The sequence below is a fragment of the Hordeum vulgare genome, chromosome 5H (genome assembly GCF_904849725.1).
Source record: "Hordeum vulgare subsp. vulgare chromosome 5H, MorexV3_pseudomolecules_assembly, whole genome shotgun sequence".
NCBI lineage: Eukaryota > Viridiplantae > Streptophyta > Magnoliopsida > Poales > Poaceae > Hordeum > Hordeum vulgare.
The window spans coordinates 304,279,825-304,351,913 of record NC_058522.1 but is presented as its reverse complement, the minus strand read 5'-3'; the positions used below and the strand labels follow the sequence as shown (position 1 = coordinate 304,351,913).

Here is a 72,089-nt window from a genome sequence, read left to right as displayed (position 1 = left end):
CTTGGAGCTATATTTATATTTGTCATATAGTATGTGTTTTGCTTGGATCATCATCTGATTTTCTTGATATTTTCTTGCTTTTATTTATAATCGTTCAATAAAAAGTACAATGAATTGCCTTTAGGATGCTTGAATTGCATGTTTGACGTGTGCTGTATAAAAACAAAAAATTTGTTGTAGGGTTTGAATTTTATTTATTTATTGGAACATGGAAATTTTATTAAATGTTTACAAAGTACTTCATAGAAATTCTTTATTATGTCCTAAAGTTTCCGAATTTTGGGAGTTATAGAAGTACACTTTTTCAATTAATTGCTATAGACGTTCTGTTTGGACAAATTGTTGTCATAATTTTGTTATCTGCTTATCCTATAGTTTTCATGGCTTATATTGGTGCATATAAATTGTGTAAATGATTGTATGTATTAGCTAATGTTTGAAAATTATTATGCAACTTGTATTGGCACTATGTGAAGTGTTGATTTATTCTTATGTGTACTAACCAATCTCATGAGTTCTTGTCAAGTTTTGTGTGGATGAAGTTTTTGAGACTTAGTTCACCAGGATATGGGAGGAATTAACGAGACACAAATGCTCAATATTGGTGATTCCCAAGGCTCCCCAAGTTAATATTACAAGAATTCTCAAGCATCTAAACTTGAGGATGCCACATTGGGCATCCCACCTCTCTTCATCATCAACTATCGGTTAGTCTATGTTGATCATAACTTTCTATTTGTTCACATGATATGTGCTATTCTTAGAATGTCCTTTGTTATGTTTTTTGTTTGAAATAAGTATTAGATCTGAAATCTTTGATTGAGATAGAGTCTTCACATAGCTACATATTTACTTGACTACTCTTTATTCTTCACTTATATCTTCTTGGAGTAGTTTGATGTTTACTCTTATGTTTCACTTATATCTTAAGAGTAAAATGTGAATGAATTAAACATCAGTAATCTAAAATTATCCATATGCTATATGCTTAGCAGTAGTTTCATATTGGGTTTAGAAAGTGCAATCTATTGACGTTTGACAATCACAATATTGATCAAACAAGCAATTCATGAATGATTAGTATAAGGAAGAAAATTTCACATAGAAATATATTATCTTGGGCATCTTTTCTGATTGTGAATACCATTAATTATTTCCAAACTTCATCAAATTACTTGAAGTTGGACAAGGAAGACAACATAATGGTTTATGTTTAGGTATATTTGCATAGAAGTTATATTGTTACAGATCCTCCTACATGTGGTGGTTGCTTATAACCGTTTGCTAGCCAAAACTTCGTACTAAGCACATATACTACTTGTGTATAAAAAATCCTTGTGGAAAGTTTCTTCCATGAGAGTCCACTAAACTGAACTATATATGGTATTTCACTGCCGTTCCAAGTAATTTGTTTGTGCCATCTCTAAAACCTTCATATAAACATATGTTTTGTGTGCCCATACCCCTCATGGAGCAATAGGGAAATCGGTATATTCCATGGTAAGCGGGTTATTCTCATGATGGGTGTTTGACGCTAGTAATTGGTATGCCCAATCCCGCAAAACATTATAAAGAAAAATAATAATAAAGCAAACTCCCCTAGAAATTTTATTGTTTGGAGGGCATCCATGCATTCGGCTAGCCATGGAATTTGTTTGAATTATGACTTTTCATTTCAGATGGGAACCACCAATAATGTGATTAGCATGGAAGATATTGAAATCCTTTATCATGACATTGACAGGAAAGGCGCACCACCCAAAATGTATCCATCTATGTTTTCAGCAATGAGCTCTCGCACATAAGCAAATCTGTGCTTCCCTCTGCGAAGGACCTATCTATTAAATTTTCATGTCGAGTCAACTTCTTATTCCAACCTTAATTATTCTCTACTTGGCAAGCATCATGTGGTGGGGAAATATTCAAGCATATATATATATCCAATCAAATATATTTGATCGTGAGTTATTATCGTTGACAATTATCTCTATTATAAGTAAGCTGAGGAGGCGGAACATTATGCCCCTATCTTCCTCCGTGTTCGATGGAGGCTATTTGTTCTAATTGCTTTGAGTACTAGCAATCATATAATACTATATGATAATTGAGTATGTGAATCTCTTACTTAGAAAACAATATGAATTGTAATTGTTTCTGACTAAGAATATAGGTTGTTAAGTTTCAACAGAATGCATTATTTGAACCATGACATGTGAACTGATTGCTACTTTATCAGGATGAGTTTTATGAGAAAGAATTGATGTTTGTGGTGCTAGGAAAAGTGAATGAAATTGGCATTGATCAAATTTATACATTATGCTAGAATTCACACTTTATAAATTATTTCTCTTATCATTTAGCTACTCGAAGACGAGTAGGAATGAAGCTTGGGGATGTTGATACATCTCCAACATATCGATAATTTATGAAGTATTCATGCCACATTTAACCCAAGTTCTAAATCGTTTTCATGCACTTTTATATGATTTTTATGGACTATACAATTAACTTAGTTCCCACTGCACGTTTTTGTTTTTTGGCTATTTTTTCACACAAAATCCATACCAAACAAAGTCCAAACGCGACATAACTTTTTGGTGAATTTTTTTGTAACATAAGAGACCCCTGAAGCTTCATGGAAGGACCACACAAAGTGGAGGGGAACAATGAGCATGCATGTCGCACCCTGGGGGGTTAGTACGTGCCATGCGGGATCGTCGCTCCCTCGTGCCATCCGACTTGAAACCGACACCAAAAATTCTTATAAATAGGGAAAACCCGAGAAAGAAACCTAGAACTTCCACTCCTCCGCCGCAAGCCTTTATTAAGAAGCGATCTCATCCGGAGCCCTTTTCCGGCACCCTGTCGCAAGGGGAAATCGTCACCGGAGGCCATATTCATCATCCCGGCGGTCTCCATGACGAGGAGGGAGTAGTTCACTATCACGCCCAAGATGCGACCCTATCCTCAATTTGGCACGTAGGCCTCGTCAGGGATAGAAGCGCATCTCGTCGTGTCGCAAGAATGGATATCGTTACAAGTACATGTACTGAAAAGAAGAGATATATATACAGAGTTGGCTTACACTCGCCACAAGCTACATCAGAGTCACATCAGTACATTACATAATCATCAAGAGTAAGAGCAGGGTCCGACTACGGACGAAAACAAACGATAAAAATGAGAACGACGTCCATCCTTGCTATCCCAGGCTGCCGGCCTGGAACCCATCCTAGATCGATGAAGAAGAAGAAGAAGCAACTCCAAATGTACAATCAACGCGCTCGTGTCAAGTAACCTTTACCTGTACCTGCAACTGGTGTTGTAGTAATCGGTGAGCCACAAGGGACTCAGCAATCTCATTTCCAAAGGTATCAAGACTAGCAAAGCTTAATGGGTGAGGTATGGTTTAGTGGTGAGGTTGCAACAGCGGCTAAGCATATATGAGGTGGCTATCTTACGAGTACAAGAAATAAGAGGGGGATGATCTACGCATAACGGACGAGAGCTATTGATGATCAAATGAATGATCCTGAACACCTACCTACGTCAGACATAACCCCACTGTGTCCTCGATTGGAGAAGGAACTCACGAAAAAGATAGTCACGGTTACGCACACAATTAGCAAGTTTTAATTAAGTTAACTTCAAGTTATCTAGAACCAGTGTTAAACAAAGTTTCCACGTTGCCACATAACCGCGGGCACGGCTTTCCGAAAGATTTAACGCTGCAGGGGTGCTCCAACTAGTCCATCACAAATTACCACAAGCCGCATAGAAATCCTCAATCACGAAGCTCGCGATCTCGTCGGATTCCCTAGTGGAAAAACCTCAACTCTGAGATTACCCAAAGCATCACCGGAATCCCGATGCACAAGATATTTCGTCAAAGGAAAAACTAATCCAGCAAGGCCGCCCGACGTGTCGACGATCCCGATAGGAGTCGCGTACCTCGTTCTCAGGACACGACGGATGGGTCACACTAGGAGAACCAAACCTCGGGTTGCCCCGCGGTGGCCCCGTAGTCTGCCAATTTGGACCAACGCTCATGAGGAGCACTGGCCCGGGGGTTGATTAAATTATCCTCGGGGTCCGGAAAGTCCCTATGCAATTTTATTAGGTGTTTAGGCAAATGTAGTACCAAAGTTGGGCCTTGCCAGACCAGTCTTAATCTAAAACGAATTATCAAGGGGGTCCCCATAACAACCCCGATCGTGTTAGGAGCGCTCAATTATGGAACATAACACCGGTAGCCGAAACTAAGGGGGCAAAGGTGGAACAAAACACCAGGCTAGAAAGGCCAAGCCTTCCACCTTTTACCAAGTATATAGGTGCATTAAATTAAACAACATTAATATGGTGATAAGACAAGGAACCCATGTTTTCACATGGAAGGAACTGCACCTGCAACTAGCAACGCTAACACAGGGTTAAGCAAGCGGTAACATAGCCAATCAGTGGTTTGCTAGGTTGAACAGGTTGAAGGTTTCATGGCATTGTTGAGAGGCTGATATTTAACATGTGGTAGGCAACGAGACATAATCGATAGCATCGAAATAACTAGCATGGCAATGATAGTAATGGTATCTGGGGAAATGATCATCTTGCCTGAGATCCCGCTTGGAAGAAGAATGCCTCCGTGAAGCAGACGAACCGACGTAGTCGAACGGGTCCTCACAATCCGGCACGCTGCGGAACTCTATCGAGACAAAGCAAGCCGGAAACACAAATCAACACACGGAATTCACCACACGATGCACAACTAAAATGATGCATGAGCAGCTGAATATATGCAAGTCACGGCATGACAATTCACACAATCAAACACTACACATTAAGTGAAGTTCAATATGCAACGAGTTGCATATTGACGAAACTCCACGTTAATTTATTTAGTTATATCCCGATTAGATACACGGCAATATTAAATGTGGTTAAACATGGCAAGAGGTGAAGCGGAAATTAAACTACCTATCTAGACATTTTAAATGAGGTCGGAAATGACATATAGCATCTCCGAGACGACCTCACATGTTAATTTACAATTCTATCCAGATCTGGACTAATGCATTTAATTAGTTGTTAAACAGCAAAACAAATGGGTTCACGTGATTCTACGCATCAAGGCAAGCAACCTACACATAAAGAACATCTCCAACGGAGCTACGGATCAAAAGATACAAGCACCGCAAGATATGATGGCATGAATGCAATATGTGTGCAACAACGGTCACGAGCACTTCAAAACATAAGACCAGCAAGAGAGAATGAAACTACACGAGATTCTAAGCAAGTTTCATGTAGGACACGATCAAATCGGAGCTACGGTTCAAAAACTACGAGCAAAACAAGAAATGACTACAGTCTGCCAAAATCAGCCACATAGCATATTCTACGCCCCATAACTACGGCTACACAACTCCGATATGCTCAAGCAAGGCATGGCCCGAAAGAGGGCAAGAAGCACTACTACAAACGACTAACAACAACTAGCATGGCATCATGGATCACTAGGGAAGGAAGACACAAAATGGCATTCCACTCACTATTTCAGACTTAGTGAGAATTACACCTCATGAAAGTGCAGTTTTCGATCTGAAGCTATATTGACAGCAGCAAAACCTATAGCTACAGGACTCCAAACGGCATGAAACTTTACATCATGCTAGAGAAACACAAGGGGTACAACTAACTCCATTGGACCAACCTCAAAAGAGCTACAGATCACAAGATGCAAGCAAGACAAGACAGCAACAAAATAATAACAGATCCCAGACTTAGAAATATTTGAGCTCCTCTAAAGCAGCACTATTTCTAGCAACTTGAGAGCAAGCAAACAACACCTAAACATGCATTTCTATTGCACCCAAAAATACCAGGGGCTAGACACAACATCTAAGAAGAACTCGCTAGTTGACAACTAATTCAAAGGAGGCACGGAATAAATCCTACGAATTAAACAAAAGGGCATCTTAGCAAAATATCTCGCGAACTAACTTACTCAAAAGCTAAAACCAATTGCACAGAAAAATCACATGGATTTTTCTACCCCGGGAACATATAAATTATGTGGGGTTTTGCAACACAAAATAATGCCACACTTTAATGCGAGAAAAATAACCTATACGCGGGAAAATAAATTACCGGCAATCACTACATGCAAAAATACGAGTGACCGCTCTAAAATGCATGGAAAAATAGCCCCTAAAACATAGGCATTTTATCTAAGGCATTCGAGCAATCCGAACCGCAAGAAAAATAAATACGGGACGTTCCGCTATTGGGACAGCATGCTAAACTAGGCGTTTGGCACGTAAAACTACGTCAAATAAATATGCAAGTTGCGCCAACGTATTCTACGCGAGAAACTACATGAAAACCATATAAAATTCGCCTCGATCCAATTTACGGTTAAAAAGTTACGGGCATTTCAATATACGTATATAACTCTGGAATTAAAAAAAATCGTAAAGCCTAAAAAAACTAAATGGACCGAAACTACCGGGCACAGGACGCTATAAGACGCACATGGGCGAGGAATAGGGCGGTGGGGCGCTCACCTAGCTGGGCCGTGACCCAGGACAGCGAGGTGGTAGCAGGCCGGAAGGAGGAGGCGGCCTGGAGGTGGGCCACCGACCTAGGCTGGCGCTGGAGTTGGAGGAGGCCGGCTGGAGCGGCGAACTGGGCCTCGCGTGGCCCACGCAGCCTGGCGAGCGGTGCCTCCGCGGTCAACGGGACGAGGAGCGAGGGGCTCCTGCTCGATCCCGATGGGGCAGCGAACCAGAGGCGCTCGCGATCTCCTGCGACGACGGGAGGCGGGGCTGCGGCACGGGACGGCTCCGAACAGCGGGGACGGATCCGGCGAGGACACAGGATGCCGCAGGTGCGGATCTGGCGGCGGCTGGAGCGACCACGCCGGCGGCTCCTGGCGCAGATCGCGGCTGGCGGCGACTCGGGAAGCTGGGGCGACGGCTCGCCGGGGCACCCAGTCCGTGCGGCGGCCGGAGGCTGGCCGGCGAGGAACAACCAAGGCGGCGGGCTGGTGTTGGCGGCGGGGGAGCTGAGGCGCGTGGCACCAGAGCTAGCAGGAGGCGGCGGCCGACGCGGGCAGGAGGAGCTGCGGGCTCGCGGGGAGGCGGCGCGCAGATGGGCCCGAGAGAGCCGCGCGCGGGCTCGGGCCGGCCCGGCGGCCGGGGAGGAGGGAGAGGAGAGGCTGTGGCGGCTAGGGTTTGGTGGCGCGGAAAACGAGGACGACCTAGGGTTTGCTGTCTAAATAATAGGGGGACCTATATATAGACAAACGGGGGGCTAGGGTTATCCGAATTCGGCCCCGTTTTCGCCCACGCGATCGGAATCGTACGAACTCGAGCGCAGGGTAGGTTAAGTGGACATGTAGAGTAGACTAGCCGGGGAAGAGAGGGAAACGGTGCGACCCGGCAACGAATTTAAAAACACCGACATACGTCCGACGGTAGACCGAATACGGTGCCGCTACGGTCGACCGTTCGAGTACCAGACGGACTCCGATCGCGACGAAATTCGACAGGCGGCCTAGCTATATTAAAATAACACCGCACGTCAAATCTCAACCCAATGAGAGAAAGATTTACGCACACTTTCAAAACAGGGTTTCGACGATGCCGCGGGCGCGTACGAGTGCGGTCGGGCTCAGAACGGTCAATGACGAGAACCGGCAACTAACAACGGATGCAAGTTTTGAAAACTGGCGGCAACGGAGTGTCGATGCAATGCTAATGATGCGCATGATGCGATGATGATGCGACAAAAGAAAATAGACACGCGACGAAAACGGAATAGAAGGGGAATCTTCTGGAACGTCGGCATCGGGCTGTCACATTCACCCTCGGGGCTGAGGGTATGTACCAGTAGTTATGTGTTTTATCTCTCTCCCTCTCCGTCTCTCTCTCGTGTTATTGATTTGGAACGATCTTGATGTACCATGATCTTTGTTAATATAGTCAGATCATATGGTGTTCTCCCCCCTCTATCTTGTGATGATCTCAGTCTTGCCCTTTGAGGTTTCATTATGTTGCATTGAATACTTTTGATTTCAGAACACTTGATGTATGTCTTGCATGTGGATACTCGTGGTAACAACGGGGTATTCTATTGAGTCACCTGATGTAAGTTTTGGTAATCAACTTGCAGATTCCCGTTTTAACATTGGGGTAATCTAGGCACATGGGTTGATACACGTTTTCGTCCTACTTTCTTCGATAGAAACTTTGAGATACTCTTTGAGGTACTTTGTGTGGATTAAATGTTATGAATCTGAAATTATTTGGTGTTATTTAGTACGAACTCTAGGGCTGCTTCTGACACCTATAGGGATGACTCAATAGATTTATCAGAGAGACAACTATTTAGTACGAACTCTAGGGATTTTTATGACACCTACAGGGATGGATCAATAGATTGATCGAATTGATAACTTTGAGCTGGTTCACTGCCTACAAAAATTTCTTCTTATGTTCTCCGCTATTTGTAAGAACTTTGGAGTGGTTCTTCGGCGCATGTTGAGGGATGGTTACATTATTCAACTATGTTAGCATCATTGAGAGATTGTACCAGTGAAAGTATGAACCGTAGGCCTTGTTTCTAAGCATTGCAATACCGTTTGTGCTCACTTTTGTCACTTGTTACCTCGTTGTTTTATATGTTAAGATTACAAAAAACTATATCTACTATCCGTACTATACTTGTATCACCATCTCTTCGCCGAACTAGCACACCTATATAATTTACCATTGTATTGGGTGTGTTGGGGGCACAAGAGATTGCTTGTATTTGGTGGCAGGGTTATTTGAGAGAGACCGTCTTCATCCGACACCTCTCACAAACTGATAAACCTTAGGTCATCCACTTAAGGGAATTCTCTACTGTCCTACAAAACCCAATGCTTGGAGGCCCAAGAGAGTCTACAAGAATAAAATTGTGTAGTAGACATCAATGTGCAATGTGGGGGATGTGTCTGAAGTACGTCATGACAAGTGTGTGGCCTGCATCAAGAGTTAGTTGTCCAATCGCACACCCTTACCTTCGCATGGGGTTACCTCGGCTATTAAGATAAAACATTCATACAAAAGCATTAGGTGTTTAATGACTACACCCCATCTGTCCCCATGGAATTGCTTTCATCTACTGTACCAACTCCTTCTCTCACTGTTGTTCGGGGATAGAGTTTCGCAACCTCCTCGGTGCTTATCTCCTCCTAGATCGATCTAAGGGAGCATGTGTACCTGAAGGGACTTAGATAGAGAAGAACATAAGAGACAACTTCGTTGCAATCAGACACATACCAATAATGTTAAATATTCCAAGTCATTCCAGTGATCTCTTTCACCAATATATCGGTTGCAAGGCCTTGCCTCAACCCATTGTCTTACCGAATAATCACACAAGTTACAATCAAGTCGCGGTATGGACTCAATGAGGAAGGCATAAGGATGATTGATTGGTAATATGTCTTACAATAGTTGTTGGATGCGATACAAGATTACAAGCGTGACTAACTTGAAGGTGGATTGTTGCAATGATGATAATGGCAGCGACTATGAAGATGAGATGGTAAATGGTAGCGACTAGGGTTGGAAATGAAGCTGGCATTCAGGATTACTCACGCGGGTATTGGACTCCCATCCCCGTCCCCAGGAATACCTTCCCATTACATCCATCCCTGCCCATGGGAATACAAAAACTACCGTCATCGTCATCATAGGGTTTTTCATCCCATGGGGAAATCCATACCGGCAAACAACAACAATATTCAACATCATCTCAGCAGGAAAAACATTATTTCAACACAATAAACAACATGTAAGGAATTTTAGGGCATGTGTCGTGGCTGGGTTAGATCTCTTTAGGGGGGGCAAAAAGGTCATGATCGATAGAAATTTGGATGGGCATGTGCGGTAATACCTAGGATTTACTGATTTTAGGGATCATATATATAGTAATGCTATCCCATCCCCATCCATATCTTGCTTCTTGGGTGAGGTATTTGAACCCATAGCTTCCCCATCGGCATTAAAACTGGCACATCCATGTCCCCTTCTTGCTCTCTAATAAGAGTGGTTTGGTAAGCCCCAAGTGTACATGTGATGTGACATAGCAATAAGTATTTCCCTCGATTGAGAACCAAGGTTTATCAAACCAATAGGAATTTCTTCTACAACTAAAGTCTTTGGTACTTACACATAAAACACAAAACAGACATGCCCCCAATGTTCCAAGCATGTTGTCAAGATTCATGTCCTACTAGTTACAAGGATAAATTGTATGGTACCATAGGAATTTATAGATTGAAAAAATAAAATAGCGATACAACAAGAAAACAAATTTTAAAGGTGTATGGAGTTTAAACAAGATAGACTCGGGGGGGTGTAGTTTCACTAGAGGCATCTCTCCAAGCAAATAAGTATGGCATGGTGATCAAACTACACTTTGGCAGCGATTAAACTACAATATTTAGATTTCTGACTATGATCATTCATTGTACAATATCGTATAGGTTTTATGTGTGCGATATACATGTAGACCATTATTCAACGGCATTTACAACTATCCACCCCAAGAACGATATCGAACATCTATCTTGAAGTATTAAGTTTATGACAAACAAAGCATTGCAATAAGCATGATGACATAATATGAACAGCAAAACTACCATCCAAGTGTGATAAAGAAATCATCATTTTATCTTTAGTGGAAAAATTACAATACGTGTATCTTCCCTTTCTATCAATATGATGGAGCACCACAAGATTGACACGTTTACCATGCACAACACCTTATGAAGAAATACCAATCAATCTTGGCCAAAAAAACTAATAGATCACAGGGCATACATGACTACTTAATCATACATCAAATAAACTTCAAAAGATTCAATACAATTCACCGAACAATTTTATCATAAAGTGACAATTTATCATATCCCAATAAACAAAACCACTGATTACACCATATCTGTTGGAAATATGCCCTAGAGGCAATAATAAAGTAATTATTATTATATTCCCTTGTTCAAGATAATCGTTTATTATCCATGCTAGAATTGTATTGATTGGAAACTCAAATACATGTGTGGATACATAGACAAACACAATGTCCCTAGTAATCCTCTAATGGACTAGCTCATTGATCAAAGATGGTCAAGGTGTCTTGACCATAGACATGAGTTGGCATTTGATAATGGGATCACATCATTAGGAGAATGATGTGATGGACAAGACCCAAACTATAAACGTAGCATATGACCGTGTCAATGTACTGTTGTTGTTTTCTACTTGTCAAGTATCTGTTCCTATGACCATGAGATCATGGAACTCCCGGACACTGGAGGAATGCCTTATGTGTATCAAACGTCACAACGTAATTGGGTGACTATAAAGGTGCTCTATAGGTATCTCTGAGGGTGTTTGTTGGGTTGGCGTGAATCGAGACGTGGATTTGTCACTCCGTATGACGGAGAGGTATCTCCAGGACCACTCAATAATATAACATCACAATGAGCTTGCAAGCAATGTGACTAAAGAGTTGGTCACGGGATCTTGTATTACGGAACGAGTAAAGAGACTTATCGGTAACAAGATTGAGCTAGGTATGGAAATACCGACGATCGAATCTCGGGCAAGTAACATACCGATGGACAAAAGGGAATGGCATACAGGATTTGATTGAATCCTTGACTTTGAGGTTCAATCGATGAAAGATCTTTGTAGAATATGTAGGAACAATACGGGCATCCAGGTCCAGGTATTGGTTATTACCGGAGAGTGTCTCGGTCATGTATGCATAGTTCTCGAACCCGCAGGGTCTACACACTTAAGGTTCGGTGACGATAAAAGCATAATTGAGTCATTGTGTTCGTGACCGAAGGTTTTTCGGAGTCCCGTATGAGATCCGGACGTGAGGAGGAACTCCGCAATAGTTCAGAGGTGAAGATTGATATATAGGATGAAGGTCATCGGAGTCCGGAAGTGTTCCGAGGTGTACCGAGGGATTCACGGAGTGCCGAAAGAGGTTTCGGGAGGCCCCGTCAATTGTTGGGGGGCTCATGGGCCAAGGAGAGGGGGCACCATAGCCCACCAGGGGGCTGGGTGCAACCCCTCTCCCCAACCCACTTCGGCCAAAGGAGGGTGGGCTTCTCCTTGGGGCGCCCCCAGCCCAACTTGGGTGGCAAGGCACCCAAGTGGGAGGGGCCACACAACCCTAGCCGCCGCCCCTCCTCTCCCTTGGTCGCGATCCCCTAGGGGAAAACCCTTGGGCGCCCTCCCATCTCCCTTCCCCCTATATATAGAGAGGTAGAGAGAGGGCAAGAAGACAAAAAAAATCTGTGATGTTGCACCTCCTCTCCCTCATAGTTCTCTCCTCCAAACACACCACGACGAAGCCCGGCTGAGCTGTCACCACCAACACCTCACCACGCCGTCGTGCTGCCGGAGGACTCGGGCTGCTACTTCATCATCGGTCGCTGGATCGTGGAGATGAAGGCGTCACCAGGTTGTACATGTATTGAACGTGGAGGTGTTGTCCATTCGGCACTTGATCGGGAGATCGCGGGACGGTTTGTGATTCGATCGCGAAGACGTACCACTACATCAACCACGTTCGTGGATGCTTCCGCTTAGCAATCTACAAAGGTATGTAGATTCAATCTCTCCTCTCATAGATGGTCATCACCATGGATAGATCGTGTTTGCACGTAGGAATTTCTTTGTTTCCCATGCAATGTTCCCCAACAATATGGATCCTAATCACGTGAGGCTGCTCGAGGAACTTTGTACTGAATCACAAGGAAGAGAGGATGTCATCTAGCTACTATTATGGACCCTAAGATCCTAAGGAAACTACTCACATATTGATGAAGATGGCTACAGTGATGGGTTCCCTCTCCGGTAGGGTGCTAGAACATGCCTCCAGATTGGTCACCCTAGAACAAGAACTTGCACGGTGGAAAAAAACACGAAAAATGGTATGGACGTAAGACGGTGGCCAAGGGCCCCACGCTGATGGCTCCCTAGCTGCGTGGGGGCTGGGGTGGCCCCCATGCCCTTCCAGTGCTTTTTGGAATCTTTGTGTCCTCAAGTTCTTTGTCGTACATCCCAAAGTTATTTGAGCTCCGTAGATATTGATTGTCTGAAAAGTCAAAAACATGCAAAAAACAACTGGATATGGGCAGTGAGTAAATACGTTAGCCGAGGAAAATAATTAAAGTTGTATAAAAAGTATCAAAAAATGTTATTATAATAACATGAAATAATAAAAAATATGAATATGTTTGAGACAAAGATACAACAAAGATGATCGAACAAATTTAAGTTTTGAAGTTGAACTTTATCTAGCATAATCTTGATCTAATGATGTAAAGTGTTGTGAACTCAATATGAAAGTGATTCAAGGCAATAGTCTATTAACTTGACATTGAAAATAATAATAGATGAGCACATAGATAAACAAACAGAAACTTTCAAGAATAAAGATGCTAAGATACAAGTTTTTATACTAAAAATAAAACAAGTAGATGTATCACGGAGAGCATAACACGGTAAATCATCATTATATACTGACAACTGAATCATGAACATACTCATGCGCACGACCAAGCACTTGAGTTGCACTCACCCCGAACCAATTACTAAGCCTCAATGCAATACTTGAGATGAGTTTTGACCCTTTAGAACTTTTTGATGGCAAATAAAATAATGATAGAGGCTTAAAATAATAAAGAAGTAAGAAATTAAGAATGTCTCACACTAAAGCAACTTCCCGTTAGGCAATGGAGAGGCCTTAATGTCTATATTAGTGCGATGAGTAGGGATTAACAAACAATAGTTGAATTAGAGCTATAAGTGTATGAAAGCTCTCCAAATAAAATAAGTGGGTGTGTGGATCCAACTTGCTTGCTCATAATACATGGAGCGTTTTGAGGAAGATCTTCACTGGAATATGTAAGCCAAGTTTTATAATGTAAATGAAAGGACATATGCTCCCTTGGCGGTTTTGATAATTCATGACAACATACATTGTCTCTTGGACTAACACTTTTACCTAGTATATTTCAGGTATAGTCCACAAAGAGCTTTGGCTATAGTATTGTGAGGAGAAGCCCCTTGATGAAGGAAGGAATAGGATTGGCTCAAGCTTCAAGCAAGAAGACTCTACATTTTATATTTGTAAGAAATCACTTTGAGTCCATAGGAAAGCCAATACTATTAAAAGGGGATGAGGTATTATGATGAATTGGTTGCTCAAGTGCTTAGAGATAGCCACCAAAAATACTCAGCCATTCTCCCACAAAATATCTCTGTCCAAACCCAAACCTGCAAAAGCGGTGCCACCACCATTTCCAACTCGGCCCTACCAATTTTACACTTAGACAGATCCTATGACAAACCCACCATCTCGGTACAACGAACATTTCTATCGGTGCCACCGAGATTGTGTGACCAACTTTCTGTTGAGAAGATTTCAAGTTTCGGAATTTCCGAGTTTGAAATCGGTCTCGCCGAGATTTGGAAACCAGTCTAGGTCATCTGGTACCACTGAGATTCATATATCGGTCTCACAGAGAATTCAAAAGTTGCCACATTTAGTGCAACTCGGTACCACCGAGATTCGTTTCAGTGTCACCGAGTCGGGCAATAATGTTGTAACGGTTGGATTTTGGGAGATGCCTATATATACCCCTCCACCTCCTCTCATTCATAGAGGAAGCACTCAGAACACACTTACACTTGCCAGATCCATTTTCTGAGAGAGAGCCACCTACTCATGTGTTGAGATCAAGACATTCCAATCCAATCATTTTAACCTCGATCTCTAGCCTCCCCAAGTTGCTTTCCACAAGATCAATCTCTCCTACCCCTGCCAAATCTGAGAGAGAATGATTGAGTGTTGAGGAGACTGTCTTTAGAAGCACAAGAGCAAGGAGTTCATCGTTCTACCACATCTATTACCTTTTGGAGGGTGGTGCCTCCAAGATTGGTTAGGTGTCGCTTGGGAGCCTCCTACTTCGTGTTGTGGAGTTGAACCAAGAAGTTTGTACGGGCAAGGAGACTGCCTACTACGGCCCCCGCGTCACTCTCCCATGGGCGGCACAGGTCGGCACAGGTGGATCCTGGCCTACAGGCACCACCGCTCCCCTCCTGCTCCCCTCCCCTTGTCGTCGCCACAAGGCACCGTCGGGCGAAGCCCGGCTAGCTGTGGCGAGGTTGTTTGACTCATGAGCTCTGATAGATCTGGAGTGACGGTGACTAATGGTTGTTCCCTTCAGCGTGCTTGGTTGAGGGCTGGCGAGGTGGCCCGCCCCTTTGCTTCGAGCACGGGGTCTTCATCAGCATCATTGGAAGCTGGTGTGCTCTTCTTGGGGCGGCGGCTAGTGCTCGCGCGACCTGTGTCTAAGGAGATGGCCTGCAACTTGGTGGGTGAGGCCATGACAGTTGAGAGCACGACGGTGCAGGCTAGGGACTAGCTGTGAAGCAGTGCGCAGTGGTGCTCATGATGTGCTGGCTTTGGGGTTGGGCGCGATTGATCTGACGTTCTAATGCCTAGATCTGATGCCAGCAGTTGCTCGGATTGTGGTGAGGGACTGAGGTACTGCTAGGCGTGTGCGCGCGTCTGTGCATCACGAAGGTGCGACAAAAGATGTGTGTTGAGTGGATGCGGGGCGGTAGCCCCGGGATGGTGGCTATAGGCCTGCAGCGGCAGCGACTATTGTCGTGGCGTAGACTTCGTCGTGGCATGAGGTACTGTGATGGGGTGCACGCGATGGTGGTAGGCGGCATGTGGTAGAGGTGAGCTCTTCGACGATCCGGGCACCCATGATGCTTCGCAAATCCAGTCGTGTGCCATGGAGCTCCGACGAAAGCTTTGCTCTGACCCTAGTCAGGGCCGGCGACGGCGACACCTTCATGTGTCGTCTACCTTCTTGGAGGTGTCGTTGTGGAGCTCCGTCGGTGTCACGAAGGATTTGTCTATTTGGATTTAAATCCTAGTTTCGATATTCGGAAGCAGATGGCTGATACATCTTCAATGTATCTACTTTTCCAAACTCTTTTGCCCTTGTTTTGGACTCTAATTTGCATGATTTGAATGGAACTAACCTGGACTGACGCTGTTTTCAGCACAATTGCCTTGGTGTTATTTTTGTGCACCAATAGAAGTTCTCGGATTGACCTGAAAATTTACGGAGAACTTTTTTGATTTAATAAAAAATATTGGAGAAAGAATCTACCGGAGAGGGGCCACCCCCAGGCCACAAGCGTGCACGACGCGCGCCCTAGGCCGCGCCCCCTGGCTTGTGGGGTCCCTGAGGCTCCACCGACCTCGTTTCCATTTCTATATTTCCTATCCGTGGAGAAAAAAAATAGAGAGAAGAGTTCATCGCATTTACGATACGGAGCCGCCGCCACCTCCTGTTCTTCCTCGGGAGGGAAGATCTAGAGTTTGATTTGGGCTCCGGAGAGGGGAAATCGACGCCGTCTCCATCACCAACCATCCTTCATCTACAATTTCATGATTCTCTCCATCATTCGTGAGTAATTCCATCGTAGGCTTGCTAGACGGTGATGTGTTGGATGAGATCTATCATGTAATCGATCTAGTTTTGTTAGGGTTTGATCCCTAGTATCCATTATGTTCTGAGATTGATGTTGCTAAGACTTTGCTATGCTTAATGCTTGTCACTAGGGCCCGAGTGCCATGATTTTAGATCTGAACCTATCATGTTTTCATGAATATATATGTGTTCTTAATCCTATCTTACAAGTTGTAGACACCTATTACGAGTTATGATCTGCATCCCCTAGGATGACAATAACTCAGATTCTTTCCGGTGATTACCATAGTTTGAGGAGTTCATGTAGTCACTAAGTGCTAATGCTTTGGTCCGGTTCTCTATTCAAAGGAGGCTTTAATATGCCTTAGTTTCCACTAGGACCCCGCTGCCACGGGAGGGTAGGACAAAAGATGTCATGCAAGTTCTTTTCCATAAGCACGTATGACTATATATGGAATACATGCCTACATTACATTGATGAATTGAAGCCAGTTCTGTATCACCCTATGTTATGACTCTTGCATGATGAATGCCATCCGACATAATTATCCATCACTGGTCCATTGCCTACAAGCTTTCTACATATTGGTCTTTGCTAAGTTACTTTCCCGTTGCTATTGGTACGATCACTACAAAACTGCTATTGTCACGTTTTCCATCGTTGCCGTTACTTCCATACTACTTTGCTACTAAATACTTTGCTGCACATATTAAGTCTTTCAGGTGTGGTTGAATTGACAACTCGGCTGCTAATACTCGAGAAACCCCTTGTGTCGAATCAATAAATTTGGGTTGAATACTCTACCCTCGAAAACTGTTGCGATCCCCTATACTTGTGGGTTATCAGTGACGATGACGTTTACGTCGTGTCCTCCTTGGAGGTGTCGCTTAGGAGAGGCGAGTGAGGCCGTTGTGAGGTATATCTTTGCCGCCAGGGTCGATGGACGTTGGGGCAGTGACCCCGAAATTGTGCGTCGAGATGGAGGCCTCGGGAAGCGATGCAACGACAACTCCTTGAGGTAGAGCTACTGCTCTGCATGGCTTGGGTGGCGATCTTGAGCTGTGACGGTGGCAAGGTCATGGGCTCGCTCGACGCATTCTAGTGGGGACGGTTGGACGTTATGTCAGGGCGGCGACCTAGAAGTGGTGCGACGACCGTGGTATGTAGGCGGTATACCCTATGCAACGTGGGTTGCAGTGGCCGGGTCGTGCGATGTCTTGGCTCGAGGACGAGTGGTGTTATGTCCGGGCGGTGACCCCGGCAGTGGGGCGACTGTCGTGGTCTGCAGGGCGGTTTTCCCTATGCAATGTGGGTTGCGGGTGGCCGGCTCGCGTGGCGTCGTGGCTCGAGGGCGAGTGGTGGTATGTCGGGGCGACGACCCCGAAAGGCGGTGTCGATTGATTGCACATGGCATAGTGGAGTGGTGGATGTCGAGGCGGTGTCTCCGAGATATTGCAGCTTCGAGGGATCCGGCTTCGTGTCGTGTGAGAAATAAGGTTGCCTTCAATGTTGGCAGTTGAATGTCACGTGATGCCATTGGCGCACATCATGTGGAATGCATGACCTGCATTTCTGCTAGAGAGTCCCGTGGCTGCTCCTCCCATAGTAGTCAGGATTCTTCTTTCCGACGGCGATGGATGGCCGACTTGTTCAGCAGAGCGGGGTTTCTGTTGGTGTGTGTATGTGTGGTGAACGCGTGTTGTGTCGTTCAGTATGTTGTCGATGAGTGTGGGCTTGGCCTTATGTGGTTCGATATGTGTGAGTTTGCTCGGACTTTGGTATATCGATTTTCGCTCGGTTTTTCACTAATTAACCGATCAACTCTCTTCCATTTTATTAATGGATGAGGCAAAGCTTTTTCCACCATTTTGAAAAAATGAAAGCATATAAAACTCTCTATATGAAGTACATGGTGCCATTTGGAAGCACAACTATGTATAATAAAGATAATAATGTGTTCCCTGTTTCTTTATTCTCTGTCTCTCTCGCTCTTGGACTCTTTTTAATCCTCACAGCTAGGGGCAACGCTCTAGAAAAACCATCACATTTATTTACTCATAACTCAAAAAGATCATAAAAATGATGAATGCAAATGAACACCTTTATAGTGTATTATGATGTGTAATGATCTACCATAATATGTAAAATAATGATGAACAATGGTTGTCTCATAACAATGTCAAACAGGGTGACCGCCGGAGTGGCCATGCTTCCACCAACAACTGCGGCACACCGGGTCGCCGCCATCGAACCGTCACAGATGCTCGTGGCCCGATTCACCGCAGCCGCCTGCCGTCGCGGCGCACCATCGTTGCCTCGCCGCTGCCGGCCGTTCACTTGGCCGCCCTCTGTCGGTCGTTGAAGCTTCGCCGATGTGTTACGTGGATGCGAGAGGGAAAAAGAAGAGAAATTAGTCACTCACGGACATGGCTCATATGCCAGGGTATATTATAAAGGGTAACCTATAGAAACTGATACAATCGCGAAAAATACCCTTTGTTCCTGGTTGTAGATACACCCCATGACAATTTTTTTAATAATTAAATAAAAGGTTAAAAAAGTTAAGAAGTATTTTTAGATTAAACTTGACTTTGTTTTGCAGTTGCATATAGATCTTTATGGAGAAAAATAACATTGACTTCATGCAAAAAAAGACAAAAATATTTGTTATTGTAGATCACTATTCATACTATTTTAATTAAAAAAATTGTTTTTAAGTCCACGGGTATTTTTTTTAATTTTTTCTCACAAGTATAATGAATTGTCAAGTTTATTTTAAAAACATTTACCTATTTTTTATTAAATTAATATTTTTATTATATAAAATATATATACACCCAGAAACCAAACGTTCCTGTCCTTCTCTTCCAACGAATTCATTGGAAGAACTCTAAATACATCGTGTGGACAGAGATTTATGAGCAAACTGCCTTTTCGAGAGTACATCAATGACATATCATAATTTTATAAAAGAGAGAGAACATATATAAGAAACTTGCTAGTGATGCGGGCATCAGAGCAAGCAATGCAACTCTACACCCACGTTAAGTGAAACTAAGCCTACTCTCTCACAAAATGATTGAGAACACCAACTCCTAGCCCTGCCTCTTTCCACTCACGAACTTCCTCTAAAATATGATCATGCAGCTGGATTGTTGTTTTGAATTGTTCCGAACGGTTAAACACCCTTGCGTTCCTTTGTTTCCAAAGTGACCATGACGCAACAATCACCAAAGTGTCAAATCCTCTCTTGTTGGCTCTGTGGAACGTCTCTTGGGCTTGAAGCCACCATTCTAGAGTGTGGTTTTGTGGGTCCGGTCTTCGCTCGTTGATGTTTAGGATGGTCAAACAACGTTCCCAGACTTCTTCAGAATAGCTGCATTCGATGTGAATGTGCTCCGCGTTATCCTCGTCTTGGAGACATATGTAGCATGCGGAAGGACTGTCTTGCAGCCCATGTCTCGCAAGGCGATCAAATATCCAGATCCGGTGCTGCACAGCTAGCCAAACATGGATCTTGCATTTCAGAGGTGCCCAGCTTCGCCAAGTGCATGCAGCAAAAGGAGCCCGCTGGAGACCTTGACAAAGTCTATCGTGGACCGATTTGGCTGTGTATAATCCCGACGTATCACTTAGCCACCCGAAGGCGTTGGAGGTGTTGGGATCTCTCTGCACCGTGACGATCGCCCACTGCAGATGTTCTTAACCTTTGGTCAGCCCTTTCGACCTTCTCGCCTAGTTTAAAAAATGGGACTGGACGAAAAATATTTTAATAAAAATTGAGAGAAGTGAGATTCGATCCTAAACTGTGTAAGCAATACACGAGGCCTACCCATAATCCTATAACCAACTCCGCTATGCTACTTTGTTGTTCATTATATGAAAATAATTTTATTTAACCATTGTTTCACACTATATTAACACATATATTACTCAACATTTATTATTTTTTTTCTTAAAAACCAACAATCAAACTTTTAAACCGACAGTCCGACCGATAAAAACATCAACAACGTTTTCGGTTTGATTTCCGGTTCGGTTTTTTAAAATGCCTCCTCGCAAACCCTGCCGCGGAATTGCCATCAAAGTTGCAGAAATTACGGCCAAAGATCCGCTCGGGGTTTTTCCCAATCCGACCAGACGGCTCGGCTCATCTCTCGCTCCCTCCCTGTCCTGGTTCCCTCCGCCTCCTTCCGATCCCGACCCCTCCCCCGCCGCTACGCTCCCCGACTCCCCTTCGCACCCCGCAGCCGCTCTCGCCCACCGGCTTCGCACTCCTTCCCGACACCCCTCCGCTCCCTCCCCCACCCCAGTCACCTGCCCATCAACAAGGTCACCGTCTCCCTCCTGCCGCCACTCCAGTCACCTGCCAACCAACAAGGTCACCGTCTCCCTTCTGCCCACAAGGTAAAGAACATCTTACATTGTCAATTTAGCCGCCCTCCGGAATTGTTTCTTGTATTTATGTATGTTTGGATTTGCTGAATCTTTTGCATGAAGCTTGTCATATATGTGCCCCCTCCGTTCATGGATCCATTAGTATTTTAGTAGTGGTAACGAGAATTTATGTCCGAGCATGTGAATTGAAAAAAATGAACCAAGGTGTGGAGCTAGGTCGTTCCTCAGAATCCTCAGGTCTGAATTACTGTAGCTATTTTCCCGCATAAAAATGGATTACTGTATCCATTTAACAAATTTATGTACTTGTTATCTGTTGGAGACTTGTAGGCAGTGCATGAATTCGGTAGCAAAATTGTTGTCTTCCGCAGGCCTTGGATAAGTTATACATGTTTGTTGGCCAAACAGTGAATAAATTGTACACAGGGCACATGCCCTTACATGTTAAGGCTGTATCTTTTACTTATTTTTTGTACTGTTATAACTTGTCAACAAACCCTAAATTAATATTGGAACTAAGGTGAATTTGATTGACTGTAGTCGTACTGATCTAGCAATATATTTTGGCAGCCATGAGAAGACTACTGCTCTTGTTGTCTTGCACATTTCCTTAATACGTTCACATACACGTAGATTTTTTTGGTGTATGTACGTATGCAAGAGTATGTTTACAGATGACACATTTATGCTTTTACAATTTATGTTAGCACAAAAGCATCCGAACCTTGCTCTTATTTGACGTGCTACTACAAAATTATTTAAATCTAGCACTTTTTTGCACCAAGATACTAGCGATCAAACAGACCACAAATAAGTCCAGGGGTATTACTGATGTTGTATCATTCACCACTGACAATAAACTCAAAATTTTAAAACCATTCAAACAGGGTATGGGCCTCTCAGGGCTTCCCCATACCTGAGCTCATGTGGACAGTTCATCCTAAGCTGGTTTATGCACAAGACGAAGCCCTTTAGAAGGCGTAATCAGCTTTTTTTTATGGTTAACGACTTAGGGCACAATTGGGCTCGTTGGCAGCTTTTACAAACATCCTGCAACACTTGCATGTATTATATCGTGTCATATTCCCCTGATTGTTATGAACAGCCCCCGAACCATGGATGACTATGGGATCCGTCTCCTATGCATCTCCAGGCATAACTCTGCACCCTAAATTAGTCGTAGAAGTGTTTGTTACTTGTCCAGAATGCAAATGATGTATGGTAGAGTCACTTGCCATGTACATATGTAAAAAGTAAAAGTATGAGATTGAACAAGTACCGCACGGGAACAGTTCTAGTACTATTTATAAGAAAACATTCTAGGGCTAGGGTCAGTATTTTTAGCCGTTGGTCACCGCTGTGAGGTACACCATTTGTCTTTAAAGGGCAGTATTATTTTTGTACCGATAAGATTACTAAACTAAAAGTTTTAATTTATATTTTTTACTGGCTTATTGATTTGGTAAGGAAAGCATTGGTGAAAGTCTTACCACTATTTCAAAAATCGGAATAAAGAAACAGGTGTATCTGATGTTGGATCTGAATTTAATAGGGCCCAGCCGAGCTTTCGACATGTCTGGACGTGAGGTCCGTGAGTATACCAATCTCAGCGATCCTAAAGGTTCTTGATTCATCACTCTCCTGTAGCCAACAAGTTCTCACCCTTTCTTGTCTGTTAGGCATTTTAATTGGAATCATTTTGATGACATTTGGGGTTTGTGCTGTGGATGTGCAGATAGGAAGTCGGGGAAGGGGAAGGACAAGATCGATGATGAGGACGTCACCTTTCAGCGCATGGTTGCAAAGGTTAACCGGATTGTATTGTTAGTTTGTTACTGCTACTGCATTTGATGTATATCCAAACACATTATTTTAAATATCTGCATATAAGATGTTAATATATCGAGTCTTACTTTTCTGCAATCTATCCTATTTTTTAAGAGAAATAGTGTCATTAGCTGCTGAAATATAATTGAAAATTCAACAAAAGAAGGTTAATTCTGCCAAAATAATAATTTCGACGTCTGAATGAACGGATTCACTAAGTTTTGCATTTATATGGTGTTAATGTGGCATGGTGTCGAATGTGCTGGGGTGATGATTTGCTTCTTTACATGGTGCTGTGCTAGAATATGCATTATATATGGATTGGTGCTGCTGATATAGAGTAATATAGTTGATGTTACCACAGTAAGTAAAGAATTAATGGACTGACGAGCTGAATTCCATAATTTTCTCTTGACTGACAGATCATCTAATGTGGTCAGAACATGGGCTGCCTTAGGTTGAGGTTGCGTGTATTATCTGCTGATATCAGTGGTTTGTTGGTAGAATAACATTTATACTACTTGGTAGCTGGGGCTGTGAGATGTCACAACATTTCCTTGAAAGCTTGATTCCATTACTAATGCTACCAGTTGAGTTGTACATGCAATGTTCTGATAACATGCCCTCACAGAAATTTTGGCTCTCTACTGGGCGGTTGATGCCAACAGATGCAGGATGTTGCTGGTGAGAGGGGAGGCTACCTTCATGGACGAGGAGGTATTTCATGTTTCTTTTAAGGAGGACTCCATGCCAGTTGCTTGTTAACCACTATTCTGTGTTACTTTTATGTTTTTCAGCATTGGACAGTGATGATTTGCTTTACCTCAAAGAGCAAATGGAGGCCGAGGAAGATGCAGAGCGTCTTCTTCGGCGTACAGAGAAGCGGGCATTTGCTGCTTTTAAGATATCCTCTCTTTAATGAAACATCGTAGCTTGCATTTTACAAAATAAGTAATATTTGGTGAATACGATTCAAGCGGTCCTCAAGCTCCTGGTATGCCAATTTGCGATAGTACACGTATTTACCATCTGATTTATTTTTCATCATTTGGAATATCACAGTAGAGACATGCCTTGCCAGGGGTAATTTCTGATTTAACTTGTCTTGTGATTTTCCACATCTTTATCATGTGATTTGTTTCCATTAGTAGGAATGGCAAAAAAGAGAAACATGCCTAGCCTCGTTTCTTATTTTGATTTGTGTATGCTATAGTCTCTGTGATTTCTTTAACTCTCGTTTTACAAAGCAGCGACTTTAGCTGATTCTGCACCTGCTCTACCTGCCGCTCTTTGTGTCGACTCCAGGCCAAAAAGCGATATAAGGTAAGCTGCTAAGCTGTGTGCAGCAAATATTATGTTTCCATCCACTGGCCTCTCGTAACGTTGGTGCATACCTAATTGGCAGGCAACGGGATCTCTTGAAGAACATTGTTGGGATCAAACCAAAGCGACCCAAGGTTTGCAGCCCTGCGCAAGTGGCAGAGAACGACGGACCTAAGCGGAACCAGGAAGTCTCTGCCAGCAAAATCTCTTCATGGCGGAATCAACCAATGGGTGCAAGTGAGAAAGAATCGTCTCATGCCGCAGTCGGTTGTGTGCAGCCTTTGCCAAAGCCAGCTGAAGCAACAGAGTCCGGGCCACAGAATGTCACTGGAAGCTTGCTTGGTCTGGCGTATGAGAGCTCGGATGAAGAATGACCAGTGGAGTAGGGAGTTACTGTAGGCTGCGTGTTGGTTTATCAGCGACGTTGCTAGATTGTGTTTCTGTTAAGTAGTTCAGGATAATTCAAGAACTCTGCTGAAAATCAACCTTCAGTTACTGACTGCTTTCTCGTGAATGTTGTGTTTTGGACACAGACGCGTCCGTCGTGCCGCGACTTTAGTTTCTGAAAATTGTAAGTGACTAGTACAAATGCCCGTGCATTGCATCGGGCTAAAAAAAATGCAGAACCTACGTCTATTTTTGGACGGAAGGAGTTTCTTTTAAAGTTTTAAAATATAATGTAATGCTTACGTAAAAATTGGATTATTGTTTTAATAATAAATTTGTTTTTTATTGAGTGGTAATAATGTTTTTTTTTGTTAATAGCATTTTTGTGTACAACGGTGCTGCTCTCGATGGCCACAAAGGTGCCGAGGGTGACCGAACAGGGTTGTATGCCGAACGATGTCTCACTTCCCCTGGCTGATGATTTTGCATGTCTCTGTGTTGGAGTGCATTGACAGGTACTGGTCATATGCTTCGTCGCATGCACCCTCAACTACGGATCCATGGCCATACTGGGCTACCTCATGTACGGCGACGACGTTGAGTCTAAGGTGACCCTGAACCTCTCGGAGGGCAAGCTCAACTCCAAGCTAGCAATCTACACCGCGCTGGTCAACCCATTCTCAAAGTACGCTCTGATGGTGACCCCGTGGCGACATCGATCGAAGAGAAACTGCTTGCCGGCAACAAGAGGTCCCTCAACATGCTGATCAGAACGTTCATCGTCATCAGTACGGTCATCGTGGCCCTCACCATCCCCTTCTTCGGCCACCTCATGACGCTCGTCGGCTCGCTCCTCAGCGTCATGGCGTCGATGCTGCTCCCGTGCATCTGCTACCTCAAAATCTTCGGCACGACGAGGTGTAGCAGGGTTGAGGTCGCGCTGATCGTCATGATCATCGTTCTCGGCTCCTTGGTTGCTGCAAGTGGGACTTACTCTTCTCTGCAGAAGATCATTCACGAGTTCTGAAGCCGAGTGTTCCACGATTTCAGACCATGGTAACACCCCTGCCCGTCTGGTTGGTGTTCTATAGCAATGCAAAATTTCCGAAAGCGCATCTAAAACTGCTTGTCGGCAACAAGAGGTCCCTCAACATGCTGATCAGGACGTTCATCGTCATCAGCACGGTCATCGTGGCCCTCACCGTCCCCTTCTTCGGCCACCTCATGGCGCTCGTCGGCTCGCTCCTCAACGTCATGGCATTGATGCTGCTCCCGTGCATCTGCTACCTCAAAATCTTCGGCACGACGAGGTGTAGCAGGGTTGAGGTCGCGCTGATCGTCATGATCATCGTTCTCGGCTCCTTGGTTGCTGCAAGTGGGACTTACTCTTCTCTGCAGAAGATCATTCACGAGTTCTGAAGCCGAGTGTTCCACGAGTTCAGACCATGGTAACACCCCTGCCCGTCTGGTTGGTGTTCTATAGCAATGCAAAATTTCCGAAAGCGCATCTAAAGTGAACAGCAGCTACGTCTACTTAGTGTTGTTCAGTCATGATTGGTTGTAGGTGAGGCAGGGATAGTATAATAGTTGCGCTACCTTCTCCATGAGAGTAGAAGAGTGGGTGGCGAGCTTGGAAATCAACTCCTTCAACAGAGCAGGGCAGGTATGAGAGAGATGATCGAAGTCGTGTGTTGCCATGGCCTCGTGGCAAGTCTAGTTTCATAAATTTCCCGTTTTATAATATATCAAAATTTATTTTTAAAGGTAGAAGAAAAAATAGCTGAAACAGATCATGGCAACATCAGTGTAAACACGATGACAATTCATGTGCAATGGACATCTTAACTTTTAACCCTCAAAAAAGGTCGTCAAAACACATCGATATGAGATCTAGTTTCGGCTAGCGTTTGATTTGATAAAATTGATTATGGAGCTAGATGATTTGTTGTACATTTAAAAAAATTGAACAGTGGATATGTAAATGTGATAAGCAATAACAAAATATATGGTGTGGCACTGTCGAAACATTGAAGAGTAAACATTGATGACAATTACTCCGTAAAAACACAAATGCATTCTACCGGTGAACAAAACCCACATATATAGAAACTATTAAAGAGTACCAACCAGCCTTCATTTCGGTGAATAATGTTGTTCCTATATAAAGTATATATTGACTTGTCCAAATAGCAAGAAAATGATTAAGGCACCTTCTTAAACAAATGGATCTTGCCGGTGGCCGGTGGCCGGCTGTCCGATTCGCCGGTGGCTTCTCCCAGCAGGCGGCGTTACGCCGAACTCTAGAGCAACCGAAGCCACGCCACCAAACCATCCCCGAGAAGGCACCTTCTTCCCAGCGGTCCATTTCCTCCCACCATAAACAAATCCCAAAAAGTCAAGACATAGGACCACAGCAATAGCCGAAAGAAGAGTCGTCTTCTTGCTGCACATCGTAGAACAAGTTTGGCTGATCGGTCATGGACAAGATCCTGGCTTTCTCCATCCTCAGCTCGTCGTCGGCAGAGATCGCTGGGGGGCACGTGCGGGTGCGCGCTCCGGTGGCGGCACTGGCCGGCGACGGCGGGTGCGCGGGACCGGGATGGAGCAGCAGCACCTCCAGGCAGGGAGCCTAGGTTCGTGGGGACGGCGCACACCAGTGGGCCGGCGGCGCGCGATGAGGCAGGCGGGCGCGGCAGGAGGTGGCGGTGCGCTGGAGGTGAAGATGGAGATGGGGATTGGAAGGCAGGGGACGAGCGGTGGGTGTGTTCTAACTCATGTGGGGGGTTTTGTGAAAAAACGAAACGTTTTTTAACTTACAAAAGGACCGCGGGTTGATTTTCAAACAATAGAGGGGCCTTTTTGCAAAAATACCGCGACGGACGCTAGAAGCAGTGTGTGCTTTATTATTAGGGGAGATTCTTCTGCGTACAAAGCCTTTAAAGGCGCTACCAGGTGAGTGATTCTGCGTACAAAAATTTTAAAGGCGCTATCAGCTAGCTCAACAGCCATCCGACGAGTCGCAGTGCAGGGCCAACTAGAAACCCTAGCCGCTGCTGCCGCCGCCGCCAAGAGAGCCAACCTTCCGGCGCCGTTTTCCGGTGACTCCTCCGCCGGTCGGTTGTGAGGGGGTTGTCGGATTTGATGCGTGTGGATCGTTTTTGCTTTAGATTTAAGGCCATAGTAGCTTAGGTTTTGGATGGTCCGACGTCTTGGCTTTGGCGGCGACGACGACGATGTTGAATAAAAAAGCTTCGGATTCTTCTTCGGCAAGGCGATCGTCTTTACGATTGGTGATGGATTTGAAAATTAGTTTGTTCAAGCGGGAATATCGTGGCAGCGACGACATCCTTGTGGTGGACTTGTGTCCTTGGGCTCCGTCGTGGCGACGACGTCTGCTCCAGCATCGGCACAAAGCTTAGAAGGTAGTTCGGGAGCGGATGCAGATTGTGATCTGCATCGATGACATCTGGAAGACGGGAACGTGTGCCGGGTTCGTGGTTGATGGATGCCATGTATGGTTTCCTCCTTTGGCGTCTTAGTCGTGGACGGGTGTCAGATCTGGAGTTTGATGGCGTGTCCGGGATGTTACCCCGGTCTGATTCGTTCAACGGCAATGACTTCATCTTTGATGAGCCATATTAAAGGTCCGCAAAGCTACATATCAGCGATAGGTGATAGACGTTGGTGTCAAACTCAGCGATGTACTGCTATCTTTTCATTTTTGTCATGTCGATCTTTACGTGACTTGTAATTTAATCTTTATGATATGAATGAGACACGTATAACCATAAAAAAAAATCAGATGCACGCCATCCTGCTCGTTGCTCATCCATCATATCCCCATTTGTGCCTGCCCTCCTGCGATAGCCGGACCTCCATTCGCAAGGCATCTCTAATGCCATTTATTAAAATTCTGGACTGCATGGTTTGGACATTTTTATACCATTCGATGATGTGCTTCAACGTTGTTCACTAAAAACGCCTATAAGGGGGAAGGGGAGCGAATATGGCTTTCTCTAACTGGTTGCGCGCGCAACGCAAATCCACGCCGTCGCTTCGCCCACTGGATCAGCGCGAGTCGTCCCCCCTCGGTCCCACCTGTTTCCGTTTATTCCATTTTTTCAAGCGCATACAGAACGAATACAGTCATTTCGTATGCCAGTACTACCTACGCGAAATAGGCCTCGCCATAGCTCGTAGCAGTCCCACCTCGCGCCCTCCGCCCACTACATCGCCACCATGCTGCCACATCCACCAGGCCGATCGCCATTCAAAATTCAAATCCCCTCACGCAGGCGCAGCTGCATCCATCGGAGGAACAAAGCTCACCGCGCCGCATCCCCTGGATCACCAGATTCGTCTGGTCTCCACCAATGGATCTAAGCGCCGAATCATTCACCAATTTGCTATTCAGGTTTCACTACCCATAAATTCCTCTCCGTTTTTCTTACCATTCATACGGATTGCTGATAGACATTTGGGCTTTTGGCAGATTTTGTTCCCAACCTGTCCCATCAGGAAGCGTCCCAGATTTCTTGGTGAGTGAGATTGAGGCAGACGAGGAGGAAGAGGCAGAGGCAGACGAGGAAGAGGAGGCGGAGGCGGACGAGGAAGATGGCGGACGAGGAAGAGGAGGCGGAGGCGGACGAGGAAGAGGAGGCAGAGGAGGCAGAGGAAGACCACGAAGACGAGGAAGAGGAGGCAGAGGCAGACGAGGAAGACGAGTTCGAGCATGATGTGCCCCAGTTCGTTTCTCCTTCGTCAAGCCAAGCCACGGATTCTGATAAGGCCATCCCAGACGATGAAGACAAAGAGCACAATACTAAAGCGCAGCCCAATCCATCTCCATGGCCTCAAAGGTACTGACATGCATCTTTCTGCCGCCACATTCAGTGTCGTATCTATCCCCTGTCTCTGTTGCTTCAGAAGACGAGTTGTTGTAGTGACAGTTCTTCAGTAGATCGTGTCGATCCAACATAGGTTAAGAAACCGTGCTCGCACTTGTAACGAGCTGGTGCAGTCTCAAGCGCGTGCTCCTTTACCCTAATATGCACTAACAGAAGAGATCACAGTCAGATTATACAGAAAAGTCTGCCCCGGTAGTTTAGCAAGTAAAAGAGTTTTGGTATTATTTTGCATTTTGCAGCACATGTACCTAGTTCCCAATTCACACGCAGTTGGATGTCAAGCTACTGCAATCACATACCATGCTTGTGGTGTTTGCTTGCTTATAATAGGCAGTTTGTTCGTTAGTTGTAACTAATAGCCGTGACGCAGTTCAGTACTACTGTCATTAGGCTGTGCAGCGACAGTTATTCAGTTCGAGGATTTGCAATCGATGAATCAGAACATTTAGGCAGTATGGTTTTTTACATAATTTGGGACCAGATCGACCGCACATTTATTTCTGCCGAAACAACTACCATAGGGGGCAGCAGAATGTTTGATTCAGGACGACGTTTGATACAACGAGTGTTATATTTGAATACTATAAACAGTCAGGGCCAATGATCGCTACACTAAGTATTTTATTTGACACACTAAGTATTATATTTGATTGCTTATGCTCAACACAGTGAAGTTTAAGTTAGCTGTAGTTACACAGTATTCAGAGAGATCTAGTTGAGTTGAACGTATTGCTGCGCACAAAATCTAAAGGAAATAATTTTGAAGTCCAACATGTGTTTGTATACATTGGAAGAAAATTATTCGGAATCAAAGTCTGTTGGATGTGAAAATGCTGTCTTTTTTTAACACCGTTTATTTCACGTGACTTGCGGTTCACACATCCATGATATGTAGGGTCTGACTTGGCAAGATACCTGATCGCCGTGCCACATTGTCGGGCAGGGTAAGTGCTTTGGAAAATTCAATGAAGAGATACGCAGACAAGAACTCAGAGTTCGTCGTAAAGCCAGAGATCGGCCATGAATTTGATTCATTGGGCGAAGCTTGCGACTTTTACAACCTATACTCTTGGGAGATTGGCTTTGGCATCAAGTATGGACAATGCAGAAGAAATGTCGAAAAATGCAAGACTGTCCAGGACATAGTTTGTGGATGCGCGGTGAGTTACATCATCCACTCCTTGCAAACATGCGATTTGCAAAAATACTTAGTGTGGTGTGTGGTTTGTTTCGCATCTGAAAAGTCTTATAATACGTCTCACTAGCTCTTTTCACCACGTGTCCAACAGGGAAAACCACGCAGGGAGAATACACACTCAGTATGCTGCCAATGTCCTGCATTTTTAAGGTTACATCGCACACCAGACCATGGTTGGTTCATCCATGATGTGAAGTATGAGCATAATCACGGCATGGCACAAACTTGTGGAGAGAAGTTGCATTGGGCATCTCACAGGCACATTGATGCCCATGCCAAAGATATTGTCATGCACCTTAGAAACAACAACATATCGTTAAGCAAGACATTTGGTCTGATTGCAAGCTTTTTTGGAGATATGCAGAACTTGCCATTTAACAAGAGGTCTCTACGTTACCTCTGCAAGAGGATGAATCAACAACAGGGTGATGACGATATCAGGAAGACAATTCAGCTATTCTCTGAATTGAAAGAGAGGGATCCAAACTTCGTTGACAGCGTGCTTGTTGAAGAAGAGAGCAAGATCAGGGCATTGATGTGGACAGACGGTAAGAGCCGCCACTAATACAATTTTTTTGGAGATGCAATAACCTTTGACACGACATATCGCACCAACCAGTACGATATGACCTTCGGATTGTTTGTTGGTGTCAACAATCACTTCCAGAGCATCATCCTTGGAGGGGTATTGCTTCATGATGAAACAACTGAGACCTTTGAGTGGGTGTTCAGGGAATTTGTGTCCTTGATGGGAGGACATGCTCCAAAAACAATACTCACGGGTAATTTAAAATCATGTTTCCTGTGAGCACTGATTAGTGGATTACTAGTTTGCTCCACATACACCTAACCGGGAATGTCGTATCTTTTTTTTTGCAGACCAAGCCCGGGCAATGGAGCTTGCCATAGCTTCCCAGTGGCCTGATACAATACACAGATGGTGCAAATGGCATGTTTTGCAGAAAGCTAGGGAAAACCTTGGACCTGTTTACTCAAAAAACAGTGATTTCAAAGACGAGTTTCACAAACTTCTAGAGTACATGGTTACCGTAGACGAGTTTGAAACTGCATGGGCATGCTTGATTGAGAAATATCAACTCGAAGACCACCCATGGCTCACTCAGATCTATGAAGTTAGAGCAAAATGGGCTACGCCATACTTCTCAGGAGTGTTCTGTGCAAGGATGACGAGCACACAACGTTCGGAGAGCGCAAACCACATGCTAAAAAATTACGTGCATCCGGCATCGTTTATGAACAATTTTGTGAGGCAGTATCAGAAACTAATGTTCGACAGACAATCAGAGGAAGATTTTCAAGAGAAGAAGTCTCGTGTGGTAAGCCGGCGATAGAGCATCATTTCAGATCATATTTTTGAAGATTATGCATACTGTATTTTGTATATTATGTTTAATTAAATTGAGTGCCAACCAGAAATTTCAGGGTGGTGTTGTTCTTAACCTCGGAGTGCCACTAGAATTCCATGCAAGCAAGGTCTACACCGCAGCTATGTACGAGCTGTTTCAGCACGCAATTTACTTATCAGGGTCATTTGTGTTGCAAGAGGCCTGGCAGTCAGAGCAAGGCATGGTGTATGTCGTTAACCACATATATGCAGAGAGGAGGCAAGCATGGTCGAGGACACAATATCATGTTTTGTTTGATGAGGGATCTGGAGGATATTTATGTTAGTGTGGTCTTTACTCACACATGGGTATGTTGTGCTGCCATGCTATCCGGGTATGTCACAAGAGCCAATTCTGATCTTTATTTCAAGAGCAAATGTACAGCTGATTCGTGTCATTATAAGATGCTCAAAGTTGTGTTGTTTTCCAATGGACTCAGTTTATGTTTTAGGTTTTTTTGGTTGTTATAAGCTTATAATATAGAATGCAAGAAATAAAACACACCTATACTCAATGCAAATAATTAGCACCGTTTTTTTCAACAAAACTGAATTATACTTATTCATCAGGTTCTACTATCCCTTGGAGTTAGGGATATTCCGGAGGTACATATCATGAAGAGATGGACGAAGAACGCGTGTGAGGCTTTGCCAAAGCATCTGATGATCTATAAAGAATGCAATTCCGCTTTGAAGGATGCTACTTATCGCCACTCTTCACTGTACAGCAAGGCGCTTGAGATTGTACAGATGGGCGACAAGAACACCGAAGCTTATGGCGCCACAATGAAGGTCTTGCTGGATGCAATAAGCATCCTAAATGAAACCAACCAGGAGAGTGATGGTCGAGGGTTACACGACCAGGGTGCAGCTCAAGTTCATGACCAAGATATGCCTGTAAGAACAGGAACAGATGGATTGTGAGGCTCAATGAATGTGATATCACACAAGAGGGATCGAGGGAGGCCAACAAACGCAAGGGCAAAGCCAAGTTATGAAAATGTGAGCAAGCCCAGAACGAAGTTTTGCTCTCTTTGTAGAGGGAGGGGTCACAAATCTTCGGCATGCCCCTCATACAAAAGTGCAGCAAAGAAACAGAGGAAAGTCCCAATGTGTTCCAAGTGTGGCCTTGAAGGCCACAAGAGGAATAACTGCTCAGGAAGAACTTTCGGTGTATTCCAGTGACAAACCTTTAGTTCAAGATGTCCAGTCCGATATAGTAGTTGGAGAGAAGATGGATTTGATGCGCATCTCGTGCATTTTTTGGTAGAAGTTGGCTTTTGGAGGTACAAAATGTCTAGAAGGGATGTTAAGAAATACCGAATTCGACGGTGTAATGAACAGTTAGGTTCAGTTTGTGGCCATGTATTGATTTTTCAGATTCACAACACCAAATCTCGGCAATGCTACAAGGATGCGTATGTCTAAAGTGAGTGGATGTACAAATGCAAAATCCATAAGGGTAAATGCATATGTTACATGTTGTTCATTTGTCTATCATACATCATCTGGGCATGTTAAGTCTCCTGATGCTCTGCCATTTTTTATCCTACACATCATCATTCATTTTGCAATATGGTACGGGATGTGCAAACTAAAATATTATACAACACTTTTGCAGCAGGAAACAGACATTTTGTGTACTAAAGGAATGATATTACTCAGTTTTCCATCACGGTACAACAGCAAATAGGTCACTAATAACGAATTTGTTGTCAAGAGTACAACAACAAAAGCAGTGCAGTTCTAACACCAACACACTATGATGCAAGCTTGATAGATATAATCAGAGAGATCACTATCAAAACTACAATAAAAAGCATACGCTTATGCTGTCTATTGTTCTTCTCCTTGACCATTTGTTCAGCGTGCCCCATTTGTTCTTGGACAGCCATATTTCCTTCTGTCATCTTGCGCAACAAACTCCGCAATGCATGCATTTGGATGCTCTGTTCCTCAATCCCCTGTTCCAGGTCTGCATTGACTCCCCTGAGCCGAGTGTTCTTCCTCCTAAAGTTGTTCACCGCGTCTCGCAGATCGACCAAAAGTTGCCGAAGAAACGGCGTGGTGGGGTCATCAAACGATTTAAACCAGTCGCAACCTCCAACCTAGTGAAGACCATTTGACAGATGCATGAGGGGGATAAGATCCATCTAGAACGAAGAAGGGATGGGTTGAAAATGAACTCTTACCCGAGACCTCTGGCACTTAAGATACCTATGCCCAGGATTGTTGTTGCTCCATCCATCTTGCACCTTTGTGTTTGCAAGCACACCAGCAACCCTCAGTTGGCTCGTACGCTAGAGGCTGCTCACGATAAGGAATCGGAGAGGGGTTGGGGGAATAGTCAGCATGTCCACCATGGCGCGAGGAGCGTGCTCCCGTTGACGAGGAAGACGATGCCATCCTTCAGAAAGGATGGAGGCTGTAGTTAGGGTTTGCGGTTGGTGAGGAGGACAGGAGGAGGAGTGGATTTTGTGGCTATGGCGTGAGGTTGGTGAGGGGGGCTCGTGTGGCTGGGGATGGGGATGGGGCTGGTGTGCAAAATTTAATTCAGCGGTACTAGCGCATTTTCTGCGATTTTGCATTATTGTTTTGCTGCTGAGGCCGTGCGTATCCTTTAGGGCACTTTAATATACATAACAACATATGATCACAGTATAGATTTTATCCCTTAGGGCACTTTAGTATATATAGTGTTACCAAAATGACACGGGCATCCATATCGATATATCTAACGTTACCGATCTTTAGGAGGGCATCCATAACATTGAATGAGGATGAATCAAGGGTCAACAATCAGGACTGCCATACTCAAAACACGTCAATTCAACATTCTTTTAATTTTGCATCCCCAACAAGATATTTAAAGGTTATGTATAGATATTGTTTAGGAAATGCAGCTAACACGTCTGCCATACGCAAAACACTAGAAGGTCCAAATTCATCTCTCTCAATCTAATTTCAATATTACATTAAGTTCCCAGCAAGTCGTCTAAGATATGACGGTGAACCACACTTTTATCGCTGCAGGGTCTTCAACCTTCTCGAAAAAATTTGATACCAAATCGTCAACCTTCAAACCAAGAAAATGTGCATAAGTCCTGAAACCTCCCTGTAGAACGAGCCTCTCATCCGTAAGCTTCTTGTATCTAGCATCAACATATGCATCAACATCATGGAAAAGCATAAGCTGTCCTTCTTCCTCAAGAATTCCCGTTTTCTTCTCAATACGTTGCACCACTTTTTTTGGGATTCTCTGCAAACAATAGGTATTAAAAAGCAGAAGGTAAAAGGTTAATATGATGTAAATTATCTCCAGCACACATTTCAGTAATACCCTTATACTGTGCATTCAGTTCACGTATTTAAAACACTAACCATGTAGCCAGATGAAACGTCGCATTTGCTAATCCTGTGCACTAGGACGCATCACGAAGACTTTGTTGGTCCAAACGCATTTCTGATCATCTTTTCCATCTCAGAATATTCCAGCTCTATCCCCCTCGTGATGATGCATTTATTGATGATCTTTTTCTTCCTACGGTTGAGACCACGCATGGCTTCATACCACACGTATAAAAAAAGAACAGGTTTTTAGACAATGAGAGTAAAACACAAAAAATATACAAATTAAATTTGAAGCATAATTTGTAGTGGAACATCTTTGTTTTGAATTTTGATCATTAAAAGGAAAGTCTTTTAACTAGAGAGAATTGTTTGCCTAATACGTTGTAATTCTCATGGAACATGTAACTACTAATAAGATAATAGTACAAAAAAACTAACTTTCAACACAGAATGCAATGTAAAAACAATTTATCTATAGTTAAATCCAGGTTCTGTTAAAGGTGTATAGCAAGAGCCTTAATATTTGTCGTATCTTTTGGTCTTTCAGCTAGTTTCAAGGATAGAATACTATGAAAAAAACAGAAGAATGTCCGCATCAGATAATCTCGTTCAGGCCAGATGTATATTGAGTTAAGATTAACACACGATAGAACTAGAAAAACCATGTTAAAGATCGTCGTGTAAAAGCATGATAATACAAAATGAAACAACATTCCAACATAACTGAGCGGTATCTGTTGGACGCCATCCCTCTTTATGTCGACTGAGAGGTTGTAGCCTCCGTTACTCATGTAGATATACATCATATCGCCTGGACACACAACATAATCATCTAGAAGCTGCTGCCATCCCTCACCCACGATCTTTGTAGCCAAATCATCATACTGAAATGTAACCTCATACTGCAGCCTCTCAAAAGTAAAAAAGTAAGCAGTCCAACTATTGATGTCTCCTTGCATCACATCTGGTTCAATACGATGGATGTCTTCTTCAAAGATATGCCGGATAGCGCATGAAACAAACTGTAAAGTGTCATTGCAAGGAATAAAGTTAGAATGACGTCATGGCTTGATCTAACTAAGGTGACAAAATGAAAATGTTTTGTGAACCTTTTCACAGCTTACCATCTTCGAGCGATATAACCTTGTGATCGGTATCCCTACATGACACGGTGGACCTTGTGCATCACGACAGACAGCAATTTCATGCTTGCAAACACGGCACCTATCCCCCTTCAGTCCAAATACAAATCATCATTGAATTAGAATGGTGAAAATGTAGTGTATCTAACAAAATGCAACCTGTACAATAAACTAAATACATCCCTTGCAAAACTGGTGATATCAACTGTTTAAAAATCTGGTCTTTGTACCGTCATAAGTTCAGAAGCAGCGAAATGTATACCTTTGAGGCCAACCTAACCTTGTGCTCATTGGTATTCATAATCTACATCAGTATAGAATAAATAACCCGGATTTTACTGTATAGCTCAGTGGCAAATAATATACATTGTAACTGGTTTATCACCACTACCAATACGTATTAGTATCAACGGATCTGGGATAATATATTAATACACATCCTAGTGTTCAAGAGCGAGTTGCCTGACAGATCTGAATGTTATATTTTGGTGCATGTTGCTACCATCCCTAGTACGCGAGATCTGCTGCCAGGTAAACAAAGTTGACTCAGGGAGATCTGGGAATAGAATCATGTTCAACCAGTGAATATACTATAACAAAACGGAGGCTGAACCAGAGGCAGCTCCGGCACCTCCGCGCAAAGAGGATTGAACAGAGATGGGATCTCCGTGCAGGGAGGATTGAACAGATGATGTGGAAAATACTTGGGATAATTCATGATGAATTGACTTTATCTGCGCATCGTCCTCCATTATTCTCGGCCAAATGGATTGAGATCTGAGATGGGAACGAGGAAGGAGAGGGGAACGAGCGAATGTTTCTCTGTGGACCCTTCGTGAGAAAAAACAGCAGGTCCACTTTCAACGCACGATAGATGAGTTACAGAATATTTCCCAATCGTACGCCAGCTTATGCGGAAGGCCGACTAATGAATCCCATGCGCGTAACGTCGATTCCAGTTTAGCCGCATAAAAAAATCTTATTTTTTCAAATAATAATAGTAACATTAATACCGCATTACGTCTAGTAGCGATCAAATTAATTTTACTATCTTAATATATAATCCGACGGCTAATAAGAATCAGCCTCCGAATTTATTAGAGAGATCATCCAGCTTGGTACGAAGGAGATCATCAGGCGACCTATATGGAATAACATACACCTTTAGTCGGACCCATCTGGTGCTCTTGCACATGTAGCCGAAGAACTTTATAAATCAAGACCACAAATGCAATTACTCGCTCACAATGTTAGTGATTTATTGAGCTGTCATAATGTATGGTATCATCCACGCGAATGTAATTATAATTTTTTTTTGCAAATACCATGCACTGTAATCCGGACTATCAACATGCACATTACGAAGGAGCTCATCAAGCGTTCTGTTATGGAATAACTTACACATCCAGTAGGACCCTGCTGGTGCTCTTGCATATATGTCCGAAGAACTTTATAAATTGGGAATGACGATGCGATTACTCAATGGCAATGTTAGTTGTTATAACGTGAGGTACTATCCTCACGAGGGTAATCATAACAACACGACAAATACCATGCACTGTAACCCGGATTAACACCATGCATTGTAATCCGACCCATGCGGTGATCTTTAGTATATTGCTAAAGAATTTAAAAATCGGCCGTGTGCATGCAAGTCACCCACGGACTTGGTATGAAGGAGCTCATCAAGCGACCTCTATGAAATGACATAAACCTTTAGTCGGGCCCATCTGGTGCTATTGCATGTCTAGCTGAAGAACTTTATGAATCGAGAACACAGACGCGGTTACTCGCTCGCGATTTTTACTGATTTTATTGATAATGTTTCGATGTTGAATCTGTCACATTACATATTTTATCCTTTGCCTGTCTTGTTGTTAGTTCGATGAGTTGTTATAACATGCGACACCATCCACACGAGTGTAATTATAACAATACGACGAATAACCAATCAGATATCTAAGCCGCCTCACGGGGTGCTATTGCACATATAGATGAAGAACTTTTCAAAACGGGGATACTGTTACGAAATAACATATACCTTAATCGGACCCATATGATGCTCTTGCATAAATAGCCGAAGAACTTTACATATCGAGAATCCGGATGCGATCACTCGCTCTCGAGTATATTGCTAAAGAACTTTAGAAATCGGACGCGTGAATGCAAGTCACCCGCGGGCTTGGTACGAAGGAGCTCATCAAGCGACATGTATGAAATGACATAAAACTCTAGTCGGGCCCGTCTGGTGCTATTGCATGTATATCTGAAGAACTTTATGGATCCAGAACAGGGACGCGGTTACTCGCTTGCGATGTTAGTGATTTATTGATAATGTTTCGATGTTGCATCTGTCACATTACATATTTTATCATTTTCCCGTCTTGTTGTTAGTTCGATGAGTTGTTATAACATGCGGCACCATCCACACGAGTGTAATTACAAAAATACGATGAATACCAAATGAAATCTCTAAGCCGTCTCACGGGGTGCTCTTGCACACATAGCTGAAGAACTTCTCAAAAACAGGGATACTGTTACGAAATAACCATACTTTAATTGGACCCATATGGTGCTCTTGCATATATAGCCGAAGAACTTTATAAATCGAGGATCCGGATGCGATCGCTCGCTCTCTAGTATATTGCTAAAGAACTTTATAAATCGGTCGCGTGAATGCAAGCCACCCGTGGGCTTCGTACGAAGGAGCTCATGAGGCGACATGTATGAAATGACATAAAACTTTAGTCGGGCCCATCTGGTGCTATTGCATGTATAGCTGAAGAACTTTATGGATCGAGAACACGGACGCGGTTAGTCGCTCGCGATTTTTAGTGATTTTATTGATAATGTTTCGATGTTGTATCTGTCACATTACATATTTTATTCTTTGCCCGTCTTGTTGTTAGTTCGATGAGTTGTTATAACATGCGGCACCATCCACACGAGTGTAATTACAACAACACGACGAATACCAAATGAAATCTCTAAGCCATCTCACGGGGTGCTCTTCCACATATAGATGAAGAACTTTTCAAAACAGGGATACTGTTATGAAATAACACATACCTTAATCGGACCCATATAGTGCTCTTGCATATATAGCCGAAGAACTTTACATATCGAGGATCCGGATGCGATCACTCGCTCACGAGTATATTGCTAAAGAACTTTAGAAATCGGACACGTGAATGCAAGCCACCCGCGGGCTTGGTACGAAAGAGCTCATCAGGCGACATGTATGAAATGACATAAAACTCTAGTCGGGCCCATCTGGTGCTATTGCATGTATAGCTGAAGAACTTTATGAATCGAGAACACGTACGTCGTTACTCGCTCGCGATGTTAGTGATTTATTGATAATGTTTCGATGTTGCATCCGTCACATTACATATTTTATCCTTTGCCCGTCTTGTTGTTGGTTCGGTGAGTTGTTATAACATGCGACACCATCCACACGAGTGTAATTACAACAATACGACGAATACCAAATGAAACCTCTAAGCCGTCTCACCGGGTGCTCTTGCACACATAGCTGAAGAACTTCTCAAAACAGGGATACTGTTATGAAATAACCATACCTTAATCGGACCCATATGGTGCTCTTGCATATATAGCTGAAGAACTTATAAATCGAGGATCCGGATGCAATCACTCGCTCACAATGTTAGTGGTTTATTGATCACGTTTTGATGTCGCATATGTGTGTATCACACTACATATTGTATCTTTTTTGTCCGTTTTTTTTGTTAGCTCGGTGAGTTGTTATAATGTGTGCTACCATCCACATGTGTGTAATTATAACAACACGGCAAATACCGTGCAATGTAATCCGGATTATGAACGGGCACTTTAATCCGACCCATCTGGTGCTGTTGAGTACATGGCTGAAGAACTTTAGAAATCCATCGCGTGGATGCAAGTCACTCACGGACTTGGTACGAAGGAGCTCATCAAGCGACCTGTATGAATGGACATAAACCTTTAGTCGGGCAATACAAAGGAGCTCATCTGTCACATTACATATTTTATCCTTTGCCCATCCCCACGAGTGTAATTATAACAGTACGAGGAATAACCAATCAGATCTCTAAGCCACCTCACGGGGTGCTATTGCACATATAGATCAAGAACTTTTCAAAACGGGGATACTGTTATGAAATAACATATACCTTAATCGGACCCATATGGTGCTCTTGCATATATAGCAGAAGAACTTTACATATCGAGAATCCGGATGCGATCACTCGCTCTCGAGTATATTGCTAAAGAACTTTAGAAATCGGACGCGTGAAGCAAGCCACCCGCGGGCTTGGTACGAAGGAGCTCATCAGGCGACATGTATGAAATGACATAAAACTTTAGTCGGGCCCACCTGGTGCTATTGCATGTATAGCTGAAGAACTTTATGGATCGAGAATACGGACGCGGTTACTCGCTCGCGATGTTAGTGATTTATTGATAATGTTTCGATGTTGCATCCGTCACATTACATATTTTATCCTTTGCCCGTCTTGTTGTTAGTTCGATGAGTTGTTATAACATGCGGCACCATCCACATGAGTGTAATTACAACAATACGACGAATACCAAATGAAACCTCTAAGCCGTCTCACGGGGTGCTCTTGCACACATAGCTGAAGAACATCTCAAAACAGGGATACCGTTATGAAATAACACGTACATTAATCGGACCCATATGGTGCTCTTGCATATATGGCCAAAGAACTTTATAAATCGAGGATCCGTATGCAATTACTCGCTCACAATGTTAGTGGTTTATTGATCACGTTTTGATGTCGCATATGTGTGTACCACACTACATATTGTATCTTTTTTGTCCGTTTTGTTGTTAGCTCGGTGAGTTGTTATAATGTGTGGTACCATCCACATGTGTGTAATTATAACAACACGGCAAATACCGTGCAATGTAATCCGGATTATCAACGTGCACTTTAATCCGACCCATCTGGTGCTCTTGAGCACATGGCTGAAGAACTTTAGAGATCGATCGCGTGGATGCAAGTCACTAGCGGACTTGGTACGAAGGAGCTCATCAAGTGTTCTGTTATCGAATAACTTACACATCCAGTAGGACCATGCTGGTGCTCTTGCATATATGTCCGAAGAACTTTATAAATCGGGAATGCGGATGCAATTACTCACCGGCAATGTTAGTGGTTTATTGTCCATGTGTGTGTATCGCATTACGTATTACGTATTCTATCCCTTGCCCGTTTCGTTGTTAGTTCGGCGAGTTGTTATAACGCACGGTTCCATCCTCACAATTGTAATTATAACAACACGACAAATACCATGCACTATAAGCCGGATCGACACCATGCACTGTAATCCGACCCATCCGTGGGATTGGTACGAAGGAGCTCATCAGGAGACCTGTATGAAATGACATAAAACTTTAGTCGGGCCCATCTGGTGCTATTGCATGTATAGCTGAAGAACTTTATGAATCGAGAACACGGACGTGGTTACTCGACCGCGTTGCAATCACTCGCTCACAATACCATGCACCGTAACCCGGATTGACACCATGCACTTCTCAAAACGGGGATACTGTTATGAAATAACATATACCTCAACCGGACCCATATTGTGCTCTTGCATATATAGCCGAACAACCTTATAAATCGAGAATCCGGATGGAATCGCTCGCTCTTGAGTATATCGCTCGAAGAACTTTATAAATCGGTCGTGTGAATGCAAGTCAACCGTGGGCTTGGTACGGAGGAGCTCATCAAGCGATCTGTTATGAAATAACTCACACATCCTATAGGACCCTGCTAGTGCTTGTTATATGAGCGAAAGGAGCTGGTGGGCTTGGTACGAAGGAACTAAGCAAGATACTTGGTAAGAACCAACATAAAACGTAACCCGCCCCATATGGTTGTTTTACAAGACGGCCACGCAGGTCCAGATTAATACCTTGCAGAAATATATTCATTTTATTGGTTGGTGTTTTTTCTATATGTGAATTGAGCTCGTAAGCTGGTGACGAAGTTCTATTACCAATAAAATTGTGTACAACCGGGCGTTTTTATCAGAAACTTTTAGTGCGTTCCTTCACGGCTCCCTGGACGGTTTTTGAACGTCCATAGCAATCCGGATAAGAATACTAGCGTTTTTGTGTATTAGAGAGTAAAAGCGTTATAAGAATTTATTTGAAAGCTACATCAGTTTTCATTTTTATAGAAGTCAACGCGACTCAATTCATCACTATTTCTCGTGTTTATAGAAATAAACAACTTTAGAATGCGTCCATCCGGATATACATCTTGTTATATAACAAGATTCATCAACTGTTCATCGGTTACAAATGACGGATTACAACAAAGGGTAATGGGAAATAACAAATACGTGGACACACTGTACCCATCGCATACAAAACACATAGTAAAACCATTGTTTCCGGTGATCAAACAGTAGCAATTGCTTCAATCACGGAAGGTCGGTGGCCAACGCTCGGTCAAGGGAAATGCTTGCCTCATCTGACCATCCTCGGGTAACCAGCGCAAACCTTTGACAGTGCCGTTAACCGTGTCAACAACAAACATGCCATGATCGAATGCGAAGGTTAGTAGAACAACCGATGAGTTCTTGCTAGATGATCTGATTTGCATGGAGTAGAAATCACGAGGGCCAACATCCCCATAATGAACGCCAAACGCGGACTGCCATATATTAGGACCAACCGTACTGGAAAATGTGTGGACTAAATCTAGTTTTGCGCAAAAGCTCCACTGTAAGTGGCCGTGCACTAGTTGAAGCAGCCAGGTATTGAGTGAGCCATGAGAACAATTTACCAAAGACAAGATGCCAGACTCATTAAGGGAAACACTGTAATCGAGACATGACCTAGTTGAAATTGGTAGATGCACGGCAGTGAATGTGGAGCTAGGAATGTCAAAGCGAATTAACACGTCTACAACATACATCATGTATAATGAGCTGCCGGATAAAATGGAGTAAGGATCTATGTGAAAGATGCAGGGAGGACGATGTGGAAAAGGATCAGACACAAATCTTGTCCAAGCCCCGTCTCTGAACACACACACGTGTACATGGAAATTAGTTTTGGACCTGAATTTAATACCATCGTAAGATCTATTATAAGGGCCTGCTGCATCTTTAACGAACAAGGAAAACGCTGTCTGACCGGCTCTCTGCAAGATGCCAAATTGACCATAGAAGTTGGGACTTTGCTGGCCATTCAGGCGAGGCACCCGAGGGATACGAGTTGCTAAAAATGAGTATGCAGGTGGAAACGATCTTGGAAAGAAAGTGTAGTACCCATCGATAGTTATATCGTCTGTGTCAGAGGAAACAAAAGGAGGGCTGCTGACACATACGAGCAGCTCACCAGACTCAGATGCTATTATGCGTTTTCGTGAGAGGGAATAATCATCGATACGTGAATGAAGGAGAGCTCTGGTGGCCTCACCTTGCAAAGCTAATGCATCGACGACCCGAAAATGGAGGCTGTAACCACGTTCGAACTCGGCCAAGAATCCGAGCACGGCCGGGTGATTGCGACGAACGTATGCTTCAATGAAAGGTTGGGATCTAGATATACACTTCCATTAGGGACTAACAGCAGAGCTGCGGATGAGTGAACAAGTGCATGATAGCCTGGAAAGGATTTCTACCAGAAGTTGCTCATTGTCAAGAACTGACATGGAAATGATGCTGGACATGGAGGAAGGGGAGTGTTGGAGTTGGTCGATGGAGGCAGAGGTGGCAGAGGTGGCAGGAGGAAGGGGAGTGTTGGAGTTGGTCGTTGGTCGATGGAGGCATAGTGTGTTTGGAATGAGGGAGCAAGCGAGGAGTGGGTGGGTGAATAGTTCAAACGGCCATGTGTTTGTAATGAGGGAGTAGGATGTGGACATATATATGATTAGCAATATCATAATGCTAGATGAAATTATAATAATACAAGCTTAACTGTTGTTCTTAATCCATATCCAGATTACCCTAACATTACGACGGTACATTAATCAGAGTTACAAAATCAGCTGGAAGATCATAACCGCGAAGCCTTGAAATGTCGTTCGTCGATGGTAGTGTAGATCTTGCCGAGCTTGAGTTGCTTTGTTATCAGTTTCCTGAAATTTGAAGAATACACATTCGTAATTTGAAATAATTTTTTCAAGTTAAAGAATAGCGAGGACATGTCGGAAAATACATTACATGATATCGTCTTGACTCGCGCCCACCGCGCTGCGAAGCAACTTTAGGCTCACACCGTGTTCTATGTCACTGAAATTTAAAAGAACTTAATAATGATTGTGAGTAGAACTTCAGGTTGCGATAAATCTATACAAGGTGCTCACCGGTAGGCTGGGTCGCGCAAAATGGAGAAAATCTTTTCCTCAAGACTACAGTGATTTGGGATCTGGCTTGGAGTGATATAGCTTATTGGCATGACAGTCGATGCAGACGTAACTGCAGCGTGTTTCTCCTGCTATTAATTGTAATCAATTTGTTACCCAGACAGTATAAATTAAGTATGAATAAGCCCCTAGCACGACAAACCTTTTAGCTGGTTTGCCTAGAAATGTCAACATGAGCCTTGATGTAGTAGAGGAAGTGATGGGTTATGTCGTCGAAGTTTTTTACAGTCCTGAAACATGAATAGGAGTCCAAGAGGAATTAGCGATTGATAACAATCAAAAAATCATGCATCTAAAAAGATGGATTATCTTATCCTGCTCCATGCACCTGACTATGTAGGCTTTTATTTGAAAAAAACCCTCCAAGCTGGTAGCCCTGCCGACGACACGTACGTAGACCCCGTTGCTGTTTAGATGAAAATTTGTAGCTAAAGGATACGATGAAAATAGTCAGACAAGTACAATTCATTAGTGAAAGTGAACTTTCTAACTTGAACGACCAGGCATCCCTGGAGTCCTGAGGGCAACCAAAACTGTTGAAAAAATGACGGGCTTTGCGTGTTAACAACACACACTAAAGATGCTATGCTAATCACTGCTTGATTGAATACTTACCAGAATAACACATTTAGGGACCCGGTGCCGTCGTATAGGTCAAAAGTGCAGTGATCCATGCTGAGTTGTTTGTTACTGATCATGCCTATCAGATCGGTCTGTGTATGTTTTCATTAAAAGTTAGCAAGTTGATTACGCATGATAACATTTAACCATATAGTTGAGTGTGACTATACCGTTGACACTGGCATGCCGTCGATAATCAATGGAAAGCGTTCGGTGTCTTCGTGGAAAGAATCCAACAACATCTTAATAGTTAGCGGCCTGAGAGACGATGGAGCAGCTTGGGCAGCCATCGAGTAATAGCTCCATGAGGTAATATGAACTATGAAAACAACATCCACCAAATTAGTAGTTGAACTTACAGGGATTGATGATGTACCGGATGGATTCGGCAACGGCGTCATCATTGCTTCGCCTGAGAACATCTCCGAGCTAGAGTTGGCTCGGTTTGCCATGACGTAGCTAAAGTTATGGAGGTGGATGTTCCTGGCACCGTATACTAAATACCCGCGCGGCACGGACCGGTACCCGCGCGGCGTGAAACGATGGGCAGCATGGCCAAGGCATGGGAGAGGGGGAAATCAATCAGTCAAATGCACTGTGCACTTTACAGCAAAGGGAGGCCCCTACCTGTGGAGACAAGATGCCTATCCAGCGCGTGCAGTCTACAGCGAATCCAATGTGAGGACCCGTCGGCATGCAAAAACGACCATGGGTAATCTATGCACAGTGGAACTTTGTTATAGCTAAACACCACACTTTTTGAAGACATGGTCAATGACGTGTCTCTGAAAACACACACACATGCGCGTCGATACAAGTATTGTCCCTGATGCGCCTTTTTGCAAGGACGCGTCGATCTCCTAATTTTTTTCGGAGACATCCAGAGAGACTGTTAATAAAAATACCAGCACAAACAATCTTCTGTGAGTTCATTTTGACGAGCACTGTGGCATGGTGGTGCGGCAGACCCGTGAGTTCTCTTTGCCAGCTTTTTTTGCAAGACATGCCTGTGACTTCAATTCAAAGAGGACAGTGGCATGGGCCTGCAGCAGAGGAACCAGGCCCCGGTACGACACGCACGTAAAACAAGGGATTTTACTTCGTCTGGAGCATGGAGTGGCGTGAACAGCGACTGCTGTCTAGGAATCGACCACACAGGTTTAATTCAGCAGTGCGTGCGTTAGTTGTAGTATTAATGGGAATTCATTGTGGATATGCGCAAAGTTCTCTACAAAACGGGTGACAGCTCCTCTAGACAGATTCAGTTCACTTGCTTAAGCCTAGAATATTCCCAACAGTGCGATGTCGAACCTTCAGGCACTCCACAGGTTGCGCTGCGCGTGTGGCAGGCAGTGCGCAAAGCGCAAAGGATCGTCGGTGGCGAAGCGCGACAAGTTCTTCCTGAGATGCATCAACTACAACGTGAGATCAGCGTAGATGGTGACACCCTATTGGGATCAAATAATCTTGCTTATCTAACACACAGTCACCGATGTCTCCTTTGGTGTAACCAGGTACCAGGTGCAAGGTTTTGCGAAGCATACATCTCGGAGGAAGACCTCGACAGGTACACGAACCAGTTTTGCCAGACTGCGGTTGATCTTGCCAACTACCACAAGAACCGTCATGAGAGCTGCGAGGAGAAGCTTGACGAGGTGCATGAACAGCTCGAAGAGGCAAACGCTGAAATAAGGAGGCTCAAGTGGATGAACAAGGCGATCCAGATGGCTCTAGCGGCTACTGCACCAGTGGCTCCAATCCTAGCGGTCACGTCCGCATGGGTGGCTAAGTGAGCTAGATGGCATCGATCTAAATATTTGTTGGTTTGTTGGCCAACAAAACGTCTTATGTATCTTACTGCTTTCTGAAAGTGCGTTATATCGACTAGAGGGGGGGGGGTGAATAGGAGATTTTTAGAATTTCATCACTGAGGAAATTCCTTTTGAGGAAATTCCTCACTGATGACTAACTTACAGCGGAAACAGTTAAGGATCAGTTGTGCAATTGTTCACAGCAGCAGTATTACAGAGTGAAGTTTATGAAAATAGATTGCACAACAAGCAGGCACGCAGAATACAGATGATGATTTACTCAAGTGAAGAATTTGGGGTTGAGGAAATTCAGAGAAAGTCTTCAGCAAATTCTTCAAACAGTCATAGTGAGAGTCATCAGCACATAATACAGATAAAGTAAAGAGTTGAGGAATTAGAACCCGATTCTTGGTGAAGACTGTTGTTGATGACCCAGTTCCAACTGCTGTGACAGTTGTACATCTGGTTTGGAGCGGCTTGGTATTGAAACCAAAGGACACCCAGTCCCGGGACACACAGTCCCTACCGTATTCTCCTTGAGCTAAGGACACACAGTCCTCGCCCAACACTCGTGGTAAGTCTTCAGGGCAGACTTCCAAACCCTCACAAACTCGGTCACCCGGCGATCCACAATTGACTGCTGGATTGCTCTAGACCATGACGCCTAACCGTCTGGAGGATGCACAATCCTCAAAGGTAAAAGGCTTCAGTCCCACACAGGAACAACTTCTTCAGTGATGCTCAATCACTAGATTTGGTTTGTGGTTTCGGTGGGTGGTGTATTTCCTCACTGATGATTTACTCTCGAAAGCTCTGAGGAATTGGGTTGCTCTTATGACAAGTGTCAGTTTCTAACGGAGCAGCCAACCAGCTAGTGGTTGTGGGGGGCGGCTATTTATAGCCTGGGAGCATCCCGACATGATTTGACATTAATGCCCTTAAATAATATGACCGTTGGAGTGGATAAGATCAGTGACTTGGCCTGGCTTATCGAAACGGTCGGGACTCTCAACTGTGAGAGTCCTCATGTTACTCATATTCCTCACTTGAGGCTTTTGGTAGGATTTGGCTTGGGTTGAGCATCATGAGGAAATTCATTCCATAGCGTTACTTTGACCCCCTTTAACAGTACGGTGTTCCTAATCATCAAATGCGAAGAAAGTAAAACAGAAAACGTAAATCTTCACGCTTCAATTTCTTCAGAACGATTTTCTTCAGGAACCACCGATCTTCTCAATATCAATATCTTCATGAGGAATATCTATTTCATCGCAAATTCTTCGCGATTCATTTCTTCAGCTTCAGACCAATTTCTTCAACTGAAGACATATATTTTTAGGGGTCGATATTCTTCAAATATCTTAAACTCCTCAATGACTTATAGATCCTGTGTACACTCATAAACACATTAGATACTTAACCTATAAGTCTTCAAACCACCAAAATCACTAAGGGGCACTAGATGCACTTACAATCTCCCCCTTTTTGGTGGTTGATGACAATTAGGTTAAGTCTTCAACAGGGATCAAAAATATGAAGTGTAAATACTCAATTGAGGAATTTGAAGACAAGATTCACAGAGACTCCCCCTGAAGATGTGCATACCTTGAGGATTTTGCTTTTATAGCATATGCACATTGATGATTTATATCATGGAGATCTCCCCCTGAATCTTGTAAATCATGCATACATATAACATATTATATGAAGAAAATGAAGATGCATGATGGCAAATGGTATCTGACGAATTTCAGCATGCGTGCATTAAAACTTGAGGAATAAGCATGCGAAGAAAAACGTTCAAAAGCATCAGAGTACCATCGGGCTTAAGTTACAACTCATTACATAAAAACTTCAGAAGAGCCAAGAGTTTGTAACTTAAATATAGTTCATAAGCCCCAAAAATAAATCCCGTTTGAAGACTAACTCTCAAGTTTCTCCCCCTTTGTCATCAAGGGACAAAAAAGGACAAACTGAGGACTAACGCCCGTGAAGACTTCATTGCTTGGCAGTTGATGAAGATCCTTGGCGCTTCTTTGGTGTAGTCTTCTTCCTTGGGCCTGTCGCGGTGTCAAGTTGTTCCTCATCAGATTCGGCGGTGCGGAAGGACAAGAAGGAGCTGTCTTCAAGATCTGGCACTGGAATTGGCCTGAACTTCTTCTTGGGAGGCCACGACCAGTCAAAGTCCTGCTCAAAGTTCAATTCTTCAAGTTCAGTCTGGGTCTTCAGATGTGCAAGGGTAGCCCAGGTGCGATCAAAAACCTCATGCAGATAGTGATGATTAAGCTTCACACTGTTCTGTGTCTCAGTGAGGGTTTTCACAATGGCACCAAACTGGCGTTTGACCCATTTGTGGTTGTGATCCACCTTCTGATGAAGACTGAGAAGAAGTTCTCTGGTGGTTAGCACGCGAGGAGGAACTGGGCTTGGCGGACGAGTCTCAGTGTCGTCCCATGAGGAATATGCATCTGGTTCTTTGAACTGGCCATCAAGGGGCCTGCTTTCTTCATCAATCATAGACTTTCCTTTTCCCTCAATGGGCTCGAAAGTCTTCTTGTTGACCCGGATAGGAGGCATATAACCAACATGGTTCTGGAAATCTGCGTGAAAGTTGATGCCTGTCCTTGTCCTGAGGAATCTCATGATCTATGGTGCATAGATTTTGTGATCATAGGGGCACATTGCATTGTCAGCCAAAGTCCTCAAGAAGAAATCATGGATATTCATGGGGATACCGTGAATGATGTTGAAGAGGATGTTCTTCATGAGGCCGACGACATCTTCGTCATCATCATGGCCTTTGATTGGCGCTAGCACACTGCAGAGAATGCGGTAGACAGACCATGGTGTGTACTTTAGCTCATGGACGAGGAATGTGGTTCTTGAGGGTTTTCCTACAGCCAAAGGCTTCATGAGGACTTCCATCATTCCATTTGGCAGCTCACGCTCACCATAAAGCTTCACTGCCCCTTCTGAAGGAATTGGTACGGGCAGTTCTCTGAGGAGTTCAGACGCTGGAGCCTTGTAGTGAGTATTTTGGGTCATCCAGTCGAACACCCAAGTGTTGATATCATCAGCATTGCCCGAGATGTGCAGAGTTGAATAGAACTGAAGAATTAGCTCACTATTCCAATCTGATATGTCGGAGCACATAGAGAGCAAACCTGCATCATGTAGTACACTGAGGACTGGTGCCATGCAGGGAATTTCTTCAAGGTCAGCATGAGGAATGTGCTTGTGCTGGAATATCTTGTTGCGGCCACAGAGCACAGAAGCATAGTAGTTCATCTGCGTCCTTGTCCAAAACTTCAGATGCCTCATTTGAGGCTTGTCATAAGGATTCTCTCTGATGAAATACATACGTTCCTCAAAGAAATACTCTTTCTGAAACTTGGGCCTCTTCGAGAATGGCAGGCGCTGAACTGGATTGAGATTGTGCTGAGGAATGGGAGGGGAAACAACCATGGCAGATTCTGGGTTGAGGACAATGAAATCATTGTCAGGGGCGGGAACATTTTCTTCAGCAGTTTCCTCAGGGTGAGGAATTTCTTGCTCTGGCTGAGCATCAGGCTGAGGAATTTCTTCTTCCTTCTCAGCTTGAGGAGTTTGGTCAGCCTGTTCAGTGGGAGGCGCCTGCTCAGACTGGACATTTTCTTCAGCTTGATTTTCATCAGCTGACTTTGTGGCAGACGCAGATTCATCAGCTGCTGCAGCTGAAGCTTGAGTAGTTTCTTTCTGAGGAATATGAGGTTGAGGACTATCATCAATCTGTATTTCCTCATCAGTATGCTCCTCAGAGGCAGCATCCTTCATTTCCTCATCTGCCCTTGTAGTGTGGTCACCAATGACGACCATTGCATATGAGGGTGCAACATTAAGAGGCACCAGGTCCAGAGGGGCAGATTCTTCAGTTTCCTTGAGGCGTTTTGCCTCAATCTTTTCTTCTGCGGAGGAAGCTTTTCTCTTCTTCACTTCCTTCTCAGCAGCTCTTGTCTTTTTCGCGTCTGATGCAGACGGAATTAATTTCTTCACCTTTGAAGCTTTTGGTGAAGGTGTTTTCTCAACAGATTCTTCAGCTGGCAGTGAGGAACCAGCTGGAACAGAGTCATTAGCGTGCTTTGGTGAAGCAGCTGGATCAGTAGCAGTTTCATCAGGGTTTGCAGTTTCATCAGGAGCGATCTCAGTGATGATTTCTTCAATGGCCGGCTCATCAGCACGGCGCTCTTGGTGTTGTTCCTCAGCTTGAGGAATTTCCTCCTCAACAGGAGATGCATCTTCTGGCTGTTCAACCAGGGGCTGAGGAGTTGGTGCTGGTGGGGGGTGACGTCTCTTGTAGTCATCAACAACACTAGTGGCTAGCTTGATGAAATTGCGTTTGATGCTTGTGCGGTCTGACAGTTTCTCACACTTGTCAGTCAAGACTTGCAGCTCTGCCTGGGTAGACGCCAATGCTTCAGGCGTCAGCTTGAGAACATTTTTCCGGAGGAATTTCTCCTTTCTGGCCTTTGCAATATTTGCCTGCTTGGCCTTCTGTTCCTTCCACTTGGCTTCGTTTATGAAAGTAGCCACCATGTGGCTTACACCAGGAGGAAGTTTCAAGTCATCAATGGGTGTGTTTGGGTCTTCATACCACACATTGATGAAATCGAGGAGGACCTTGGGGTCCATCGCCAGAGGAATAGCACTGCCTGATGCTTGTGCTACCCTTTCTTGCTTGTTCCTGATGATGGCTTCCAGAGTTTCATCATCATATTCTTCACTTCCCTCTGATGCAGACGGGACTGTGATGATTTTGCTTGGGCTGGGCAGAGGTGCAGATTCAGTAGTTGCCAAAGTCTTCACATGGGGTGTTGAAGACTTTGTCTCCGAGCTAGTTGCAGCTGGGAGTGAGGAGCTAGAGCTGGCAGTCGTAGTCTTCACGACTTTCTTCTGTACTGGCTTTGGAGATGGAACTGAGGACTTTGGTGTAGATGTGATTGGTGCTGAGGGTTTTGGCGCTGATGGTTTTGGTGTTGACGGTGTTGGAACCGAGGGTTTTGGAGCTGAGGGTTTTGTGACAGAAGTCTGTGCAAACTTCTCTTGGGGCTTTGAAGCTTTTGGCTTTGTTGGCACTGGCTTTGGTTGAGGAATCTCGGAGCCTGAGGTTTCTGCTGCTGAGGAATGAGCAGCACCGGAGTCAGCAGCTGAGGATTCATGAAATTTCTTCACTGCTGTTTCTGCTTGCTTCTTGAGCTTGGCCAGATGTCTTTCTTTTTCCTCTGGGAAGTCATCAAGTGTCATAAGACTTGAGGGATGAGCAACTTGATGATCCTCAAGTGGGGCCCTTCTGCCAGGAGGCTTCAAAGCGAATTTCTTCGCATATTTTGGAGTCACAAACCTGTACTCCTTCCACTCCTTTGCCCATCTGCGTTCAATCTTCTGCAGCCTAATCTTTCTTTTAGGCATAGTCTCAGGTTCATCATCAGGCGTGCGGTAGTCTAGGTATATGTCATCAGGAATGTCCACAGCTGTGTTCTGCTCTAGTTTATTTCCTCCCCTCTGTTTCCTTTCTTCCTCCATTTTCTTCAGACGAGGAACTATCTGAGGATTTTGAACTCTTGAGGATTCTGATGAGCCTTGAAGAGTTTCTTCCAGAAACGCTGCAAATGAGTTAATGTGATGAGAACCGAGAGATTCATCAGCTGACATGTGTGTACCTGTGAACAGAGTATAGTTGCGAGGAATTTGGAGAGGTCATATGCGTTCTCAGATTTGAAGAAAATGGAAAAGTTTGAGGAATATAACCAGTGGTTGAGGAATTTGCTTAAGCATCCTGTTCTTGGGTTCCAGAGTTGTACAGATCCGAAAATTTTCACAATTGAGGAATCTCGTGAAGATCTTAGATGCTTAGCTAGTTTATCAATGATTGTGGAGATGGATAGTGTTTGAGGAATCATGTGCGCATCGTATCTTGAGGAAAAATAGATTTCACATGGGAGAGGTAAAATTTTAGATCTAATCTGCTGTAAAAATGGGATATAATTACCCTGGAAGGTGCGAACGAAGAACACAAAAAGGTGGCGTTGGAGAGGCTCTTCGGTCCAGTGTCCAATGCACCCTAAATTGGCAGCAAAGGACGTCTACGGCGGCGGCGGACGTAGATGATCCGACTCCAGCGTGATCCTGGCGGCGAGAAGGTTGAGGCAGTGAAGCTCTTCCTTGCCGGCGACAAGACTACCAGCGGTGGCGCTAGGGTTCGGTGTGCTGTGGCAGGAGAGCGATGAGGCGAAGAAGATGATACCGAGGGGGTTAAGGACATATTTATAGCCCGAAAGTTACTGTTTGGCGCGAAAGTTTCGGACCGAATAGCCCTTGCCTCTACGTCTCCGCAGGACACGTGTAGCTCCCGTACGATGCGGTGGAGATAGTGGAGATCGTGGCTATCCAATCGTGGGAAGTGGGGGTTCAGTTACTGTTCCTTTGAGGAAAATAATTTTTCGAAGATTTGAGGATTTGCATTACAAAATCATCAGCTGACACGGATGCAGTGAGGATTTTGAACAAAGTTTCAAGTAGAACGCATATGAAGAATTGAATAGACTGGATAAGTATAGCATAGAGGGAAAATAGGGTCCGATCACATTCACTTAGAAGAAACATCAACTTGAAGAAATAGCAATAAGTGAATGCTGTTGAGGACTAGAAATCACAGTCTACCTAGGCAAATGAAAGTCATCAAGTGTTTTTGAAGATTTTGCAATAGATCATCACAATTAAGAACAACTGTTTTGATGAAAAATGTATTGTGAGGAATTTGATCATTTGAAGAAAATCAACTTGAGGAATTTCACATTGGGCGGTGGCGTTGCCCACCATATAAGAATGTTGATTACAGATGCCGCGTACCATTGTCGTAGGGCCCTGAGAATCAATTTCTTCGTTAATTTCTTCACATTCAGAGTGATTTTCTTCATTGGTTGAAGAAAATCGTTTCATCATGTGTTGCACATCTAAGTCATCAACTTTGCATAAGTGTTAGGATGTGTGCATGTTTTTTTTATAAAACATTTGAAGACTCTAAGATATTTAGCTCACACCGCAACTTGCAAAACCTTTTCTCATCCAAGGGCTTAGTGAAGATATCAGCCAGTTGATCATCAGTCTTCACATGGTCGATGAGGATATTGCCCTTGAGGACATGGTCCCGAAGAAAATGATGACGAATCTGGATGTGCTTGGTCTTCGAGTGCTGTACTGGGTTGTAGGCAATCTTGATAGCACTCTCATTGTCACAGTAGAGAGGCACATTCTTCATGTTGATGCCGTAGTCCTTGAGGGTTTGCTTCATCCATAGTAATTGAGCACAGCAAGAACCAGCAGCAATGTACTCAGCTTCGGCAGTGGAGAGTGATACGCAGTTCTGCTTCTTTGAGGACCACCAAACAAGTGATCTTCCGAGGAAATGGCATGTGCCAGATGTTGACTTGCGATCCACACGGTCACCAGCATAGTCTGAATCAGAATACCCTACCAGATGAAGATTGGAGCCCTTGGGATACCATAATCCTAGTGTTGGTGTGTGAGCTAAGTATCGAAGAATATGTTTCACAGCCTTATGGTGTGATTCCTTCGGTTTTGCTTGAAAACGTGCACACATGCAAACACTAAGCATTATGTCTGGCCTAGATGCACATAGATACAATAAAGAGCCAATCATAGAACGGTATACCTGCTGATCGAAATCTTTACCATTTTCATCAGTGCCGAGGTGACCGTTGGTAGGCATTGGAGTCTTGGCACCTTTGCATTCATGCATGTCGAATTTCCTCAGAACATCCTTGAGGTATTTCTCCTGTGATATGAAGATTCCATTGTTTTGTTGACGAATTTGAAGACCTAAGAAGAATTTCAGCTCCCCCATCATAGACATCTGATATTCTTCACTCATCATATAGGCAAATTCATCACTGTATCTTTTGTCAGTACAACCAAATATGATATCATCAACATAAATTTGACATACAAACAGTTCATTATCATAAGATTTTGTGAAAAGAGTTGGATCGAGTGAACCAGGTTTGAAGCCTTTCTTCATGAGGAATTCCTTCAATGTATCATACCATGCCCGAGGGGCTTGCTTGAGGCCATACAGAGCCTTTTTGAGTCTGAAGACTTTGTCTGGATTCTTTGGATCCTCAAAACCTGGGGGCTGAGCAACATATACTTCTTCCTCAAGCTTACCATTGAGGAATGCACTTTTCACATCCATTTGATATAAGATGATATTATGATGATTAGCATAAGCAAGTAGAATTCGAATAGCTTCAAGTCTAGCAACAAGTGCAAAAGTTTCATCGAAATCTATTCCTTCAACCTGGGTGTAGCCTTGGGCTACAAGTCGTGCCTTGTTCCTCACCACTTGACCGTCCTCATCTTGCTTGTTTCGGAAAATCCACTTGGTGCCGATGATGTTATGTTTGTGAGGATCTGGTCGCTTGACGAGCTCCCATACGTCATTCAGCTTGAATTGAAGAAGTTCGTCTTGCATAGCTTGGATCCACTCCGGTTCCAGAAAAGCCTCAGCTACTTTTGAGGGTTCTGTGATGGATACAAAAGAAAAATGCCCACAAAAGTTAACCAAGTGTGAAGCTTTTGAGCGAGTGAGTGGACCTGGCGCATTGATACCAAGTTCATCAAGATAATCATCAAGACCAGTGTTTTTGAACTCGGTTCCATTATCACTCCTAATATGTTTGATCTTGATGCCGAAGTTCGTCGAGGCCCTTGAAGAAAATCGTTTGAAGATTTCCTGCACTTCAGTTTTATACACTATGATATGCACCCAAGTGTATCTGGAATAATCATCAACTATGACAAAGCCATATAGAGATGCTGCATTGGTTAGGGTTGCATAGTGAGTAGGTCCAAACAAATCCATATGAAGCAATTCAAATGGACGGGTAGTGGTCATGATGGTTTTGGAGGGATGCTTGGATCTGGTCATTTTCCCAGATTCACAAGCACCGCAGAGATGATCCTTGAGGAATTTGACAGATTCGATGCCAATGACATGCTTCTTCCTTGCAAGTGTGTGCAAATTCCTCATGCCTGCATGACCTAGTCTTCTGTGCCACAACCATCCTTCTGAGGTTTTTGCTAGTAAGCAAGTGACTGGTTGAGGACCTGTAGAGAAGTCAACAATGTACAAATCCCCTCTTCTTACACCTTCGAAGACTTTGGATCTGTCAGATTCCATGATGACTACACATCTATATCTACCAAAGATAACAATCATATCAAGATCACAAAGCATCGAGACTGACATGAGGTTAAAACCAAGGGATTCAACAAGCATCACTTTGTCCATATGCCTATCCTTGGAAATAGCTACTTTGCCAAGTCCCAATACCTTGCTTTTACCTTTATCAGCATATGTGATTTGCTTCAGAGGTGATGGAGTTAGTGGCATATTCATCAGCAAACTTTTATCACCAGTCATGTGATGTGTCAAGCCACTATCAAGAACCCACTCAGTACTCTTGGGTTTGTCATCCTCCAGATGAATTACTACAGCTTACCATCTCATATGCTTCAGACTTGAAGAATATGATATCAATTTCATCAGATAGGAATTGCATCATAACAGAATGATAAGGACGTGTGAAATATTTCTATTTCATCAATATTAGCTTGCGTCCTATCAAGCATTTCCTCAGGTCTCCAGCAAATTCTTCAGATGATGATTTTCATCTGGAGACCTGACCTGCAGAAGTGATTAGTTTGATTTCTTCACCACCCACATCTGAAGGGGTGACAAAGCGTTCATCATCCTGCGATCACCATATGAGAGAGGTGGCATTGAAGCTAATGCACTTCTCTTAACAGTAGGGGGGTTAAAGTACTCATATGAGTATGCAGAGAACTGGTTTGAGGATTTATGAACATAATGATTTGAGGAGTAGCGCTCATAATCATATTCCTTGTAGTTTCTCTGCATGTTAGACGCATAAGCACGGGTACGAGCATAATTTTGACCAGTTGAGGATTTTGATCCTCTTGAAGACTTTGGTCCTCCTGAGGAATTTGATCTGGGGTTCAGAATTTTCAGAGGTGACGTCATGAGAACATTCACTTGAAGATTTTCAAGACAACTTTTAGGAACCCAGATTTTCTTCAGAGGAGGGCCATTCCTGCAGTTAGTTCCAACATATCGAGCAAATACTTCACCAGATTGATTTTTGAACAGTTTATAGTTGGAATCAAATGACTCATCTGAGGAATAGGATAATTCACATGAGAAGCCAGTTAGATTAGATGGATCAAAAGGAGGCCCAGTAGCAGCAACCCATGAGGTTTTGGGATACTACTCAGGTTTCCAATAAGATCCATCAGCATTCAGTTTCCTCTCAAAGGCAATTCCTTCTTTCCTTGGGTTCCTGTTCAAGATCTGCTTTTTGAGCACATCACAAAGGATTTGATGTCCTTTGAGGCTTTTGTACATGCCTGTCAAGTACAATTCCTTCAACCCTGCATTTTCATCAGTGACATTTGTGTTTTCCTCAAGTGAGGAAATAGACACAACAGGTGCAGTTGAAGAATTTGTAGCAGTGGTAGCATTTGAAGATTCTGGTGAAGAATTAGCAGTTTCACGATCAATGCATTTAAGACATGGAGGAATAAATTCAACTTGACTAGCGCTGATCTGTTGAGCTAGTAATGAATCATTTTCAGTACGAAGATCATCATAAGACATCCTCAGCTTCTCAAGATCAAGCTTCCTTTGAAGAAATTCGTAGGAAAGCTTCTCATGATCAGTGAGGAGTGTATCATAACGATCCTGAAGAATATCAAATCTAGACTGAAGATTTTTCATGTCATCAGCGAGGATTTGATTAAGATTCATTTCATCATTCAACAGATCATCACTTTTGTCTAGCAGTTTTTGAAGCTTTTCCAGAGCAGTTTGTTGTTTAGTGGCAATGATGGCAAGTTTACTGTAACTGGGTTTTTTGTAATCATCATGGTCACAGTCACTTGAATCAGAGGAGGAGGCATTATGTGATACCTTTGAACCTTTTGCCATGAAGCAATAGGTTGGAGCGAAGTCATCAGCATAGTCATCAGTATGGATGGTGCACTCATTTTCTTCAAGATTGAAGATTGACTTGCTGACGAAATTGGTTGCTAGTGCAAGACTAGCCTGCCCAGACTCAGAATCTTCTCCAGAGCCTTCTTCATTATCACATTCTTCTGATTCTGCTTCGGAATCCATTTCTTTGCCAATAAGTGCTCGAGCCTTTCTGAATCTAGTCTTCTTGTGTGAAGAGGACTTTGAAGATGAGGATTTTGAAGATTTCTTCTTTTTCCTTGAGTCATCAGAACTGTCATCCTTGTATTTCTTCTTCTTTGATTCCTTTCCCCAACGAGGACAATCAGCAATGTAATGACCTGATTTCTTGCACTTGTGACAGGTCCGTTTCTTGTAGTCCTCAGATGTAGATTCTGATTTCTTCATGTCTCTTCTTGATGATTTACCGAACTGACCTCGACGAGTAAATCTCTGGAATTTCCTCACAAGCATTGCGAGCTCCTGTCCAAATTCTTCAGGGTCACAACTGCTGTCATCTGTTTCTTCTTCAGATGAGGAAATTGCTCTAGCCTTCAGTGCTCGTGGTCTGGAATAGCTTGGTCCATATAGATCTCTCTTTTCTTCTTGCTGGAATTCATGAGTATTTAGCCTTTCAAGAATATCAGCTGGATCTAGCATCTTGTAGTCTGGTCTTTCTTGGATCATCAGAACTAGAGTGTCAAATGAAGGATCCAAGGATCTCAGCAGTTTCTTCACAACTTCGTGATCAGTGATATCTCGAGCTCCGAGTGCTTGCAGTTCATTTGATATATCAGTGAGGCGATCAAAGGTGTCTTGGCAGCATTCATTGTCATGTCTCTTGAAGCGATTGAAGAGATTGCGAAGAATATCAACACGAGTGTCACGCTGGGTTGATACTCCTTCATTTACCTTGCACAGTCTCTCCCAGATCAGTGTTGCAGATCCCAAAGCACTTACTCTTCCAAACTGACCCGGGCTCAGATAGCCACAGATGATGTTCCTCGCTTGAGAATCGAGTTGCTTGAATCTCTTCACATCAGCTGCAGTGACACTGGCAGAAACGAGGGGGACGCCATTTTCAACAATATACCAGAGATCATTGTCGATAGCTTGTAGATGCAGTTGCATTTTGTTCTTCCAGAAAGGAAAGTTCTTCCCTTCGTAGGTGGGACATGGTGCAGTCACCTTGAACATGCCTGCAGTCGACATAACTAAAACTCCAGGTGGTTAAACCAAAATCACACAGAACAAGGGAGTACCTTGCTCTGATACCAATTGAAAGTGCGTTATATCGACTAGAGGGGGGGGGTGAATAGGAGATTTTTAGAATTTCATCACTAAGGAAATTCCTTTTTAGGAAATTCCTCACTGATGACTAACTTACAGCGGAAACAGTTAAGGATCAGTTGTGCAATTGTTCACAGCAGCAGTATTACAGAGTGAAGTTTATGAAAATAGATTGCACAACAAGCAGGCACGCAGAATACAGATGATGATTTACTCAAGTGAAGAATTTGGGGTTGAGGAAATTCAGAGAAAGTCTTCAGCAAATTCTTCAAACAGTCACAGTGAGAGTCATCAGCACATAATACAGATAAAGTAAAGAGTTGAGGAATTAGAACCCGATTCTTGGTGAAGACTGTTGTTGATGACCCAGTTCCAACTGCTGTGACAGTTGTACATCTGGTTTGGAGCGGCTTTGTATTGAAACCAAAGGACACCCAGTCCCTACCGTATTCTCCTTGAGCTAAGGACACACAGTCCTCGCCCAACACTCGTGGTAAGTCTTCAAGGCAGACTTCCAAACCCTCACAAACTCGGTCACCCGGCGATCGACAATTGACTGCTGGATTGCTCTAGACCATGACGCCTAACCGTCTGGAGGATGCACAGTCCTCAAAGGTAAAAGGCTTCAGTCCCACACAGGAACAACTTCTTCAATGATGCTCAATCACTAGATTTGGTTTGTGGTTTCGGTGGGTGGTGTATTTCCTCACTGATGATTTACTCTCGAAAGCTCTGAGGAATTGGGTTGCTCTTATGACAAGTGTCAGTTTCTAACGGAGCAGCCAACCAGCTAGTGGTTGTGGGGGGCGGCTATTTATAGCCTGGGAGCATCCCGACATGATTTGACATTAATGCCCTTAAATAATATGACCGTTGGAGTGGATAAGATCAGTGACTTGGCCTGGCTTATCGAAACGGTCGGGACTCTCAACTGTGAGAGTCCTCATGTTACTCATATTCCTCACTTGAGGCTTTTGGTAGGATTTGGCTTGGGTTGAGCATCATGAGGAAATTCATTCCATAGCGTTACTTTGACCCCCTTTAACAGTACGGTGTTCCTAATCATCAAATGAGAAGAAAGTAAAACAGAAAACGTAAATCTTCACGCTTCAATTTCTTCAGAACGATTTTCTTCAGGAACCACCGATCTTCTCAATATCAATATCTTCATGAGGAATATCTATTTCATCGCAAATTCTTCGCGATTCATTTCTTCAGCTTCAGACCAATTTCTTCAACTGAAGACATATTTTTAGGGGTCGATATTCTTCAAATATCTTAAACTCCTCAATGACTTATAGATCCTGTGTACACTCATAAACACATTAGATACTTAACCTATAAGTCTTCAAACCACCAAAATCACTAAGGGGCACTAGATGCACTTACACTTTCTAAGTTCCCACTAGTTACGAGCTTGGAAGTTTTGTTTCCAACAAAAAGCTCAGCGTTTGTCGTTAATCCATGTATTAAACTATCCCGAGAAGCATTAGCAAGAAGAAGCCACCGTGTTGTGTCCTTTGTACTAGTCGTTATTGTGCACTGCAGCTGTACAAACAATATAAACTATTTGGGGCAAGGGCCTGTGACTCTGTGGGCCACCCCAGCAGGCATCCTGGTCGTATGGGCACAATGGGGCTCCACATCACGATTGCATGAGGGAAACATTAGGGAAGCTGCCAGTCTCTGTAGTCGGGGCAAGGGTCAGTGACTCTGTTGTTGTCCCCGTCCATATAGGCAGGGTCATTGACAGGGAGCAAGTAGTGATAGAAGCCACCCTCGTTTCGTTCGAGCTCTCAGGCAAAGCTCCAATAACTATAGCAGGATCTGGAGCAAGATCTGCAAAAGGTATGGCACAATCCCCTTGCTCTACATGGCCAATCTCAAATGGATCTATGTATAGATGCACGAGCATATCGATCTCGTTCAAACCCTACACATTCTGATCTGTTCTTTGTTCTTAGTTCTTGGTGGTTCAACACATTTTGATTGGTTGGAAATGTAAGATTCTATGAAACCTGTTTTCCAACCTATTAGTATGTCAGTTAGGGGCGGCAGAGAGATATACTATGATAAAATCATAGTTATTACTACCCAGCAAAATGTAATAAGAGGGGTGCAGGGATTAGCCTGGTTCCACCATAAAGAAAAAAGGAAAATAATTTGTTTTGATCAGTATTTGGTTTGCATTGATATGATTTCTTGGCATGAAACCATATGTGGACTATATATTCCCCATTAAGTTTACAAAATGTTTTGTTTTGGGGGTTGCGTGCTTGGCTGTTGCTTTATAATATCATATATAACGCGGGTGGAGACAGTGTTGACATTTTTGTCGTGCTTTTACAGAGGCTGTGTTTAATTACTTAAGTTCAATAATATGGTCCTTTTAAATACAATGTCATGGATTAATCCAAACAAATGGCGTACAAACCAGACGTATTTGGGTAATAATGATGTTCATACAACTGCTATGACCACTTGACTGTCGCCATGAATTAAAGTTTTTAATTTGTTTTGTTCAGTATCTGGTATTCATTTGATATGTTTTCTTGGCAATGATAAATGTTTCTCATGCTTATCATTTTGAGGTGATGTCTTCGGACTCCTCAGGATCCATGTACCAGGAATCGGATGAAGAGGACATGGATGTCTTCGACGCGTACCCAACTACCGAAGTGTGTCAAGAGGAAGCAGAATCTGATTCTGAAGGGTGCGGAAAAGGAAATAGGAAAGGAGGGGTATGTCCGATAAATTCCAGGGGCAGCGTTAAGAGGTTTAAGAAACTGAACGATCTTCTTTCAGAGGAGAAGAGGAGGCTAGTTGAGGAGATGAAGTTAGGAGGTTTAATGCACATACCAAAGATTACTAGGACAAATAGGTATCAACAGATGTGGGTTCTCAGCAAGGTGGATGAAAAAGCTTGAGCAATAATTGTGGATGGTAGACGAGACACTCCATTTGATGACAAAGACGTCGATAAGGTTCTAGGTGTGCCTGGAGAAGGAGCAACAATAAACAAGAACCAAGCACCCCATGTGTTGAGTTCAGTCAGGCAGACACTGGGGATAAGCAGTAGTGAAACAAGGATTTCGGTCATCGAGGAGATTGTAAAGAAAGAGTATGGCAGGAAGATGACCAAGGTAGAATCTGATGCTTTCAAGGTTGCATACGTTGTATGTGCAGTTACATATGTTCTCGCACCGCCATTGAAGCACAATTACTTCATGACAGACTACTGGGGCGGGTTGCACACCCCTGGTCTCATACACATGTATAACTGGGGCAAGTACGTCCTGGAAGAAGTGCTTATATCGGTTGGGAGGGTCAAGTCAGAGCTCCTTGGAGGCAAAGTAAAATCAAACCTTTCTGGTTGCACTTTTTTCATGCAGGTATGTTTAAATTAAGATTGTCCTAGCGCAGCACACATTACAAGTCATGTATCTTGGGAATACTAAAACAGATATATAATGCCACAGGTGTTCTATCTAGACAATCTTGACCTTGAGGACAACAACCTACCACACGACGTATTTCCGAGATGCAAGGTCTATGACCATAAGACAATTAACAGAATTATTGATGCGGACACAAGCATAGGAAAAAATTCAGAAATTGTGATATACGGACTGCTGCTGGTAGGATCATATAATGATAATTGACAATATTTCTTTATGATGTTAAAATAAATTAAGTTCATTATGTTGTGCTAACATGCCGAGGTTTGTGTTGTTCCTCAGTCGAGGCCGGCGCACACAGTGTGCTACAGCAGGAACATGTCTTCGGTGAGGTTGATACGCAATTTTACAAATTACGGTGATGCGTCAAGCAAATCAAATCGAGGACCAATGGTTGAGGAGGTACTATCAACATCACAATATACATCTTTTTATAATTGACATGTATGAGATTGCATTTTTTTGAATGATCTATATCATATGCTTGCATTTTTTTGTGAATATCAGATTGCATCCATACTTGTGGAAAAAGTTGGACATTATTCATCTAGATGCGAAGCAGTTTTGCAATTGGCGTCTAAGAAAGGTGCAAAGATAAACAAACGTCACGCTCATGGGTGGGAAGGTGTACTAAGGGACACATAAACCTTTATTGAAGAAGAGACCTCTAAGATCATCGCAGGCATAGATGAAATAACAAATACTGTAAGGCAGAACAACAAAAGGACTAGGGAAGAAGAAAATAAAGGTAAGGAGTTCATTATATGAATTTAAATTTTTGCAGTATACTAGATGATGTGTTTGTGGCTAATACCTTTATATCGATCAAGGAGGTGATGTCTCCGCTGAAGATTCCGGAGAAGAGTCGCCATTGTCACCATGTTCAGCCATGTGTAACACAAAAACAAATACGTTCGACGAAGATCCTGGTAATGTTAGCCATAAGTCAGATGTAAATCAAATGGGTTGTTCAACGAAAAGAAAAAGGGTCGAAGAGGCATCGGAAGAGGCTGACCCAGCAATTAGAAATTTGGATGAACTAATCGCAGCCGCGGAGCAATATAATCCAGTAAACAATGATAGAGAAGTGCATGAACAAATGCCAATTCAGGCCCAATCAGCAGATGGCAGGAAGTGGATTTATGGACCTCATTCGTCGCTGAACACAGAGGTGCCCTCATTTGATCTCGGCGTGGAAAATGATGAAGCAGTCCAGGTACCAAGCAGGGAATTGACAATATTGGCTACAACACAGCAAGAGGAACATACTGAGCAGTACACAAAACAGGGAGGTCCAAGCAAATTCAAGATAGATTTCACAGGTTTTAGGAGCATAGACCTGATGGATGATTTCAGCAGAGCGGTGACGCCACATGGTAAATATATATTGTGCCGTTTTATGTTTCAATTGTTGTATAATGCATCCAGAACTATATATTTTTAGTTGGGAAGAACTGGTATAGTGGAACCCAACTAGCAATATTTTTAGATGAAATGTGAAATACTAACCATGTTCTCGTCGGTACTTGTAAGTGTGGGTTCGGTGCCATCATCTAACACAACTCCGTCGTCAACAGATGGAAGAGATGACCTGCGAGGTGATAAAACACTTCTCTTAAACGTATCACCAGTTGTGTAGCACCCATATCTTGGAACATGATAACATTTCGCAAAATATGCATCGCAGGGTCAGGACTTGAGATGGTATGCACTCCTGCCCATCATTCTATTCCGCCGAATAGAGCAGCGGGAACAACACCTATTAGCCTGAACAGGGAGATAGCCGCACAGGAGTTGGACATACGTGAGGAGATGGAGCAGGCAACAATCAACCTAAATGTTACACATACACAAGATGGACTCAGCACACAGCCACATAGAAAAAGGACTGTTAAACCAGGGAGGGCTGCACGGTCCCCGTTCGTCCTAGGTTACGATCCTCCTACAAGAGCACCAGCTAATGTTGAAAAGGTCTTCAGGATGTTTATGAAAGAGTCGGTAGATGCAAGGAAAGAGTATGTGCTCCTTTTATATCAATAAGTAGGATGAACATTCCCTTATGTTTCTTTTATGTTTTTGTGGCATTCATGCTTCTTTAGTTACTATGATGAAATTACATTTGCAGCAATTGGGTCATCAGCACACAGCCAAAATACGTGGAGCTCACAGCTGATCATATCAGGATGAGCCTGTCTGAAGGCGGTGTAATAGAGAATGATTTGATGATAGTAGCAATTAGAAGATACCAGCAAATGGACTACGTTTTCGCATTGGATAAAGATGAAGGTTGCTGGCGACATTGGCTAGAGCCAGACTTTGTGGTGAGTACATCTATTGATGACAATATAAACTGATTCCGTTCATGTTTGAACAATGGACTGTGCTTATTAGTTCCTCTGTCAAACAGAACCATGTAAGCAGAGGGGACGTGATCGTTAGGTACGTCCAAGACATGTTCATCGGGGAACATATCAATTACGACGTGCATAGATGCACAGAGGTATTTCCGAGACAACTATCTTTTAAGTCATGCTCCTGTCTAGAGTATTGGGAAATTTACATGAACGCCTACTTACTGATGAATAATTTTACAGTTCATACTGCCTGTGAAGTTCAACTTCACATGGTCGACATACATATGGGATTTCCCTAAAAAGAGGATAATAGTCCTGGATCCAACAATTAACAACGGGAACGAGTCTGACAAAGTGATACAAAACAGACACCGGAAAGTTGCAGATAACCTTCATGTTGCATTGCAAAGCTGCATCCAAGAATTCTTTCAGGGTTGGGCTCCCGACATGGCAAGATGGAATACAATATTTCCGAAATGGCTAAATGTTGGCCTATGCACCGGGTAATGTCAACAGCCAAAAAGTTTTCTCGCATCAACATGATGTGAGCACCTTGCCCTCTGTGTTTACATTATATGTTTATTTTTCAGGCCAGACAGCGGGGTATATGCGCTACACTACGGACGCAACTGGATGGGAAGTAAATTCAAGAGGGTCTTAAACCCGGTTCGTAAGCAGCTGTCTTGGCATATTCTAAATACCCGTTAATGCAAAATGAAAAGATGTGATAATGCATGATATTTCATTTCTTAACAGCAAAACGATGGAGTTGTTCATTCCAGGATGAACATACTGGTGGATGTTCTTGGACTGGAGGGAAACATTGGACACATGCCTGAGAGATATAGGAATTTCCTCGTTAGGAAAAAGGAGAAGGAGTAAGCATGATGGCTGATGCTTTTAAGAATTACAGCGTGGTCTTTTGGTCAAGCACAAAAGTTACAGTTTGAACTCTTTGACGCAGTCGGTCAAGAAGTTAGATTTTTAATCCGGGGACTGTAATATTCAGTTAATCCAAACAACAAAGACGCAGTTTGAACTCTTAGATGTATGAGACATGTTGTTCAGCATGGTTTAAGCAATCGGACATTCGATTGGGATCTGAATTTATGAGCGTAATTTTTTGTTAATTCAGGCACGAACAAATTGGGTTGGATATCATATCTGTTTATGCTGCATGTTATCCAGGAGTTCAGGCCAGGGAGAGCCCTTTCTGATGTATTCTGCAATATATTTCTCGAGGCCAAAATCTATATACTTGTAATTGCTCAAATTGTTTTCGTAAGAAATAATCAATAATAATGAACAAGACACAGAATCAGGGTGCACTACATAGCGGATGGATTTGGCAGGACGAATGACGGATATGAATATTCTTATGAACATGCACCAAGTATAAGTACTACTTTTGCTCGTACACGAACAAGTTACATAAACTGCAAGTGTTATTCTCTGAAAAAGGAAGGATATTAATACCCGTTCTGCTGCTGCTATCAATTCAACCATCCTCACCACATCTGACATCACGGACAGCACCGGTGGCCCAATCTTGGACGAGCAGCGTCAGAGGGCAACCGCGCATCCCATGGTTGCTGGCCATGTCAATACTATAAAAGCTATCTGATCCGGGCCTTGTGTATGACCTTAGCATCACGGATAGCACTGGTGACCAAGGATTGGCAGTCATTGTGCTAGTACTGTCGGAAGAGGATAAGGATTTAGGGATTTCAGATTTAGAACGAGCATGACAAGGATACCTGTTTCTCCGATCTCGGCTTCGACCGGGCGTCTTCCGCGCGCTACCTGTGCGGCACAGCCGCCGGCCAAGAATCTGCATCAAGAGGGCAGCAAGGAGCACCAGCGGATGGATTTGGTCGCGCGTGAGAGGGGACTTTCCTACGCTAAGGACAGTTGAGGAGGAGAGCTCGGGAATGGATGGATAACGGGGAGAGGACACCTACGATGGGTCCTTTTAAGACGCATGTCGGAACTTCATCGTTGCCTTACACCGCACTTTATTACGTATTTTTCCAGAAAAAGAATTGTGAGATATTACTAGTGGTTTAACAAACAGAATAATTATCTTCGTATACTTAATCTGTCAAAATGCAACTAGCGCAGCATCCGTTTGATATATTGCTTCCTCTGGGGATAGCACTGTCGCTATCAAACGGGTGCTACTGTCGCATAGCAGCACATGCAGTACCAATAGTACAGGAAAGGACTAGCAGCAGTACTAGCACTAGATTAGCAGATGGCCCACAAAAGACACAATACATCAACATATACATGCATCAGAAAAACTTGATCCTAGAAGAATACGCTGCATGGCGTGAACAGGTGCGGGCCCGGCTGATGCGACAACATGCGGATGGACGACACAGATACGAGTTGCGCGCGCATATGGTTAGGAAAAATCCGCGTCCGAAGGGGAGGGGGTGTTGAGGGAGTCTGCCGTCATACACTCACACAAATCCCACTCTTGAAGCCCCCCAACCCCTTGCGCTATACACTCACCAAGACCGTCGCCGCCTCTACACCACTTTAGTCGTTGTCTAGTTCCTACCAGACCACCGCTGCTCCATCCAGATGTCCTGTATCCCCCTGCCCCTCAAAAAAGTCTATTTATAGACCCGGTGTAGTCTGCTCCCTTCCGACGCCGTCCATGGTGCCATGGACACCACGCCCGACAAGTGTTCCGCCAAATGTCGTTGAGAATTGTGTTGACTTTCCCCTTGTTCAACATGAAGTAAGCACAATGACGAGACTCCGCGAGGGAGGCTTCATTGATGTGCAACGCGTGGTTGGACACAAGTGCGAGGTTTGTAGGCATGAAGCAAAAGTGCACGGTCTTTTGGCAGCATGTGCATTTTTGATCTCATGAGTATAAATACTACACACCATACATGTTGGATGTGATCCATGATCACAATGGGAAGTCACTATTCCATCGGTGATACACCATTCCAAATGTCATCATGGAGTATTGCACAAGTGTAAGGATGATGCCAACGGATGCGTCATTTATGGAGATTGTAAGTTTTTGTTGGTTAATTCATTGATTCACTTAATGTTGCAACTTGATGATCGCGTCATTTTATAGTCTGGACACGCCGCCGCGATGTACTACAAGAAGGAAGGCAAGCCCTCCAGATTGATACATTGCTGGATGAAGCTCAAGGGGCAACCCACCTCGGAAGCATGTGGCGTTGAAGAAGGTCAAGCTCGAGGTTTCGAGGAGCATGGGACAATTCTGGATCGGTGAATTTAAATAACTTGTTGAACATCTGACCTCTTTATTTGCATATATGTTTTTTTGCGGAAACACTTTTAATCTATTCATTACCAATCATGACATTACAACGAACACCAAAGATAATAAAAATTACATTCAGATCTGTAGACCACCTAACGACGACTACAAATGCTGAAGCGAGCCGAAGACGTGCCGCCATCATCACCCCATCATCACCCTCCCTCATCGAAGCTGGCAAAACTTGTTGTAGTAGACAGTCGAAAATTCATCATGCTAAGGCCCCGTAGAACCAGCGCACGAGACCAACAACCACCGTTGATGAAGATAAGCGTAAATCGAAAGTATCCAACATAAAGACACGCAGACGTAGACGAACTAAGACTGGATCCGAGTGGATCCACCAAAGGAAACCATCGACCGGATTCTGCGAGATCCACCGAAGACACACCTCCACACGCCCTCCGACGATGCTACATTCACCATCGGAATGGGGATTAGGCGGGAAGATCATTATTTCATCTTCAGAGAGCCGTCACCGTCTCGTCTTTCTAAACATGACACAAACCCTAACAAAAAACACAGAACGCATAAAAACGAAACCCTCCCACCAAAAAGGACCAAGATTCACCGCATTTCCATGGCCCTAAGGCCACAGGAGACGAGGTAGATCAGCGGGCCGCCGATAGGAGGCAAAATGCCTACCGCCTGTTCTTTAGGAGGAGGAGCAGAAGTCTTAAGCACTTGATGTGGAGCATAATGCGTTTATTTACATATATGCTTGAATTGCTATTGATCAATGGCTTAAAATGAGGCTGCATGGCGGACATTTATTTTTGTTATATTCTACTCCCTCCGTTCCTAAATATAAGTCTTTCTAGAGGTTCAGCTAATGGACTATACACGGATGTATATAGATATACTTTAAAGTATAGATTCATTTATTTTGATCCGTATGTAGACACTTAGTGAAATATCTTAAAAGACTTATATTTAAGTACGGAGGGAGTATTTTCAAGAAAAAAGGACACGATGTATAGACTTAGATGGCTTGCACCGTTAGCACTGTTCATGGACACGTGTGAACATGCCCATAAACGTTCGCGTGCACAGTTTAACGGATGTATTTACACATGCTCTAACTCTCGTCCGCAATGAGAGGCGGCCAAAGTAATCATGTATACAAAATTCGTGCTTAAAAGAGGAAGGAAAGATAAAATGTAATTAGACACCTAAAGGAAAATAAGAAACCATAAAAATCCAATGAAAAAAGAGGCTGCTATGCATGCACCAGCGGATATTTAGTAAACATTCGACACCTCGACGGCCGTCCGATCTACACGCACAGCCGTCCGATCCGTCCATCCGATCCACGCGCCCGGCTCCGACCGATACCCAGTGATTCCTGAAACGATGGTCGAGTTGTAGAAACAATCGATTTGTTATAAAAAATAAACTTTAGACCCATTACCTGAAACAAAGGTCGAGTTACAGAAACAATCGCTTTGTTGCAGAATTTTGTTCTTTCGTCTTTCTGCAACAACGATCGCGTTGCAGAAACAATTTTTGAAACAACGAACGGGTTGCATAAACGATTTCAGAAGCAACAAACGGGTTGCAGAAACAATTTCTTCAACTCCTGCAACAACAGCCGCGTTGCAGAAACAACGACCGCGTTGCAGAAAAATGGAGAGGGGATGAATGGCTACAAGGTTAGAGGAGAGGGAGAGGAAGCAGAAGGGAAGAGACGCCTCATCTTCCGGCGAGCTCTCCTCGGACGCTCCAGCGCCATGGACGCGTCCAGCTCTTGCAGGAGCCAGATCCAACGCTTGCAGTCTCCATCCTCCTGATTAAACCAGCACCCGATTGCTCCTCCCGCAGGGTGCTGACGCACCCACCCAACCGGTTGCCTAGCCGCTCCAGCAGCCGTGGTCATGGCACCCAAGCATTTGTGCCTTCCTGCGTCGTGCACTCGCGAGAGGAGATGAGAGAGATGGATGAGAGCGTGGGTTCATAGGAGGAAGATTGGGGAGATAAGAACGAGCTGGTCCCGCAGGGACACGCGTCGCAAGCGTTAAGAGACGGATGGGGGGGGGGGTTTGAAAAATCAGCCGATTGAACCAGATCTTTTCCCAAGAAAAAAAGACAAAGTTGGTGCAAATATGTCTTCCAAACAAAATGATCAATTGTTGCCTTCCAAACAAAAATAGATTGAACAATAATGCTAGTTAGTGGGCTACGTATATATGTACATGTTGGCTACGTATATACATACATGTATCTAACATACCACGTAGACCATGATGCTAGTTAGTGGGTATTATATCAAACAAAAATATATACGTGTTAGTGTTATACCATATAAAAATACATACATAAATGTCATACCTTTCAATAAATACATTTTGATAATATATAATAAAAATATACATATAAATATGCATACCTCGATGTGAATATACACATATATACACACATGAATATACATACCTCGTTGTGAATATACCAATGAATATGTATGTCTTGATGATATAGCCAAAAGAATGTACGCATGCATGTTGATACCCACAAACGTTTTTTCACATTTTTACCATAACGGCATATCAAGATACCCAACCTATATATAGCTAATAAAACAGAAAGGATATGTATATACTCTCTGATTTTTAAGGTATCACATACGACTAAAAAATACGAAACAATGTCCAAAGATTTATATGCACAATTGTGACATTCTTTTGTATTTTTCAATTTTTTTGAAGGTCTTTAGTATTTTCAAAAGAATTAATGCTGGCTCATACTTTTTAGCGACTAATTAATAGGATACATACAACGGTTATAAAAATTAATTAATTATGACTCTCACGAAAAAGACAATTAATGACATGCATCAATAACTATATTTCACCCTTTCCATAGCATCACACACGCATCAATCTTTAGAAGATCATTAATATCTTTGGAATGTCGTCAATACATGAACGTGGCTATACAAAGTATCGAAAGTTTTGTTGTTGCCCTTTGAGACATTTTCATTTCGACATGGAGGGCGTGTGGGAGGCGACCGGCTAGGCGATTTTGAATCTCGCCGACCATTGTGATGTCCCGCGCCGCTGCCCGCCAGTCCGCGAGCGGAGAGGGGGCCATAGGCGCTGCCCTGCCTCCACCAGCCTTCTCCGGTTCCTTGCACCCCCGCCCAGCTCCATTTCGGTGGGCCGACGTCGCGGACGACGAGGATTTCGACGGGCTCGAGGTCGCCGCCACGGCGATGCCATAGGGGCGGGTGG

At 43.6% G+C, this 72,089-nt stretch overlaps 2 protein-coding genes, 1 long non-coding RNA gene and 1 pseudogene across 5 annotated transcripts; 1 reads left to right on the top strand and 3 right to left on the bottom strand.

Annotated features, from left to right (window-relative positions):
* Positions 1–20,727: 20,727 nt before the first annotated feature.
* LOC123397641 lies at positions 20,728–24,795 on the top strand. Of its 3 annotated transcripts, XM_045092178.1 has the most exons (7): positions 20,728–20,990; positions 22,534–22,602; positions 22,717–22,787; positions 23,477–23,525; positions 23,606–23,712; positions 24,052–24,131; positions 24,214–24,795. In XM_045092178.1, exons 2-7 carry the CDS (start codon positions 22,554–22,556, stop codon positions 24,503–24,505), a joined length of 648 nt encoding a protein of 215 aa, XP_044948113.1. In that variant the 5' UTR covers positions 20,728–20,990; positions 22,534–22,553; the 3' UTR covers positions 24,506–24,795. The 3 variants fall into 3 exon arrangements, with proteins under 3 accessions (XP_044948113.1, XP_044948115.1, XP_044948114.1); XM_045092180.1 differs by lacking the exons at positions 20,728–20,990; positions 22,534–22,602 and having other exon boundaries at positions 23,440–23,525; XM_045092179.1 differs by lacking the exons at positions 20,728–20,990; positions 22,534–22,602 and having other exon boundaries at positions 22,724–22,787; positions 23,231–23,525.
* A 10,096-nt stretch (positions 24,796–34,891) lies between these two features.
* Positions 34,892–35,861, bottom strand: LOC123398432. The gene is made up of 2 exons (XR_006610150.1): positions 35,410–35,861; positions 34,892–35,287 (listed from the first exon to the last, which is right to left on the bottom strand). It is a non-coding gene; the product is annotated as an uncharacterized LOC123398432 (long non-coding RNA).
* An 8-nt stretch (positions 35,862–35,869) lies between these two features.
* LOC123398431 lies at positions 35,870–37,372 on the bottom strand. The gene is made up of 3 exons (XM_045092903.1): positions 37,226–37,372; positions 36,504–36,611; positions 35,870–36,401 (listed from the first exon to the last, which is right to left on the bottom strand). Exons 1-3 carry the CDS (start codon positions 37,271–37,273, stop codon positions 35,874–35,876), a joined length of 684 nt encoding a protein of 227 aa, XP_044948838.1. The 5' UTR covers positions 37,274–37,372; the 3' UTR covers positions 35,870–35,873.
* Positions 37,373–44,559: 7,187 nt separating this feature from the next.
* On the bottom strand, positions 44,560–46,002 carry LOC123396635 (annotated as a pseudogene).
* Between the last annotated feature and the right edge of the window lie 26,087 nt (positions 46,003–72,089).

Coding starts and splice junctions, on each gene's coding strand:
- LOC123398431 (XM_045092903.1), bottom strand. CDS start 37,273: ATGGAGGACGATGCGCAGATAAAGTCAATTCATCATGAATTATCCCAA. Junction 36,612..37,225: donor TTCATCATGAATTATCCCAA/GTATTTTCCACA, acceptor TTTGGACTGAAG/GGGGATAGGTGCCGTGTTTG. Junction 36,402..36,503: donor GGTTATATCGCTCGAAGATG/GTAAGCTGTGAA, acceptor GACACTTTACAG/TTTGTTTCATGCGCTATCCG.
- LOC123397641 (XM_045092178.1), top strand. CDS start 22,554: ATGTCTGGACGTGAGGTCCGTGAGTATACCAATCTCAGCGATCCTAAA. Junction 23,713..24,051: donor GGGCATTTGCTGCTTTTAAG/ATATCCTCTCTT, acceptor CTCTCGTTTTAC/AAAGCAGCGACTTTAGCTGA. Junction 24,132..24,213: donor AGGCCAAAAAGCGATATAAG/GTAAGCTGCTAA, acceptor CCTAATTGGCAG/GCAACGGGATCTCTTGAAGA.